The 66,692-nt window shown below is 32.8% G+C and overlaps 2 protein-coding genes and 4 non-coding genes across 8 annotated transcripts in view; 5 read left to right on the forward strand and 1 right to left on the reverse strand.

Annotated features, from left to right (window-relative positions):
• Positions 1-24,019: 24,019 nt before the first annotated feature.
• Positions 24,020-33,205, forward strand: LOC119832896 (keratin-associated protein 19-2-like). Its single transcript, XM_038356713.1, has 4 exons — positions 24,020-24,090; positions 26,510-26,699; positions 32,330-32,458; positions 32,768-33,205. Exons 1-4 carry the CDS (start codon positions 24,031-24,033, stop codon positions 32,863-32,865), a joined length of 477 nt encoding a protein of 158 aa, XP_038212641.1. The 5' UTR covers positions 24,020-24,030; the 3' UTR covers positions 32,866-33,205.
• A 13,204-nt stretch (positions 33,206-46,409) lies between these two features.
• Positions 46,410-46,481, forward strand: Trnap-ugg. Its single transcript has one exon. It is a non-coding gene; the product is annotated as a tRNA-Pro (tRNA).
• Positions 46,482-46,820: 339 nt separating this feature from the next.
• On the forward strand, positions 46,821-46,892 carry Trnap-agg. The gene has a single exon. It is a non-coding gene; the product is annotated as a tRNA-Pro (tRNA).
• A 4,683-nt stretch (positions 46,893-51,575) lies between these two features.
• Trnap-agg lies at positions 51,576-51,647 on the forward strand. Its single transcript has one exon. It is a non-coding gene; the product is annotated as a tRNA-Pro (tRNA).
• Positions 51,648-57,575: 5,928 nt separating this feature from the next.
• Trnap-agg lies at positions 57,576-57,647 on the forward strand. The gene has a single exon. It is a non-coding gene; the product is annotated as a tRNA-Pro (tRNA).
• A 6,110-nt stretch (positions 57,648-63,757) lies between these two features.
• LOC119832862 (dopamine D2-like receptor) overlaps positions 63,758-66,692 on the reverse strand; it is a 167,186-nt gene continuing 164,251 nt past the window's right edge. For all 3 annotated transcript variants that reach the window (XM_038356660.1, XM_038356659.1, XM_038356661.1), the window contains exons 7-9: positions 65,689-65,895; positions 65,161-65,369; positions 63,758-64,109 (exon numbers count right to left, since the gene is read on the reverse strand). In XM_038356660.1, coding sequence (XP_038212588.1) covers positions 63,895-64,109; positions 65,161-65,369; positions 65,689-65,895 — 631 coding nt within the window. In that variant the 3' untranslated portion in view covers positions 63,758-63,894. The remainder of the gene's footprint in view (positions 64,110-65,160; positions 65,370-65,688; positions 65,896-66,692) is intronic.

A 66,692-nucleotide genomic window follows, 5' to 3' on the forward strand; every position in this document is an offset into this window, starting at 1 on the left:
AAAAGCAAAACAATTTATGATTAAACTATTAGTTTTTGATACCATATAACGATCATTAAAAGCCACACACATTAAAAGCCTTATATTAATATAGTTGAATGAAATCATACTTAATGTACAGCCAGGAGTGGATCAACTTCGTTTAATTTTCAAATGAAGGTAGACATGATTTAACTAATTTGCGAATTATTTCAACATCTCCATATTTGGATAACTCTAATCTAGTCTAATAAGTAGTTTGCTAAATTATTTGTTCAGTTAATTAGATCTGCTTTAGCGACATTTGTTCCCTCTATAATAACGCTATTATTTAAAATTAACTTACCTTTTTGTCTGTAAGCTTTTGATATTGTTAATATGAAGCAAATTTTTGAAAAAGCAATCGATCACACTAATATTATAAATGTGAAAGTTTGTGTGTTTGGATGTTTGTCACGTCACGTCAATTACGCTGAAATCACTGAACGGATTTTGATGAAATTTGATATGCAGACAGGGTAACTAACCTTTATATTATCCCGCTTAAATGCTGCCTCGGGAGAACCAAATCTTTTGTAAATGTCCTAATTCCACGCAGGCAAAGCCGCGAGCGGAAGCTAGTGATTCAAAATTTAGTAACTCCAAGAAACAGTGTGTAAACGAATCAACTCACTAATCTAAATCCCCAATGAAAAAAGTCCAAACCCTCATAAATACATACTTCTCACATAAGAACTTTTCAAAATAAAGAACCTTTACAATTTGTACAAAAACGTTGAAAGCTCACCGCGAGTTTAAATCTAATTTAGAAAGGCTTTGCGTGTCAGGAGTGAGGACTGGCCCAACAGGTAACTCAAACAGCAACTTAATTTAAGATTCGCGACGAGTTTTGAAAGAGTACTAAGGTAATTCGAAATTAAACTCATCTGAAACTCATTTGCTAGACGATTTGTTTGGTAACAAAAGATCGTATGATCAGATGACAAATTATAGAGCCATGTCCAAGAATTTTAAAAAGAAAGACATTAAGAATTAAAAATCTCGATTTAAGAACATCGAAAAGGAGAAGAAATGTGGGGATTATTTTATAGTATATGTGTGTTGTTTTATTTAAATTTCCCACTAACAACAATAATAATATTGTAAGCACGAAAGTTGGTATGAATGTGTGGATGTTTGCTACTCTTTCACACGAAAATCACTGAACGGATTTTGATGATTCTTAGCAGTAATATGACTAACATTACTTATAATTTTATTAAACCTAGGTTGAGAAACACCCATGGGTCATTTCGCAAATAATTATATAAAAAAAACCTAAAACGATTGGTATAAGAGATGTTACGAATACAGCATATCTCCTAATTCAGGCGACAATCAAAAGTGAGATATAAATGAAAATATGTAGTAAGAGTCATATCGGAGTGGTATTCAAGACGGTTTTTGAACTGCAACTCAAATAATTCGCCCATTTCGCTGTTAGAATTTCAGATTGGAAACTCGAAGGCAACTCACGCAAACTTGAGGGACTCCTTAAATATGACAGTGCCTTGTGTTTTCATTTTAGGTCGGGCTAAAATCGAATTACTATAGACAACTCGTAGGAGTCCGGATAAAGCTTTTCTTTCGTAGTACGTGATGTAAGTAGGCCATATTTAATTTATCTTGTTAAATGTTAGAACTTCATCGCAACCTCATTGTAACTAGGATGGTATCGTATTATTATACTTCTCTTTGGTATGTACAATATTGAATATATTGATTCTTAAATAAAATGCTTAATTTATAAAACAATTAAGTCTACTAGTGATTCGTACTGTCATGTGAAAATTTATAACACATATGAATCTTTTGAAATATAATGCTTTCATCATCATCATCAGCCCACATATGTTCCCACTGCTGGGACACAGGCCTCCTATGAGGCTTCTATTTGTTCTTAACATGTCCTACATCATCATTTACAGCATTTGTTTATCATCATCAGCCCAAGCTGGTATCCGGTATGGAGAAGTGCAGTTTCACAGATTTCAAATGTCATCGAATTTTTGACTCTTCGACATGCCGGATTGTCCTCACCATGTTTCTATGTTTCTCTTCGCCGTATCTAGCCGTGACGTGAATAATGTGCAGACGAAATGAAAAAAAAAAAAATATTTCTTGCACGCTGCTCCGGTCTCGAACCTCCGACTTTTCGCTTTAAGTCCGATATCCTAACCACTGAACCACCATTAACCAAAAGCAGTGGTGGCTCAGTGGTGAGGACCTCGGACTTCAAAATCGATAAGTCGGGGTTCGAGACCGGGCGAGCGCGCAGGAAATAAATTGATTTTTCAATTTATCTGCGCATGTAGATAACATCACCACTGCTTCAACGGTGAAGGAAAACATCGTGAGGAAACCGGCATGTCCAAGAATTAAAAGTTCGACGGCATGTGACATCTGCCAACCCGCACTTGGCCAGCGTGGTGGATTATGGCCTGAACCCTCATAGGAGGCCTGAGTCCCAGCAGTGGGAACATATATGGGCTGATGATGAACCACCATTATGCTTGCTTGAAAATTATAACGCCTGAAAAATAAAATAGCAAATCCGCCGTAACTCATTTTGTGTGCATGAAAACACTATATATGAACCATTTTGGCGATGTTATCGCTAACCGATAAAGCCCTTCAATTAAATAAACAAAAATGAACTATTTACAAATAAGAAGGCGATTATAAAATCAACTTATATGTTTGTGTTTATTACCTCCTAAAATTTTATTGATTGAATTGATTTCGAAAACTTTATTTAAAAATTTTCGAAATCGATTTTTATTTAAAAGTTGGTGACACTCGATTAAATTTGGGCAAGTTCTGACAATTATTTTAGTGTGATTTAGTTTTTTCTCAAACGCGATTATTATTAATTATATTTCTGTTTAATTGATCGGTTTTGAAAATATTTGTTAAATTAAGCACAAAATTCATAGTAAGTATATAAAAAATATATATAAATACAATACTAGTATCCATGTAATATCAGTCAATGTTTGTAACTTTCTATTAAAAAATAACAATTTACAGTACTTATTAAGTATTTAAAATACCATGTTTTCATTCTATTATAGATGTCATCATAACGATAATTAATCGATAAAAGGTAGCTGAAAATTAATTAAAACCATACCTATTTATAATGGTAGAAACAATTAGTTACTTAAATTATAAACATTTATTATTTTTAATATTCACTCGTCGTATTATTCGACCTCATCATCACATTTATTTATAGACCACCTGATTCATGTTAGTTCTACTTTTTATACTAGATGTCGCTGTCGTCTTTTACATCGCGCTATTGTTATTTTCCTCATATAGGATATGAAATTTCACAATACAGTTTACAATTGCCATCAGGAGGGTCTTAACTGACTCGACTGAACAGCGAGTGATGAATTGGGAAATGATTACTATTGATTACATCCCGCTCCCTCGTGTCTCATCTATCGCAGAGGCACTTGGCGAAGATCTGACGCTGCTTTATGGCCATATTATATATTATATAAGCATTAACTTATTTGTTCATGCATTTGAAATTATTAAATTAACTTTCATTACTAAAGAACAATACTATAGAGTTCTATGCTATAGTCTATTACTTGTCTGTCAGTCGTTTGTAATACGACACAGCTCTGCAAAGTATTATCAAATCCGTTCAGTGATATTTGTGTGAAAGAGTAGTAGTAGTAGTAGAGTAGAGAACATACATACAACGAACTTTCGCGTTTATAAATCTATTAGGAGGTTAAGATAAAATCTTATTTAAATAAGAAATTAAGTAATATAAATATCCAAATTAAATTTGGGCGTAGGCGCACTGGCTGCTTGCTTAGCACCTAGAGCCGACCTAGCAAGTAGCTGAGTAAAACAAGTGACTGAGAACGTTATCGCATCTAGCTAGACGCCAAGCGCTTAGCGGAGTAACTATGTTATTATGTGGTGGTGAAACTCTAGGCGCTAAGCATACCGCCTGCCCGTGCCGCCGCGGCCTAAGGAATTGTCGTGCACCTATGAACCGCGATAAGATATCGTTCTATATACTGCATTATTATTAAATACCTAGTCATATGTTGTAAATAAATTTGTATTTCTGTTAAATATCAGTAAAAAATGATTAAAAAATATTCGTTGACGTAGGTAATATTTGTATAATGTATCATAACATAATCTATAAACAACTTTATTGATGTTATCGGTTATATATTACGTAGAGAATGCAGTTTGCATTCTTAAAAGTATTTATAAGAAAATATATTTTTTAAGATCTTGAAATTAAAATGTACGAAGCTTGTTTTATTTCGATACGCAAAAGAATCATTTTAAAATAGTTAGGAAAATGATACGTATCTATGTAGATTAAACATAATTAATTTATTAATTCAAAGAACCGCTACTTAGCCTTCATTTCGAATACATTTTAAGTTTAAAGGCAGGAAGTTTAAGGTTCGAACGGAATAGCACTAAATATGTGTTTAATTATAATATACGAATGGAATTTAACACATAAATATATTTATTTTGTTTTTATGATGTAAATTAACTAATAAATCACTGTATCATCGCCTCTGTTATTGATAGTTATTTCCTGATGTGTTTTATTATAATGAAAGGAACGATTTTATGAAATAAAATTATGAATAATTAATTACTTAATTAAACACGAAACTGTCAACAAGTAAATATTATGAAATTTAAATGACTTATTGTAAATGTGTATCAATACACTTCGTAGGGGTATATGTATGTTTGTAATGAGAGATATATAAACGCCTGCACGTATTTTCATGAATTCCGTACTTATATTATACTAGCTGCGTACTTATATTATACTAGCGGGCCACTGAGCTGGTGGTTCGCCTGATGGTAAGCGACCACCACCGACCATGAACATTCGCAAAGGTGCCTCTGCGGATCCGTTGACGGTCTTTAAACGGTAAGGGAAAAGAAAAGGATTGACGATTGGTAAGAAGGAATGGACTGGGACGGGCGAGGAAAAGGAAGCGGGCCTCCGGCTCCCCTACTTACCATGCAAAACACAGTGGCATTGCATTATTTCACGCTGGTTTGTGTGTACAAACGCCGGAAGTAGTAAAGTCCCCGGTGCAAGCTGGCCCAATGCGTGCGGAATCGTGCTCGACTCCCACATACGAAATGGGAATGTAATAAAAATTTGGTGTATTTTTAACAGTATATTTATGAGCTTTAAGAGCTATAACGAGTAAATTTTTATTGCGCTCATGCCGTGCGAAATGATAATGAATTATTATTTCCGTTTTTATGAGGAAAATTAATATTAAGAGTAATAAAACTTCTGAATAAATTACATCGAATAAATGAGTCATTAATTAAGATAAGACTTAATAATAGACTATCGATGACAAAAAAATTCTGAAACTCCTAAACTAGTTAATGTTTGTACTTAATATTAGTTAATGGAAAAATAGACATGTAATTAAAAAAAAACTGTTTTTGTTTTATGTTACTGTCGGCAATGGAGCTGGTGGGATGCCTGATGGTAAGCGCTTCGCCCATGAACATTTGCAGAGGTGTAAGGTCTATTGCAGACCTTACGCCTCTACAAATAATTGCCGACTTTAAATTGGGAAGGGATTAAGAAAGGATTGTCGAGAGGAATAAAGGAAAGGATTAGAAAGGGTAAGGAAAAGGATATGGGCCTCCTGTTTACCTATTTTTATGTTTTACATATTTAAAGTCTCAACACATTGTATGTATCATTGTTTATTTTATGCACCCATAGCGTTCATAGATATATAAAAAATCTTTGGCAATGGTTGCGTGAAAATTCATGGAGTGAATAAGAATCATATACGTACATTGAAGTATTTACGATATTTTGTTGTCTGCTACAGGGTATGAGAAATGATGTGGTTATTAATTAAATTATGTTTTCTGACAAAGGGTATACAAAAGTGAATTATATTCAAACTTGCTTGTTTTTGCGGATAAAAATCACAAAAAAAAATTCATCTCCTATTAAACGCTTAAGAGGTTGTTCTTTACAAGCAAGTTATAATAGCTTATGTTTGAAGTATTCAGCTATTTCAACTCGAAATCGTGAAAATTAACCTTCAGAAATTCGCCTTTATAGAGTACTAGCTCTTGCCCGCGGCTTCGCGCGCGTTATATTTGGAGTAGTTAGTTAGATGTTATTATACATATAAACCTTTCTCTTGAATCACTCTAAGAAATCCTATCAAAATTCGTTGCGTAGTTTTAAAGATTTAAGCATACATAGGTATATAGGGAGACACAGAGAAAGCGACTTTGTTTTATGCTATGTAATGAGGTGTATATAGAGCAGTCGGTAAACATCAATTATATTTAATTTAAGTATTTATAAGTTCGCATTGTCTTGGATGTTTCCGCATGCGCAGTGTTTACGCAGTTCGCGGAACGTAATAAAAATGTTATGTAACTAAAAAATAATAAATGTTTCCACTGTGAAAAATTTAACTCGATCTTTTAATATTGATACGTGAATCAAAAAGTTTGTAGCCTTTTTTAAGAAAATTTCGCGGACGGAGGATATTATTATAGGGTAGAAGATGCTGAATGCTTATATTTAAAAAAAAATTAAAAAATTACATTTAATCAATAATGATATTACACACACTAGTATAAAAACCAATAAAAAAAAATTCGGCAAATATACCTCTAGTCCACTAGGGTGTATTTATTTATTGATTGAGATCTAACAGACACCATTACAGTTTATTAGAATAATTCACACAAACACATAAATAATCGGGTGGCAAAATGTTTACCATATTTGGTTTAATATATGAATTGGTACTTTGTACGTATGTTTGTAATGATTTTAATATTATGGTACGTTATCTTAATTTACTCTCTACTTTACCACGTGCACAGAATCAAAAATAATTTATTGTAAAACATCTTCACTTCAATTATTATTCAATTGAAACTTATAACTATGGACATTAGTCATCTAAACTAGGCTAAACCTGTATCTTAGACGACAGTATCTAGAAATAAAATATATAGGGCTCGAAACGGTCCTTTGTTAAATCAGATTGTTTTTCTTTTATTAAACCTTTTGATGGTGTTGTAGCAGAATCAGAGCATACAACTCAGTGGTGCGTTGCACCACGTTACACTCAGGTTGTAGGTTCAAGGTCGGTTGAGCTTTGCGGAAAATAAACACATAAATTGTTTTGAGTAAACAAAAAATTCTCAAATTTCAGCTGGCTGCACGATCGGTTGATAAAGTTTATTTTACATTTTATAGCGTATATCTTTATATATTATTTGTCACTTATATAACAGGAGGAGGGATAGTAAGTGTAAAGTATCACATTACTACCAACAAGAGTAATCAAAGAGAAATATTACATAGGTAAATGTATTCCAGTTGAAAGTAGATGTAGTTACGTAGGTCAGGGTACTAGCTGTATAAATGTATAATATACGTGATGGTAATCATGCTGTGACCTTAAGCTGACCTCTGTTACCAGAAAACCACTAAAACATTCTATTGTTTGGTGTAATTAGCGTTAATTAAACAACAAGTATGAGAATAATTACGCAGGACTTTCGCAGGTTGTTTTTTTAATAGGAAATCCTGGTAATATTTGTTATCGCTGGGGAAAGGATTTTATGTAGGATAGATTTATCTATTTTCATCTATACTAAGAATATACAATTTAAGTTTTAGAACTCAAGCGTTTTTTTATTAATACGACGTCTATATAAGGCTAAAATCAATGTTTATTTTATCCAAATGTTTATGTTTTATCCAAATAAATCTTTTTTATTTTTTATTTATTTATTTTATTTATTTATTTATTCAATAACGCTTATTATAGAAGCACTTTTGAATTGTCATAATATAGTTTTGACATTTACCACCGGTTCAAAAAGCAGTTTCTACAGAAAAGAGCCGGAAAGAAACTCTGTTCTGATCTGTTGTTCTTTTAAAATAATGTCAATAAAGCTTTTTTGTTTGATTGATTGTTTGTTGGGACGCGCTAATCTTTGGAACTTCGGGACCGATTTCAAAAATTCTTTCACCGTTGTATGTACATGATTCTTGAGTGTATGTATGTACCATGGGCGAATCCGCAGTAGACCACTTGCAAAAACATACCCAGGAATAGTTCCTCGGTCTTAGTACTATGCTAACCCAGGGTTAAACTTATGCATAAGTACATTGTTTTTTAACCCACTTAGTCTTTATTCTCAGTAGCTGTCCTCACACAGTTTCTGACGCTATACAATAAGTAAACATACTACGCAGTCTCTGAATGAATCAGAACAAATAATTGTTGTAATATCGTCTACGGAAAAGCCTGCAATATAATTGGTGTAATAACACAGCTCACGTTATGTTTCGCTTCATTGAGCAGTTATATTTTATCGTAACCTTGACAATGTAATTGTTATGACTGACTCACGCTCACTGGACTTTCGGTGGAACATAATAGTCATTCAGTAGGCAGTTTTATTTATTTTCGATGTAATACTGTTGCAGCGTCTTTATAATATACCAGACGATCGTCCCGGCATCAAGATTCCAGCTTTAACCTAAGGGATCATTTAATCGGGATAAAAAGTATCCTATCCTTATCCTATCCACCCAAGTCAGCTCATATCCTGTCTTTATACCCAATTTCGTTAAAATCCTTTCACCAGTTACAGCGACAAACATCCAAACAAACAATTTTTGACATTTATTATATTAATGTGATAGGCATCAACGATCATTGACATTAAGCGTTATATAATTATAGTTACTGATTAAGGGAGCTTCACCTGTATGTTTAGATGTAAACGACTCATTTAGACTTGATCTTGACCCACTTTGAAGGGACAGATTTAATTCAAACTATGTACTTAACAAGGATTGACAATACAATAGTTTCATGAGTATATTTTATTATCTCACTGTCTTATTGCCACCATTTAGGACATACAGCCTGGCAACAGACGGACGGACAGCGACAGCAAGTCGTAGTAACAGGATCTAGTTTTATCCTTTGCTTATGTGCATTAGCAGGACAAATGTGATTTTAAACTGATGTGCCTAATTCGCTCAAAACGCTGGTCCATTCTGGCTGAAATTTGCCATGCAAATAGCAACTATGATGTAGGCATCCGTTAACAAAGGATTTGTTACTTCCAGCCCCCAAGGCGATGAAGTAGGATAAGTTTAAGCTTATCCTACTTAGTTACTTATTTATCTAGTAAATACACTTTTATTTAAGGATAAGATTAATCAAAATCTGCTCAAAACCATATTTCTCGTGTAATTTTCTCCAATTTTAGTATCTTTCTCGGATATAAAATAACCGTAATAGATTGTGAAGGTCAGGCGGATGTAAAATTCTATCCCAAAATAAAACATCTACAAAGAAATTAATTTGAACGTTTCAGCAGCTCGATGTAATCCATTTCAATCTGGGGGAGTGCTTTAAGAGGCTGGACCTCAAATGAATATTAATTTACTATTTAAATTGGAAAGGCATCGGGCTAATGTATATGGTAATTCAATTGCGTCTAGATTAATGGATTTTTGGCTTTCCTGTTTCGGTTGAACCTCGCTTATAAGTCAGTGTTATTGATGTCTACTTGAGTGCTTTGTTCCGTGCTGAAGTTTGTTTATTAGGGGGAGGTTTAAAGACATTTAGACCTGGATTGTTTCTAGGAGAATCAGAATTGTCGTAAACTTGAAGAAAAAAAATACAGACTCGCGGAAATGAAATGTGTATAAATATGTGAAAATAGTGTGTAAATGGGTATATATTTGTATAATAATAAGCAGTAATAGTAATAGTAAGTGTAGTCACAATATCAGCAGAGCAGAGGCTATTTTTACTCAATGATAAATTAAGAACATTTAGAAATTAAAGACTTTTTAACGGATTTTAATAATATAATGAATAAATCGCAATTTAAAATCCGTTAAAATGTCTTTAATTTCTACATGTATAATACTCGCGTAAAATCAAACACAAGAGTATACTAAATTAGGAACATTTTCCTTAAATATAGGTGAAGTCCCGTGTCCCAAAATGGGGTATGGGGCAGATGAAGTACTCTTTCACTGATCGATTTTCTTTACGGACAAGTAAAAGATCAGCCTTCTGTGTCCTGCCAGACCGGACAATTTTTTTTTGTGCGTCCCCACCGGGAATTGGACCCCTCGGTTCTACGCTCACGCGTTAACCACTGTACTAAGGAGGCGGTCAAATAAAAACCCACGCATGGTTTTAGTATGATTAGTGCTTATATCTAAGGACACAGAATACACAAACACAAACATATTAAACATGTGTGTTATAAGTGTGAATGTTTCAAAAATATCTGTTAGTTTCTACGTCATTCAATGAATAGTTAAGAATATTGGAAATAAAAGCAGAAACGTAAAGTGAAAATATACTCGTATTTCTAAAAACTTATATCTTGCTTTGAGGCGTGTTATTCACAATATCAATTCTTTGGAATATATATTATGTTTATAAATATACATAATTGATTTCAAAATGGAAAGAACTAAAATCATCCCAAAAATTACAACAATAAAGCGTAAAATTAAAAATACACACCTATAAATGAAGAATGAAAAATGTAACAAACATCCGGTTTCATTGTATAACACTTTCCTTATCTTTAAAACAATTACTCAAACGATTTGTTTAAACTGTTACAACCAACAGTGTCCTTTCATATCAAGAGTAATGTAGAAAAATAAAGCACACAATTCAGTATACTTGTATGACGTAATCTTCCCTTGTATTTTATTTAAATTTTTTAACTTTAAATCACAAGAAAATGAGCAATGAGTTTAAGTAATAATGGCTTTAATTTTATTTTCCGTAGTAACTGCCTTCCGGACCGGTGGTAAATGTTATAACTATGTAATATTATGACGATTCAAAAGTGCTTCAATAAGAAGTATAGTTGAATATATGTTAATTATAAATTCTAAATGTTTGAGTTTGAGTTTGAATTCTAATGGCATTCGAAGTAAATAAGCTAAATAATGATCGATGTGGAAATCGTCTTTATATGAAGTCGAAAGCACAATGTAATGTCTTCAAGACTTGAAATGCAATCCACTTAAAAAATCTTTGCGATCATTATTTTGTACAAAAAGATAACCGACGTGCATACGGGATGCATAACTACAATATCTAAAATTGGACAATTTTTATAAAAAGAAGGAAAAGACAAGTCAATTGGTTGAACCCACGGAATTATAGAGTAACAAAGCTGAAACAAAATTCAGTCGAAGAAAGCCCATTTGCTTGTACGTCGTCGATTGTAAAATGAACGATATAGACATTCCTTTTTTGTTTGTGCTATAAATTATTTATTTCTGGAGAGTTCTAGAAATCTCATTCAGATTTCTCGAAAATTCTAGAAAAATAAACTGCGATTTTAAAATTATCTTCACGCTAAAACAAATGCAATTCAAACAGTCAGAACAGAGCAAATTTACCAAACTGGTGTTAGAAAAAGCACTTTATTACAACATACCAACATACAAAGAAACCTCAATATGCGTAATCAGGTTCACAATTAGCTATTTAATGTGAATCAGCGTGCTGTTAAGTTATTTTGTAACTCTAACAGTGTATTTAACATTTTTAAATCCTTCGACCTTCTTGCATTTTAAGGCTAGTTTAACCGATTAAGATATTGTAATTAACGAGATAATGAGTTTAGGCGTTCTTATTGTGTTTGTGCGGGGATTCGAACCTGGGAAGTGTTAAATGATATATGAATATCTTTTATGTGCTATGCAGTGTCTAATATTTTTTGAGATAACCTTGATTTTTCTATTAAAAATATTGTATGCCTTTAATAGTTAATATTTAAAATCGATTATAGAAAACTCAAAACATAAGGTATATAACACAAGGTATATAACGGATGGTATACGATCTACCACTAAGAACATTAGCAGAAGTAGGGCCTGTGTAAATGCCATGCCAGCTTTTTAAGTGAAGTTAAGTGAGGGATATCTTAAGGATAAATAAAGGGCAAAATGGAAAGAGTAGAGGAGAGAGGAAGGATAGCCGTCAACCAGGCGAAATCTATTTATTATATATAAATACTCGTAGTACATTTGTATATGTATATGTATATATATACTGTATCTAGGTACAGACAAATGTTACTTTTTTAACTAATATTTCTATGTACTACGAGTATTTTTATCTACACTAATATTATAAAGAGGAAGAATTTGTATTTTTGTTTGTCCGTTTGTAATGGATAAACTCAAAAACTACATAAATAAAACTAAATAAAAATTCTTTCACGATTAGAAAGCCGCAACTTCGCTGAGTGTGATAGGATGTATCACGGGCGCAGCCGGGGCGGAGACCTAATCCTATTAATATTATAAATGCGAAAGTTTGTAAGTATGGATGTATGGATGTTTGTTACTCTTTCACGTAAAAACTACTGAACCAATTGCAATGAAATTTGGTACGTAGACAGCTGGATAACTGGAATAACATATAGGCAACTTTTTATTCCGATATTCCTACGGGATACGGACTTACGCGGGTGAAACCGCGGGACGCAACTAGTTACTTATAATTTGTCTACAAATGCAAAAGTAAAAATGTAAGTACATAATTGTGGGCAAAGGTTGTTTTTAAGCGGTGTTTTAGCACTTACGATGTCGGATTACGCTAGATTCCTGTCGAGGTTAATGGATGTTTCGCTTCTAAGAAAAATATATATATGTCATATTTTTTGTGGACACATGAAGTTGACGTACCTATAAATGGTGTGACGTCTAAGCTTCTTATGAATGAAAGCGTGTCGTATGAGAAAATACGTTATCTTCTTAGTTATGAAATTATTGACATTTACAACAACAGAGTTTCTTGCCAGCCCTTCTCGGTAGAAACTGCTTTGCGAACCGGTAGTAAATATTAAATTATGTTAAAAGAAATCTAATTTAATAAACGTTTTATTTTGAGATTGGGTTTAGTGACTTCCTGGAATTCCTTTAAAATACGTCTTTGCAAATAAAAAGAGTCATCTTGAAGGTTTGTATGTTTGGCTACATCCGCCAGTTTAATATCGACATCTCTCGACAACATTTTGAACTGATTTCGCTATTCGCGGGCAAATGACAGGCATACACTCGAAAACATTATCCTCCTGTCCTCGCATTTGATAAATACCAGAAAATAAGATCGGACGGATAAGTTAAACATGAAGAATCGGGGTCGAGGTGTCGAATATAGACTGCCTCTGCAATGATACATATTTAAGAAGCTAGTGCGAATTGTTGAGAAATTAAAACCGTTTAGTGTTATGAAACGAAGGCTCTGTTGCACTCGTGTTATATATTTATTTATTAACTGACTGACCCCGCTTAGAATAGGTGTATTTCGTTTCCATGGCAAATGTTATCGAAGTATAATATGGTAAAACAGACTCAAGAAAAGTTGCATAAACATCAGTCCATATTTGTTTATTATTCTTCAGCCCTCCCAGCCCATTTCTTCTTTCCACTTGTGAATCATTTTCTTACCTCTTTTACCTTAAAAGCGGGCAACGTGTTCGCTGAGGCCTATGCGAATGTTTATGGGCGGTGGTGATCGCTTACCATCCGGCGAACCTCCAGCTCAGTTGCTCGTTTATGGCACAAATTAAAATAACCGAAATCTAGTCTATGCAAAATGGAACAGATATTAAAAACATGTAATAGTAAACATGTTGTAGTATTATAATCTATCACTTAAAATTTCAAATTGGTTTCAAGGGCTTATGCGTTTTAGCGTAATACACAGAGTTGCTTTCGCATATGTAGAGATTTGTAAGTAAATTCCCTACTCGCTGTAATTTTGTAATCCATTCAAACATCTAAAATTATATGAGTCACTGAGTCTTAAAGAATTTGCTAGCACTTAGAGTTAAGTAAACACTATTTACTAGATAAACCTACCTGTTCTTAGGAGCTCTTTACTTAAGCGTTAAGAGTGCATGTCCTAAGTCCTTTCCCATTCGATAAAAGCTCAGACTATTCATAAGACGTATATCTTTAAGAGTTTAAATGCATCTAACTTTAAGAAGGTTATGCGAAAAGTTTTAAGAAGATAATATATGTAAATATTTAATTAATACAATTTAAAATTAAACTTTATTTATTTCCAGTAAACATGATTATATACAATTATTGCCTGAATATAGAACAAAGCAAAGGTGTTTTTTATTACGTAAAGATACAAATGTCATATAAAGATAATATGAATGTAAATTATCTGGATTAGTACCTACATACGTTACGTTTTAATGGGTTCCCGGTAGTACAAGAATTAAGGTGATAGAAAAAAAAGGAAAAGACGTTTATTGAATAAAGTTCTAAAGTTAATATCCCAGATTCTATAGATTTTATAGATTTCAACATATTTGGGATAGAACGAGAATATTATTAAGTGTTAATAAGTAAACATTTAGCACAAAAATATATCAAAATTACAAAGTATTATACGCAGTTCAACGCCTTACCTTTTAATAATATAATAATAACATTCTATGATGGATAATTATATTCAATTGCTTTATAATAAACCAAGCATCACATCTGATATAATAAAACGGTCAAGCGCGATCGCAAACGTTGCTTCAAGGTTCCATAGGCAAAGTTATTATGGATTATTTTTTAGAAATGTTCCCATGTCTTGACTAAAACGTAAATTTAATGTAAAATTTTTAGGTATTTATGTAAAATTAGAAATGTATAAATAAATTACAAATTTGTAAAACTACCACCAATTCTGATGTCTTGTGTAGACACAAATCGGTAAGTGTTTGTGTGGTTACTCAAAGGCAGTACCGCTGTGTGTACATTTTGTGAAATTATTTTATTTATAAGTTTCATATAATTTGACTTCATCATCTTCAGCCCATATATGTTCCCACTGCTGGGACACAGGCCTCCTATGAGGGGTCAAACTTCTAATTTGACTTATGATGAATTTTATATCAATTTGTGAAATTTTGAGTGTCAGATATCCTTTTATTTCCCTTACATTTCCCAGTAATTTCCTCCATTCCCATCATCATAAGGAAGAAGGAAAGTATCCTTCTTCCTTATCCATTAAAGTCGGCAATCCATTATCCAATAACGTATACCTTTTAGTTTTGAAGCCATTGAAATAATGAAGACATGCTACGTAACCCTAAAAGGGGCAATTTATGTGAAATCCATATATTTTTTGTCTGTTTGTGTATCATTGACCGACAAACACGGGTTCTCACAAAAAGTGAGGCCGGGCTAATTATTTACACACCACTTACGTTCATTGTTATAGTTTTGTCAATGTTGTTGCATAATCTGTGGTCTTTGAGGCCACAGACTAAGTAATTGAGATAAGGGACAATGTTTGAATTATTTTTTTTTATAGTTTGTCATGAAGAAGGTAGCAGACGTTGAAGGTTTTTGTCTGTGGTCGATTTGAGAATCGTCTAACAACACTTTATTTGTAAAATCATGTCCATTAATATAATTTATGCAAGTATTTCCTATACATGCTTTGTATGAGATAGTTTATCCAATTTTGAACATATAAATATAAGTATGATATGACTAGAAATAAAGAAAGATGCATTTAACCAGCTAATAGCTATACTGTGTATATAGCTGTAGCTATAGCTATAGCTGTAGTGTAGCTATACTGTGTTTGCCGAACAGTATTTGTGGTTTTTGTTATGCATATATTTGATAAACATGAATTATCTTATATAATAGTAATAAAAAACTAATTAGAATTAAATAGCAAATAACTATTAATAAACAGAAACAAATATATTCAACAAATTAACTGCCAAGCAACCGGTTTTGAAAACTCTTTGAGTAGTCGGAAGCAACGACTTCTTAAAGAGTAAGCAAGGATCAAGCAACAAATTAATAAATCCGAAAAAAATAACAATTTAATGAAGAAAAACAAATATTTTACACATACTGATACACATAGTTAACAGAAAAAAAAATAATTAAATCCTGGTCCGATTTTCAAGATTTTTTATTTGTGGCCAGTTAAATTGGCTCTTTAAACCAAATTAATCAAAATTATACAGATTAAACCAATTAGTTTACGAAATAACCTAAGAATAAATTCTTTTTGTCATCTGCGAAAAAATGTTATGTATCTTCTTTAATAACTAGTTATTTTAGAATCAAGATCTTATCGTAGCCATTAAGTGATTAACATACAGAACTTGTTAACTTGGGCGTGTGGTTAAGCGAATTCAACTTTAATTTCTATTAACAACAAGATAATTATAGTTCTTCTAACTTAATTAAGTTTACAAATCCAACAAAAATCAACTGCCTTTCGGAAGTTTATGACGAAATAAATCTATATCAAACTAAAGTAATACTTTATTGCTATTAATAAAATATATACTTTTTTATCTCCAACTGGCTTTGTGTCTCCGGCTTCGTCCGCATTATTCAAGAAATCTCGCAAATTATCTAAATTATCCCGTGGAATGTCCAGGATACAACCTATCCTATGTCCTTTTTCAGCTCTTAAACTTATAGATCCCAGGTTCTATCGGTTGTAATGCATAAATGGTAACCACTACGAATGAGGTGCTTGATGTTATATTATCAACTAGCTTACCGCCCGCGGCTTCGCACTCGTTAAATTCGGAGTGGTTAAATCTGTCATTATACACATTAACCTACATCTTGTATCACTCTATCTATTAAAAAAACCCAAAAAGTTTTTAATATCTACATACATACAGACGCGGGAGACGACTATGCTTTATACTATGTAGTGATTAATTATTACATGGTAAAGAGGATATATGGTCCTAAAACACGCAAGGGAGGAAAATTCGTGCATATAAAACAGTAGGTCAGTGTGCATACCTAAAAGAGATGGTCTTAATAAATGCAATATTATTCAAGAAATAATTAATTATCTTTAAACATGCCTAAATAAATTTGTGAATAATAAACATTTTAATGAATGAATATTTTTCATTTATTTCCTTATTCCGGTAAACATATTTAACGTATATATACACTTGTTTATATTTCCCACAAAACCTGCTTAACTGATTTCGATGAATTTTTAGTAGCTTTTCTACTCTAATATTATAAAGAAGAAACTTTTGTATTTTTGTATGTTTGTAACGTAATCACGCAAAAACTGCTGGACCGATTAAAAAAAATTTACATAATTATTAAGCTTAATCTTCATTACGGCGACGCCGGGGCGAACGGCTAGTATTGTATATATTATCATAATCATTTAAATAAGCGTCGTAGTTTTGAAGTTCATTTACAATTTAAAAAGTAATTAAAAATAACAGAATACATAATGTTGCTTCTAATGCAATATGTGGCCTATAACTTTATATCATAAATCATCTCTATGCATACAATCATGGCGATTCGTTTCCGAGGTAATGAATGAAGGGGACGGACTGACAAACAAAGCCGCTGTAATATTACTTTAATATAATATCTTTATTGTTAACTTCTTAGTTTTTATATTATGTACTTTTATATACAACAGGTTACAAAGCTAGTGGGTCACCTCATGATAAGCGTTATTACCGCCTATAGATTTGCAGTCTTTGATTCTCTGGAAATGGACTACTACTTTTAAATATGTGGGATAAAGAAAGGATGGAGGGGAATAGAGGAAAGGAGTGGGAAGGATAAGGAAAGGATACCGTCTCCGGCTCACATCATTCGCATGCTACCAGACGCCGGTCATATGTGGGCGTATGTTAAAGTAACACAGGGAAAGCCATGATACGAGCTGGCCCACTTCGTGCCGAAGCGTGTTCTCCTACAATAATATAAAATAGATGTAAATACATACACATGTAATAAATCGAAATGATATGGTAAATGCGAAAGTTTGTAAGGATGTATGTGCGTTTGTTGCTCTTTCACGCAAATACTACTGAACCGATCACAATGAAATTTGGTACGTAGTAACTGAACAACTGGAATAACATATAGGCAACATTTTATCTCGATATTCCTACGGGATACGGACTTATGCGGATGAAACCGCGGGGCGCAGCTAGTTTATAATGCTTGTTACTCAACTACGCATCATACAATAAACAATAAAATTATTGAAATTCCATATTTTCAATTCATTATTCAAACGCTAACTTCTATAAAATATGAGGAAAGTTTTGTAAAAGGCAGGCGTAAGAGTTTGCCTTGTATTCTGTTTTGGGGTTTAGCTGATTTTATGTTTCATAGAATTTCTGTGGATTTCTTTCTTGTATCAAATGGGATTGAATGCCAGGTCTCTTTGGTAGCGCTCCGCTTCCACTAACAACATGACGAGACTCAAACTTATTGTAAGTCATCCGTATTATATTAGCAAAAGTTTATAGAGAAAAAATTAATATGAAGCGTGATTCGCGTTATGGTTTAATTTAAGATTTTAACAAAAAATTACGCCAGCAAATTGATGAATTATGTTTTTGTAGTCTCCTGTAAAACCTAAGAATAACTCCCACATAACTTTTACTTGCTGTGCCCATGGTCACCCATTCCGTAGATTATGCTATAATTTACCTGTCGTCCTACAGTCTTCTTCAAGAAATGGACTATTCAACACAATAGTAATTTTTCTAACGAACCATCAGTTCCATAGATTAGCTCGTTCAAACAAAGTATTTAGCTTCATAATATGTATAATGTATAATAATATAGATGTTATATATCGCTTATTTTAGAAAATGTTTACTGATCTAAACAGTCTTATATCTCTTTCACTCTCAAGCTATTATAGAAAAGGGAGAAAGAAACAGCGTGATAGTTAGATAAGGCATTCTATAATTTTTCATTGCCGTTTGTCAAAGTGCAAAATATCTTTATTTAGATGTTATCAAAACTATGATGAATTGTTTTATCAATGTGGATCTTTAGGCTCGATATTTTTTAGATTAAAATAAAAAAATATGTATTTTAAAATCAATTTAATTATTAATTTTAATAATATTTTTTTTATTATATCATGTTTTATTCCAAAGAGATAGCTATATTCTAGCTTCCCTATTGAGCAATATACATTAACAAATAGCCGGTTTACGAGGTACTTTTGGGATAAAACTAACCTACTAATAACTAACTAACTGAAGATCTCTTCACCAAATTTCATCGGTTCGGTTTAGAGTTTTGTTAAATATTCCTACCTCTATTACAAGACTACCAGTTCGCCACAGCTTATATATAGTCTACGTCACTCAGCGAAGTTGCAGCTTTTTAATTGCAAAAGATTTTTCAAAATCGATCCAGTAGTTTTTGAGTTTATCCATTACAAACAAACAAACAAAAATACAAATTCTTCCTCTTAATAATATAAGTGTAGATATAGAAAACCTCCATAACTATTAGCCTTATTCAATGTTACCCAATGTAATATAATATATCTCACCCGGAATTACATACAGTAAGAGGATTCGAATAATTGCTACACGTCCAGATTCTATTAGGTGATACGCCAGTCTACACCTAGGCATTACCACCGATATAACTAAACTAGGTATTACTTAGCATTGATTGCTGTGAAATAATTCCCATTGATCTCAGTAATCAATAGTTGTGTAATAGCATCATGAAGTGCCCCATAGCTCAGTGGTTAAAAAGTTTATGAGGTGCCAGGTTCGAGACGGATGATTTCACCTTGACTTTGAATATGCGAGCCGAGCACGTTTTGGCATGAATTGGGTCAGCACGCACCGGGGAAGGTACCACACCCCCACAGAAAACCGGCGTGAAATAGTGGCATGCCACTGTGTTTCGTACGGTGAGTGGGGGAGCCGGAGGCCCGTTTCCTTTTCCTCACCCGTCCTAGTCCATTCCTTCTTTCCAGTCATTAATTCTTCCCTTTTCCCTTACCCCATAAAAGCGGGTAGCGCAATTACAGAGGTACTACCTTTGCGAATGTTTATGGGCGGTGGTGATCGCTTTACATCAGGCGAACCACCAGCTCTGCTGTCCGCTATGACATAAAAAAAAAAAAAAAAAAAATAGCACGAGAATCCTACTATATTTCGTATGAGTGGGGGAGCTGGAGGCCCATATCCTTTTCCTTACACTTCCCAGTCCTGTCTTTTTTTATAACTTCCTTTATCCTTTATCCTTTAAAGCCGGCAATCCATTTTTAAAAGCGTAAGACCTCTGTAAATGTTTACGGACGTCGGTAGCGCTTACCATCAGGTGACTATGTTTGTTTGTTTGTTTGTTTGTCAGAAAGCTTTAAGACAACATTTATTGGTTAGTAAGACTCATCTGACTAACTTATATCTCTATTATATCCTTACAAGCAAGGGAATACTCAAATCTATTGATAAAAATATCATCTCGCGCATAAACCTAAATAGAAGATTAAAATATATTTGTTTCTTTAAATGTATTACAGAACAGAGCATTAGCTTTGCATAGCTTCTATGTTAGTAGTATCGCGCTAATAGTTGGGGTCTATAAAACCTACAGAGCAAGATACCAGGGTCATGAGACATCACGTTTTTTCGGACGGACGAAGTATGGACGATTGAGCAGTCTTAGATTATACTTGAAAATAAGCCTTGAGATACTTGAAGCTAGCTAGTTTTTAAGTACTTTGACATGACGATCGTAGTTCATACCAGCACAAATCAATTGTCCACGTTTCGTCTGTCAGAAAATAGCTCTGGTGGCCCTATAACCATTCCACCAAGGAACCGGCATAAGCTACATAGATGTAATACAACACTCACAATTAAATATTTAAAACGTCCTTAAAAAAGGTCTCTTTAGCGTTGTATAACTCTCGTATTGCAATTTGCACCCTATTTTCGTGCAGTAATGTTCAAAATCTATTGTATAAGTCAGTAGAAAACTCTGCTTAATATATGCGTAGGCACAGTTTTTCTTCAGACAATTTTTGAGCGTGATTGTTAGTCTGGTTGCTTACTGTACGTCAATTATACACAGATATAGGTATACTGTGTCCTTCAAGAAAACCATTCACAAGCTATACGAAAATTGATTTAAACATTTGTCGAAATATAACACAGTACTGATTGCTTCCGGCGTAGGATGTTGACCAATTTCCCTCTTTAACTGCGACACGGTGTAATTATGAGTTGCTGGCATAACACGAAATCGGAGATTGGTGGGATGGCTAAATTTAATAGAGACAACCAATAACGATTATTAAAAACACAAGAAAAAAAATTTAAGTAAACGCCTTAATCCGTGATAATTTGCTTAGTAGTAAAGACTACTACACTGGAATTAATACTGCTTTAAGACGTCACTGAAACACGAAAAAAGCTGGTAAGCACGAGAACGAAGTGGCAAGCGGTAAGACAGTTTTGAAAGTAAATAGAAAACGAAAATATTTTCTCTAAATCTCATTTCTGTGATAATACTAGAGTCTTATAATCTTAAACTACGTAAATTACTACACTTTCAACTACAAATGTCTCCATTGTAATAACTTAAATAATATATTGTAATTGAACTGTTATAGTTATTATATAGTGTTGTCAATAAATTAATGGAATATGTTCTGTTTCACAAACGGAAAATTATTGTCCCATTAACAAAAAAAAATAATACTTTGGTAATAAATATCTAATGTTTCATGTTAAATCTGATTATGAATAATTTATGTGATATATTATAAATACTTGTGACCTATTTTTGAACTATTTACAAAACCTCATCATTTCACAACATTTTCAACCGACTTCAAAAATAGGAGATTCTTAATTTGACTGTATATGTGAACTGATTTTGATAATTTTTTTCTTGATTAGAAACCTGTTACCTCCCGTGTGTTTCTACTAAAATTTGGTTTAGTTTTGTCAATTTGAAGGCAACCGCCTTTTTTAATTTAACAGCTCTGTAAAGGTCTAATAGATCTTAGGTATTAAATAATGTCTAGATTCAGGTCCTGTCGCGCACAAAACCTAAAGTTCAAACAACTTATTCACGAGCATCATTAGGTCACTCTGGCTCACTTAAATCTTGGCCAATTTTGTACATTAAATAATGATTTATGTGCCTTTGATTATATAACAAAAAATACATTTATTTATGAGGAAAACTTTGAACATTTTTAAAGCATTTCATAAAAGAATGGGCTCTAAAAAAAATTGTTTTAAAAAAATTGGTATAAACAGTAAATAGTAAATAAAATTTTGATTATCCTAGACAATAACACAACAATAGACGATGGTAAATTTTCTATTTCCAATAAAATATAATGTCATTAGGATCAATCCAACCAATCCAGTAAACCTGGGGTGTTCCATAGGTAAATCAAATCGAAAGAATGGATGAAATTCGATTGTTGTGGTGCGAGCATAGCAGGCCTAGATGTCAGGCGTAGTCACGGAACGCGGCTTCGAATCCCACCGCATGACAGAATTTTTACCTTTCATAGAAATAAAATTAAGTATAAATTTAATTTTTAGTAAATTTCCCAAATTAAGTATATTCACTGCTTTAAAACTGTATCATATATAACCTATTTTATGTGCAACATAAATATGTATTTTTTAATATTTACATTGTTCTATGTATTCATATTTTATTACAACATTTATTTAATAAACACTATATGAAGGAGCGGGGAGCATTCATGCAATTATAGCATGCCTTAATTTCAAAATTTCTTACAGCAATAGGCAACGAAGCGTAAACGAAGATAATTTAAAAATGAACTCTGATAATAATTTACAAAACATATTTTTCAACATTCATTATCCTGAAGGAACACATATTTATTACCCCCTTTTTAAAATAAATACTTTTCTGATATTATTTTTGATAACAGATAGTCATTGCAGTTGGCTCAATGGTTAGGACCTCAGACTCAAAGCGAAAGTCGGGGGTTCGAGACCGGACGAGCGTGCAAGAAATGGATCTATTTATTTGCACATTATTCACATCATTACTGATTAATTCATGGTGAGGAAAGCGGCATGTCGAAGACTCAAAACATCGACCTGTGTCATACTTCGCCCCTCTTCGCCATCGTAGTGGGTTATGGCCTGAACCCTAATAGGAGACCCGTGTCCCTTCAGTGGGAATATATATGGCTGATATTAAAAGTTATTACTTCTTACAATTAGATAAAGTAAATATGATAAATTCGTCTTTCATTTCAATATTGAAATTAATAAGTATTGCATAATATTAGTTAATTAATATTTACAATAATCATTGGTTTTTATTTATTTTTTTATTAAATATTCTGCCGCAAAGAAAAGCATAAATAATTATATTAGAGTCATATAAATATCAAATATCAAACGTATAGAAAATAAATGCCAATATAATTAATATCATTTTAGATGTTTAGTTTCATATATAACAAATAATTTATATTACAGTACAGAACATCACAAATAATCAATACACAAAATTTTTATGACGTAGTGTTCGTTACGAAACGGCTAGACCGTTTTTCATGCAATTTCGTGTGTGTGAGGTAGATATAGGAATCATATGTATTTCCCTTAATTATAAGAGTAAGGCAGAACAACGTGGTCAGTAGACATACTTCTTTTAACAATATTATAACTCGCTATCTAAACTATTTGAACCATTCTCTTATAAGCACATTAACTATAGACTTTTATTAAAGTTACTATTATATACAGTACTAGCTTTTGTCTGCGGCTTTGCACGCGTTAAATTCGGAGTACTTTAATAGATTTTATTATACATATAAACCTTCCTCTTGAATCACTCCGAATACCACATGAAAACCTCATCAAAATCCCTTGTGTAGTTTTTAAAACCTAAACATACATACATATATACACGGGAAGCGACTTTACTTATACTATGTAATGATTATGTTATCTGTGCTATTATTAACAACTATTTTTGACCCTATTAAAAAAACTTTAAAGTGTAATAAACTCAGAAGTTCCCACAATGACTAAAATAATAACAATACAGTAATGGACCTTGAAGGAATGCCCATACCGTTGGTATATAAGCGTTACATGATTTGCTGTAGGCATCAGTCACTTGCTAGTGATAACAGAGACAACATGAAATTCTTGGTAAGGATTTTTCTTTATTCACCAGCACATTCGAAATGGATTTGCTAGTTTTGATTGAGTTGAGATAGATCGATGTTTTATCTATAAACTCGGTTGACTTAACATAATAAGAATATTTCTTTCATTTTTGGGTTAAATGTAGAAATTAATTAATTTGAACATAAAGTCGCATATTTTAATTATATTGTTAATATAAAATATAAAATTAAATAAATTGAATTCTTAATCTAACATAATTAAAAAAAAAACTATTTATGCAATGCATTTATATAATTTGTCACTGCCCCAAAAAATATTAAATTCAAAAATGCCAAAAAAAGCTTTACACGTATTATATTTCTTCTATAAATGTTTTGTGAAAGAATTTATCACTTACATCGCACGTCAAAATTCGTCAATATTTAATATGAAACAATTATCATTCGCGTTTAGAAAGGAAACGAAGCGAAGCGAAGGCGGTACCATTGTATAAATAACATAAATACTTTAAAACAATGAGATGTAGCAACTGTAACAATTGCTATTGTAAGTTGATTTTCTGGCGTATCTAACGATTATATATTTGTATTAATTGCTTTAATTACAACAATCCTTCTATAGTAATTAATCAGTATTGATTTAACGATTTTATCACAATAAAACTTTATAATTATAGCTAAACAAAACAAAATAGAAGCTATTGTGAATTTTTAAAACAGCCAATCTAAATGAATTGTTTATATCGGAATACGCTCACTCAAATTTAAATAGAATTATATTATCGTAAACAATAAAAAATATCGATCTAATAGACGCATTTAGCTTGGATTTATAAAATTAAAAACCTACTTTATTAAACAGTAGGAAGTTATTTGTGTGTGAATATTTCTCGGTATAATAATTATTCTTTTAAAGTCAAATAACGTAAGATTTAAATTTGCAATTATTATTTGTCCTTATGTGTTTATTTAGCTTTTTAGCGTTTATTATTACTAAGCCTAATATATTTTTATTGCATAATAATTAAGTCGTTAATTAGTGAATTGTTTACGATATTACGAAAATATTTAAATAGGCGTTTGCAGTGTGGAAATGAAAAATGAATTCAACAATATTTAAAGGATATATAATGTTAATTACTTATTTAAATATTAATGTTGTTTTACAATTTATTACTCCAAATTTTGAAGGTTTTGTATTATATATATTCGGAATAATTTTATCCAAACGTGATGTGCTGAATAAATTTTAAATTAGATAGATGGTATAATATTAAACATGAACTTTACTAATTTTTATAGAGTTCACAACAAGATTTAATACGAAAAGTCTTAAACTGTGTATATAAACAAAAAGAAAACAAATATATATATAATATCTTCCAATACATGACAGTGACAAAGCGATGTCATGTTAGAAACAAATGTTAGTCAATGTATTGGTGCCCTAAAATGGCTAATGGTAGGTTGGGAAATGGCTTCAAACACAGCTATTTACTCAAAGGATATCCTGTAATAGGAAAACTCAAGGCTTCGTTACTTAACACGTACAATTTAACGGACAATCGATTTTAATGTTATGGAAATTCAAAATTTTTACTGTGATACCTCTTTTATTGTTAATGCGTTTCAGATATAAACGTCACTTAAATAAATGCTAAAGAATGAAAGAAAATCCATTGAAATTGTAGCTGTTTATTGCACAATAACTGGATGAATGATAAACATTGTTAAATATATAATCGGACATAAATAATATTGAATTAATTCGAAATATTCATCTGCATGTGAGTTAGAGAAGCTAAAATGCGAATATATTATGTAAAATTCAAACATATATAATTAGTTCAGTCAACTAAGCTTTGAGACGAATGACTTATTAAGTACAACCGGTTATATCATATTTGGGAAATTTGGTAATTAACATATTCCAAAGCATTTGATTACATTACTTGAAGTTTGAAGAGTGATACTTTTCTAAATAATCGATTCAGAAGCGTTTCTAAAGCAGCATTTTTAGAGAACGAGCAAATTATACCCATATACAACTTTTATACCATAGTTTTGATAGAATTATTATATAAACACTTATCACAATTACTGTTAATGTCTAAATTAAGAAAAATCTTGTAATTTGATAATAAATAAATTTATTTCATTATTATATTATTATTATTAAATATAACAATAACATTATTAGACAAAAAATTAACGTCAATCATAATAAATTCACGGAAAATACAACATACACTTTCCACATCTCTATTTATATATCATCAAAAATATATAAAAATCTGGATAAACTGCCCAATGTTTTTAAATAATCTACGGAGCGGTATTCCTCAGCTGAAATGAAGGGGTTGAGGTAGTTTTAATTTTTAATGCGTTTTAATTCATTTATTTTGCGAAAACTCGTATATTCATTTATTTTATTATTACAGATCGTAGTCGCTCTAGCCATCGCAGCCGTGGCTGCTGAAGATGCTGCCAAGAAGACAGAGAAGCGCGGAGTGAGCGGGCTCGGTTATGGCGGTTACGGCGGATATGGCGGTTACGGCGGTCTCGGTTACGGCGGCGGTTATGGCGGATATGGCGGTTATGGAGGATATGGAGGATATAGCGGATACTCCGGTAAGTAGCATACATTGGTTTGAAAAAAACTGTTTGGAATAAATATATAAGTATGGTTATAGTATTGTCAGTGAGTTATTTAATAGATAAATCTTATTTACGACGCTAAAAATATCATAAATGGGATAAAAGATGAAGAATCAGTTTCAACGTTCCTGTGGTTTCTGTGGTTGTGTGGATATCCCATATTCAAAAAACAGGTTTTTGCGTACAAATAACGGAGCAATTATAATTAACTTTTTAGGTTAAATAGCATTCGAATGCTTAATAAATTGAGTAATTTTAAAAGGCTAGAAAATAATTGCATAATCCGCCCCGTGATCATTTTTTTTTCTTAAAAAAATTCTCAACAGAACATTGTATATTACATATATCTGCTATGAGACAATGAAGATGAACTAACAATTGTATCTGCCTTTGGAAAATACGATAGTGATCTTCTTAATAAAAATATTACTACTGCGAACAATAAGGGTTCTCAATATTTAAATGAAGACACTGAATCCAATACTAAAGCACCTAAACTCCTATCACAAAATCTCTAGCAGATCTCATTTAAAATAACAATCCTTTAGAATCGATTCAACTCCTCGATTTGCGACACTAACGAACTACTAATTTTATTCATTGCCAATTAAAAGCAATAACGTTTTAGCAAACAGGCTGTTTACACACGAAAGACTATGTGAAATGTTTATTTTGTAAACGGTTCGGATGCCAGTAACAAGAATCAATCAGTATCAAAACCAAATTTAAAAAATTATGTATCAACATATAAAAAGTACAATAGGTCTGTTAATATTATGTGCTTTAAATCTTTCACCTAACGTAGTTAATGTTATAAAACATAAGAGGATTTTGTGCCATGCTTATCTTGAAATGAATGCTCTGGTTAATGCTATTTAGGTCCATTTAGGTTTAATATTATATAATAGGACTATAAGTCATCAATCAAGTTGCTATAATAAAGACAATTTTCTGAGCCTATAGAAGAGCTATGATGTAAATTACTAAATATTAGACTTGACGTGGGCGAAGTAAAAGGAATGTTAGTTGGTTTAGATACAAAATTTTGCTAAGGAGTCTGTTCTTTATAAACAGTAGGAGATGTTTAAAATATGCAATCCTTAGTGTGTAAGAAACCTTACCGTCCAATAACTAAGAAGATTAGTCGCCAATACATAGACACCCTTAAATTCAAAGCTAGGAATCGTTTAAGCTTAAACTGTCGTATAAATTGCAAACAGAGAGGAACATTTGCAATAAAATGTCTTGCTCCCGATCGGTTAGAATTAGTGTTATTCGTGCGATCTACGTTTTGCGATTTCGTGTTTTTATGGAGTCTTAGATTGGATAGATAATTTACCGCCATTTTTTTTTAATATTTTTTTTTGTTCTTCTTATAACAATGCTTTTTCCAGCCTGTCTTAAACTAATTGATACAAATAATATGGAAAATAAGTTTGATGTTATATAGGTGAAAATAAGTATATATTGTATATTTTTGAACCCATTAGAACATGCTTATAATGAGTACTAACACACCCACACATTTTAACATATTGTTTAACGGATAAGTTAGGAATAAGGTACATCCTACTTATATCATAACAAAGTTTGTATGTATGTATGTTTGTACTTTTTCACACGAAACCGCTTATCGTATCTGTTTGAATCATACATAGATTATAGTCTGAATTACGTCATAGGCTTTTAATCCAAGTTCCATGCGGGTAACGCCACAGGCTACAGCTAGTATGTTATATTAACATGCATACGACAGATACGTAATAGTTGCCTGCCTGACTAACGTGGGAATGGACCCACCCTTGACACACATTCACACTGTGATTATATCAATATCCCTGATTCATTATTTCTTATAGCTATAATTGACGCGAGGGCCAGAATTGGATAATTACTGTGACACGCAAATTGCGAAGGAATATTGACTTTTTGTTGTGTTCGCTAATCGACAAAAGAAGTCGCATCTGTTTATAATTGTAATCAATTATAATTGAATATACGAAACTAGAAGCAGTGGTGGCTCAGTGGTAAGGACCTCGGACTTCAAAATCGATAAGTCGGGGTTCGAGACCGGGCGAGCGCGCAGGAAATAAATTGATTTTTCAATTTATCTGCGCATGTGGATAACATCACCACTGCTTCATCGGTGAAGGAAAACATCGTGAGGAAACCGGCATGTCCAAGAATTAAAAAGTTCGACGGCATGTGACATCTGCCAACCCGCACTTGGCCAGCGTGGTGGATTATGGCCTGAACCCTCATAGGAGGCCTGAGTCCCAGCAGTGGGAACATATATGGGCTGATGATGATGATGATGATGATACGAAACTAAAGAGCTGAAGAGTTAGATCGCGTTTTTATCTCTGAGTTAGCTATTATGTCATACAGATGATGCTGAGACGGATTGCTTGTTTGAATAAGGAGTAATGTGGAATAATTGAGAATCATTGTTAGTATTATAAATATATTCACTCAAACATAGTTCACACTGGTAAGAGTAAGGTAAAAAGACTTGACTTTGAAAATGACTAATTTTGAAACTTCGTAGTAGCGGAAAAAGTGGTATACCATAAAAAATATATGTTTAAAAGAAGATACATAAATAATTGAATATAGTAATATCGAAAAATCTATCAGTTTAAATGAAATAACTATTACAAGAGGATGAGAGGATAACACGGGAGGTGGGAGGGATCTAAAAAAAGAATCATCAAAGAATTAATAACGCGCGCTTTTTAAAATCGGTTGATAAATTTGAAACAGAATTAACGACGCTGCGTGAATAAGTAATTACAATATTTCGAGTACGTTCGATAAAGAATGTTTATTGAATTTTTTGTACATAATTACGATTCAACGAAAACATTTTGTACTTGTTCATCTAAGCGCGAAGTATTTTACAGAATTGAATAAGGACGAAATATAAATACTTCTTTTAACGTGACTGCTTGAAATGATCGGATACTTTTTATTACTGTAGTTATGTGTCCTAAGATGGAAAAGAGTTTTGCTTTAAAATGAAGACTCTTTGGACCTTTGTCTTATTAATTATTGGTATTAGAGAATGTAGATAAAAATATATATATATTTTAAATTATTCTGACTGAGGGGACAGCACGAGTTATCGTACCGTAAACCGACACGTGGGCATTTTAACACAATCACTGAAACATCGGTTTTTAGGATCATGTACATTGCATTAAAAAAACACTTTTAGCTTGTGTATGCCTAATAAAATATGTTTGAATATCACAAAGTAAATATTCATTTTGCAACAACAAGAATTCTAAAGCAACAGTAATGAAAAATTCAACAGTTTTATATCGAAACTTCAGAGCAGGTGGAAGTTTTATTTGGAATTTTTTTAATTTCCCAACATTACATACTTTACAAGTACGAAATTGAAATTTTGCTTGTTTATACGTGGTTATATCACAATTTTGATATTTAGAACGATTTATGGGGATTGGTTCTTTTAAAATGAGATTTTAAAGTCTGACTGTTCAAAATATCCAGTATATTTAATGTATGATATAGTTCAATATATAGGTATCATGTATATTGCTTATTTAATGACCTAAACATATATCAAATTTCAATCCAATTTTATGATTTTTGTAAGTATTTGATAGGCGCATTCTCACACCTTATAGCACATAAAATTTCATGAGAATCGGTCTAACACTTTCGGAGGATATAGATATCATTGTGCCACGAGAATTATATTTCTAATATCTTTAAATATAATTGGAATCTCGGAATCGGCTGCAACGATTTTCATAAAATTTAGTATATAGGGGGTTTCGGGGGCGATAAATCGATCTAGCTAGGAACAAATAGGAGGCGTTTGAGTAGTCCCAATTTATTATGACTCTTCCTGACATCTATTGGCGAATAATAATGCTAAATTTTTGGCGAATAAAAAAAAAATACCGAGCAAAGCTCGCTCAACCAGGTACTTAGATATAAAAATACCTCGGAAGTAGTAAATGCAGTCATGCAACTAAATTGATTTTTTGTGAAGCTGCTTTGTCCTTAGCATTGACAATTCACCACTGGTGCGTGAAGCGAGCTTGGCCGGTGACCATTACATTTTATAAAATTACCTTTACCCGCGGCTTCGCTCGTGTTCAAATTATAAATCTGAACAAAATTTAATAAAGTTGATCTAGCGGTTTAGCCTGTGACAAACTAGCGTACAGATGAACGCACATATAAAGATAAGCAATGAGGCAAAATTTGTATAATTAGATAATTATACAATATATGAGGGTGTTTTTTACGAGTACCTAGATAAATCTCTTTATTTTTTTTACCTGTAGAATAATAACATTATAAATATTTTTACCTATAGATCCACCAGATGTGATGTGATCCATCAGACACTAGATGTCTTGCTAAGCCAAAAAGTCGAAAACGACTCGACTACCTAATGGGGCTAAATTTTTTAACGTTTTTGTGAAGGAGAGGAGTCAGATAAGGTTCTTAAGGAGAAAAATCGTGTCACGGGTGAAGCCGGGGCGGACCGCCAGTAAATCGATAAAAAAGCCTTCGATTAAGACGAATGATCAACAATTAAAGACCCCATTACAAAAATGAATGTCATTAATTTAAACAGTGTGTCCTGTCATTTTCATCTCACGCTATTTGGGAGCTATATTAGGGAGAAAGGAACCAGGCAGTGATTAGTTCAAGCGTTGATTAAAAAAGTTTAAAAGTAAAGGGCCGTGAAGTGTACAAGTGTTTGAATAAAACATACGAACCTCCGGTTCGAGATTGAATTTTTATAAAAAATTTAACGTCTCTTTCGGTCAAATTATAATGAAAATCGATTTTAAATACCAATTCCAAATTGAGTTGAATCTTTTATGGACTTTATCGGTTACTTTCCTTGTTCGACAATTTTTTGAATAAATTATATATTCTAATTCGTTGCTAAGAGTTTGGGTTCTGGTTGATTAAGTAAGAAATAAAACACGTGTTGACGTTCCGCTAGGGAATGTTATTGATATCTAAATTTGAATTTTTGTCTGTCTCCTATACTTAGGTATCGTAATTTTATGAGCGCATTAATAAATACAGTTATTTAAATAAATTTTATGGTACCAAATGAGGACATGGATTTGGGTGGTTCTTGGTTTTTAAATAGGAAGAATAAGATGTTATGTGTTATGATTTTCAATTGGACTTATGTGTATTATTAAAGTTGTGTTTTAGTAAATATGTCTTAATTAAAATAGAACTGAAAGACAATAATAATAATAATAATAAAATATTATCGGGATTTTTGGCTAAGTTAAGCATTTAAATGTTTTTTCGCACTCTTAAATTTGGGTATAAATTTAAAGATTTGGCAATTTTTTATGTTAGAGCAATCGAGCTGATGATTCGGCTGATGGTAAACGATCACCACCACCTATGAATATTTGCAATAATAGGGTCTCTGTAAATGCGTTGTCCGCTGTTTAGGGATAAGGGATAAGGAAAGGATTGAGAATGAGATAACATAATAAGATAAGGAGATGAACTGAGAATCGTGAGAAGAACTGGGCATAGCGTATTACATTGCCGGTATTTAATAACACTTGTGTTTATTTTTCCAGCTCCAGTCGCTGTAAGCAAGGTTGCGTACACCACAACTCATGGCGGATACGGCGGTTACGGTCTTGGCGGATATGGCGGTTATGGCGGCTATGGCGGTTACGGAGGATATGGCGGATACTCCGGCCTTGGTAATTATCCTACTTTTATAACTTTATATTATACAATATTATTGTTTAAATCGAAATGGTGGAAGAATTTGATAGTTGTTTTATTTTGAATCCGAATCCTACCAATATTATAAACTCGAGTTTGTAAGTATGGATGGATTGATGTATGGATGTTTGTTACTATTTCACACGAAAACAGCTTATCGTGTCTGTATTGTGTTAGATACATAGATAGTTTAGTCTGTTTTAGCACATGATTAATTTTACGTGTACCACGCGAGTAACGCCGCGGACTACAGCTAGTACTTATATAATTTTGTTCAATTTCAGGTGGATATGGAGGCTACGGTGGATACGGTTCCCCGGTCGGCTACTCCGGCCTCGGCTACGGCGGTTATGGTCACGGAATCGGTTACGGATACCATTGAGCTATAACCTCGTTGTGCCACTAGATGGCGCTAATATATACTTTCTAGAAAACTATCAATATCTTTAAAACTTTTGGAGTTTTTGCTACTTAGATGCTACATTCTTTATAAATTTGAAATGGCTTTTGTGTTCCTTTTAAATACTGTTATAAGTAAGGTATTACTAGCGCCATCTAGTGTATTTGAAAGTCTATAATTTGTGTTCATATTTTAAAATGCTCTTTGGGAGAGCCTTCCATGACATGTTTATAACACCTTTAAAACTCCCCTTTGTGATATTTTGTACAATGCTTTTATGTATAACTTTGTAAATATGTAATAAATATATTATGTACACACATTTCTGCATTTGTTTTTTATACGCAATGAATAATGCTCAATAATTTCCTAATATTCCTAATACTTTTGCCTGTGAAGTGTCGATATTAACTGAATACGCACATTTTTTAAAATTAAAACTGGTAAGCCGTTTCGGAGGTTAATGAGAAACATACGCACATAAGAAATGAAGTTTGACTTTAGGAATTACGCATTTGTCCTGGATTAAGGTTAAATGTTACGCAACAGTAAATCAATTACTGATATTAGCTTCTAATTTAGCAATGTCATGTCTAGTCAATTAATTACAGTATAATTTAATAGAATGCAGTTCAGATCCGATGTCCTGATTTAAATTGATTTAATTAGAGAGTACATTGATTGTTGTATGAAATATATACTACTCTATTATATATGTGCAGTGGTGGCTCAGTAGTGAGGGTCTCGGACTCGCACGAATATTTAGGGGTTCGAGACCGTGTGAGAAAAAAAATAATGCGCATAACTGCTCGATGAAGGAAAATCGTGAGAAAACCGGTTTGTCCAAGAACCAGAAGTTCGATGACATGTGACATCTGCTAACCCGCACTTAGCCATCGTGATGGATTATTGCTTGATCCCTCATAGGAGGCCATATCCAAGCAGTGGGAACATATGTGAGCTGATGATGATGATGATTGTTTATGTAAATGCTCAACGTACTTAACGGAGTTGCCGTTAAACAGGATGTGTGTTACTGTGCTGACGATGCGTTGTGGTAAGAAAACAACAACATATGGAATTTTTCATTACAATGAAGTGTATTTTATTCATTACTTCAACTTCAGATCTACCCGAGCATCCGTGGACTAAAGCTAGTACTATAATATGTATATATATGCGACCATTAATTAATTATTATAATCATATTATACGTGGCGTTAAGAGCGTCGAGATAACTTGGTTATATCAAGAGCCTGGAGCTTAGTCATTTCATTAGATTGCTTGCCAGAATGTGAGTGATTTATAAGTACTGTTTGTATATTCTTTATATGCCTAGCGGTTAGTGCGTAGACGATCCAGGTCCTCCAGGATCAAACCTATACGCAGATTTATATAAATATTTCGATGTAAAAGCACCGGGCTGTTAAAATGAAAAAATCTATCTATTCATGATGTTACATGATGAATAGATACCTAATTTTAAAAGTTGGCCATACGTTTTAGGACAAAATGAATTCACTCATAATAATTCTTTTCTAAACCCTAAACCCTTTTGTGGTCAACGGATTAGATTACATCTGCAAGTGTGTATGCGTTTGCTAATTGCTTATATCTCGCTTGACCCCGATTTTCACGGTCCATATCAGATACAGCCTGGTGATAGGTCGTCCGAACCATGACGTTAGTAATAGAATCTCGTTTTACCCACGGGAATGGAACTCTAAATAAGCTCTCATTTGTTTTTACTATTATAAAGCAAAAATAATAGGGAAACTAGTGTCCGTTGTTTGCCTCGTTAGCCTTTACAGGGTAGAGTTGTAGTAATTTATTTAGTTATATAATGAAGCTTGGGGCGCTTTTCATTAAATGGTTTTGTTTTTGAAATAAATAATTATTCAGTATGCGCACATCAGTAATTGGCTGTGTAAGGATGAGAGGATATTTTTGTGTTTGTTTTTTTTGGTATTTAATATACTTTTCATCATCATCATCAGCCCATACACGTTCCCACTGCTGGGACACACACAGGCTTCCTATGAGGGTTCAGGCCATAATCCCACGCTGGCCAAGTGCGGGTTGGCAGATGTCACATGTCGTCGAACTTTTGATTCTTGGACATGCCGGTTTCCTCACGATGTTTTCCTTCACCGTTTTAAGCAGTAGTGATGTTATCCACGTGTGCAGATAAATTGAAAAATCAATTTATTTCCTGCACGCTGCACGCTCGTCCGGTCTTGAACCCTGATTTATATATACCCGATTTTGAAGTCCGAGGTTCTCACCACTGAGCCACCACTTCTTTTAATAATGTATTTTATATAATGTACTTTTAATATGATAATATCTTGTTTTTACATACACTTTAGTGTGGATGTCGAGCAGGATTCGGTATGAATTGGGGCAGGGAAGTACCATACCCTCATAAAAAACCGTTAAATAATAACATGCTACTGTGTTTCGTACGGTGAGTGGGGGGAGGACACATTTTTCAAGTATAATATTATAATAAATGTTTTAAAATTACCTATCACGTAGTTACGTTATAAAATTTTTGCAATAGAAAACTAGGTGAAACGAAGTAATATGTATCGTTAGAGAACTACGAGAAATAATTCTACAATATTCGTATAAACTACAAAGTATTGAAATGTTCAAAGGCGAAATAGAGCTTTAAAGAAAGTTCGTATTGAGAGAATTTTGAAACATTTTTATCATTTGTCTTACTTGTGTGAGAACGGATTTTACAGATTCTTAAAGTGGTTTATTTGAAACGTGTATGTCTCGTTTCTATATAAATATCAATTGTTTAAACCCACTTTTATTAGATTTATCTGTATGTTTGTATGTAATTGACTCGTTTTGGCTAGAAATATGTTTCAAACGTATTGTATAAGCTTACTGACCGCGGCGTCGCACGCGTTAAATTCGGCATGGTTTAGTGGTAATAGATGTTATTATACAAAAACCTTGCTCTTGAATCAATCTACCTATAAAAAAAAATCGGTTGCGTAGTTTACAAGATCTAAACATACATACATACAAACGCGGAAAGCGACTTTACTTTATACTTAGTAGTACACTTATCAAGGATCGGTGACAATACAATAATTTCATGAGTTTAACATATTTTCGTCATTAGGATCGCCAGGACGAAACAATTTCCTTACTATTATACAACATGTTATAGTTTGAATTCACGCAAGATGGTTTTCGAATAGGAACGAATTGTAATGTTTAATTTTTAGTTTTATAGTATTGAAATGCTTTATAAATGAGACATTTTCAAAAAATAGATAAAGTTTGATCACGCGGCAGGAATTTTAACGTTCCCTATGATGCGGTTATTCCTTGATAACTTGTATAATATTATACCGCTGTAACTGTCAATAAATTAACCGCACTTTTGACCGCTTAACCCACAAATCATACACAACACTGAATTTTAAATGCTAGGGTGTGGGAAAAAGGCATAATTTTATTCAATTTCTACTATTTTTTGCAGCGTCCCTATACGAGTATTGTTTTCCTATAACCGTTATATAAATTCGAAAACTGTCTATTTATATAAGAAAGTATATATGAGTAGCTGTTCGTCCCGGCTTCACCCGTGGTATATATATATTCAGATATATACGTGGTATATATAGCCTATGTTATTCAGTAAAGCATAAGAGAGTAGAATTTCTTAAATCGATCCAGCTGTTTCGTGAAAACGCTACAAACATATACAAAATTACAAAAGCTTTCGTCACTATATTAATTTATATATAAAAGACATTTCATATAGCATAAAACGCATGTGTGTTTTATATTATATATAATACTAGCTTTCCGCCCGCGGCTTCGCCCGCGTGGTATTCGGTTATATCGCTTTGATCTCCCTATTTCAACTCATTATATAAATATAATCTATGGATGTGAATGACATTGACATTTTACTCGCGTTTTTTAAAATATGCAAAATTAAATGCACATTTTTCAATATTTCTGAGAGATTTTCTTAATATTTTTTTCCTTAAGAACCTTCTCCTAATAATAACAAATACAAGAAAAAAATAATTTGTGAAATCGGTCCAGCCATTCACGCGTGATGCCGTGACCAAGGAAAACGGGTTTCATTTTTATATATATATATATATAAGATAAGATGTGTACATATAAACTGGAAAGTTGCTTCAGAAAGCTGAAATGTGCAACATATTGGAACAGAACAGCGGGCTTGTGGTCGCGATGAATGCATTTCACGACATCTCATCTACACGACATGAAGCTATGGAGCCAGCGTTTATTGAATTGGGAAATTTCCTATCCTACTATACTATAGTATCCTACTTCCTATCCTATTCTATCCTACTTCCTATCGTACTATCCTATCCTACTTCCTACTATCCTATCCTACTAATAGTATAAATGCGAAAGTTTGTAAGGATGTGTGTTTGTTGCTCTTTCACGCAAAAACTACTGAACCGATTGCAATGAAATTTGGTACGTAGACAGCTGGATAAATGGAATAACATATAGGCAACTTTTTTATACCGATATTCCTACGGGATATGGACTTACACGGGTAAAACCGCTGGGCGCAGTTATTAATAACATAATGAAATCACCTTGAAAGGGGTTTGAAAGACTGACATGCATATTCGTCATGCAAGTACGTGAAATTTAGGGATATATGTTTCCTCAAACTAATATATTTATACCTTCATTTCCTTCGAATCGAAAAATTCATAATTTAATATTTACCACTGATTCGGAATGCAGTTCTGTCAATTGGAAGGCGTTTTGGTTTCTTTTGATAAAAATAGTAATACATATCTACATATATACTTGGTCTTAATTCTGTTTTGATATAAATTGTTTTAATTCGGCACGCAGGTGAGTGAATTGTTTGACCCAGGTCACTCGTATGCGTGCAAACCATCGTGACCCTTGACCGGTATTGGTTACTTAGACATGGTGTTACTCATTATCTTAGAGATTGCAATACAATGTGAAGTTTGGATATAGTTCATAAATCCATTCTAATTAGAGAAATTCTCCAACCCCCCCATTCGGATAGAAATAATCTTTTAAAAGCTCTTAAGCGTACTTGAGGTATTGTCTTATGAGAAAGCCGCAAAGATTTCGTATATTGCGAAAATGTTTTAATATTGTAAACGTTCATATTTTTCAACCAAAACATTGGTAAGAATTTGAAACAATAATAATTTTCTATCTGCACAAAAAGTGAGCTTGTTTTCTAGTTAAAACTAGCTTCTTAACGCAGTTAAAACGCGGCGTCGCACGCGTAAATTCGGTGTAGTTGAATAGATGTTATTATACATACAAACCTTTCTCTTGAATCACTCTAACTATTAAAAAAACATCATCAAAATCTGTTGCGTAGTTCTAACGATTTAAGCATACATACATAAGGACAGAGAAAGCGACTTAGTCTTATATTATGTAGTGATAACGCCATTAAAGATTAAAACAGAATGAATGCGAATCACTTCATGTGCTTGATTTGTAAATCTATGAGAGTGATATACATAAATAATTAATTTCTACAAGTTCACTGACTGACGCAAACTAAGGACACTCAGTCTGTTTGTACCACTACGAAGTCTTAAATAGAAATGAGATCATTTTTTCATCTAACATTAAACAAATCAAATGAATCAGTTGAGAACCCGCGAAGTTATCGAGTTGACATATTATGTAGCAGTCGTTGGCTTATGGTGCACGGAGAAACTTGAATAAGTGACAACTTTTTAGAGTGGGAGTCGAGCATGCTACGGCACGAATTGGGTCAGCTCACACAGGGGAAGTACCAAACCCCCACAGAAAACTGGCGTGAAATAATAGCTTGCTATTGTGTTTCGTACGGTGAGTGGGGGAGACGGAGGCCTATTTCCTTCTCCTAGCCCTTCCCAGTCCATTCCTTCTCACCAGTCATCAATCCTTTTCTTATCCATTATTCCATAAAAGCGGGCAGCGCATTCTTAGAGGTCTGAGCCTCTGCGAATGTTCATGGGCGGTGGTGATCGTTTACCATCAGGCGAACCACCAGCTCAGTTGTCCGCTATGACATACAAAAAAAATGTTTGCATCATTTATGAATCTTTGTAAGTTATATAATGAATATTAATGAAAAAAAAAAAAACAAAAATACAGTCAATTTCACCACCCTACTTCATGAGACGTCAGTTGAAATCTCCTGGGTTTTTGGAGCGAATATAAATAAATACCAATTCAAACGCGTTTTTCATAGCCAACTTAAACTCTTAAACTCTATCGTCTTCGACAGTATAGCGAAACCTCTTCCAATAAAACCGATACGTGTGTGTGTGACCTATATTTATGTATGTGTGAACCTTGTTAATATTAGACTAATTGGGAGTTGGTCTAGTCTAGATGCATTTGAAATTATGCAATTATATTTATTTTTAACACGCTTTTATTAGCTGCACCTATATGTTTGTATGTAACCGACTTATTAGACTCGAATTTGACCCACTTAGACAACAGATTTAATTCAAACTTTGTATACTTATCAAACATACTAGAGACAATTAAATAATTGCATGAGTTTATCTTTTTATCTCGATTTTTAAATAATTTATATTAACTGTGTATGGTATAATATATGATACTATGATACTAACATTGAAGTATGCTTATTGCTTTATTAAAACGATTTATTCATTTTTTTTTAACTTGCTTGAACCCGTATACTCAGGAACTAGGGGTCAGATTTAAAAAACAGAGGCCCATATCCTTTTCCTTACCCTTTCCAGTCCTTTCCTTTATTCCTATCGCCAATCCTCTAGCGTGGTAGCGCTTACCATCAGGCGTCCCACCAGCTCCATTGCCGACTGTAACATAAAAAAAAACCGTGGGCTATATACGTGAGCCTTGAGTGCTAAAGTAAGCCGGGGCGGTCGATAGTACAATATAATTTAATACACAATTTACCTGTAATAAAACAATTTACGCTACCAGACCAATTCCAACAACCTTACGCTAGATTAATCCAAAAACCCAAGCGAAATTAAATTGAATATAACTACCCTCAATATGACACTTTAAAATATGGAGTAAAAGTTATTTAAAACACTAAACAATGTATGTCATGAAGAACGAGCAGTCATTTATATTACAACCCTTTACCTGCCGTAAAGAATTAATCTTAATTTTAATTAACTGAACAAAAGCACGTGTAATGCGGTGATTTATAAATGTCAGGTTTATACCCTGAGCCACTGTTTAACTAGTTATTTTCACCGACATTGCCCGTCGGTTTTTATTTTTATCCTCAGCCCATATGTGTTCGCACTGCTGCGACGCAGGGTTCCTATAGGTTCAGGCGGTAGTCCACCACGCTCGCTAAGTGTAGGTACGCATGTCAAATGCCGTCGAACTTTTTGATTCTGCGACTTCGGTTTCCTCAAGATGTTTTTTCGATTTTCGAGATGTAGTCACGTTATCCACATAGGCGAATTGAAAAATCTATTTATTTACTGCACGCTCACCTGGTCTTGAAACCCCGATTCATCTATTTATAATAAGTCCGAAGTCCTCACCACTAAGGCCAAATGTAAATATTTGGAGAAGTACGCCATTTATGATTTTATGTTTGGTTTTTAAGCATTACTCCTAAGATATAAATGAATTATTACATAATTGCTATTTTTTTCACATTCCTTACCGATTTTAAATAAAATAGTATCAGAATTCGTATTGTGCTATCTGTATTTCTGATTAAGTAATATATTCAAAAATGATATTGAAAAGTTGAAAAGCTCGATCTTTTAAACAGTCACAATATATTTACTTCTCCTAGCATAGTAAAGATATTCCAATTGATGCGATATCACATACAGGGTGAGGTTTGTTATGTTATTATATGAAAACCCTGTTTAATTTTAGATATTCCGATAGTGAAATATTTTGCGTGTTTGCGGGGAAGGGTCGTGGTATTCTCCGAATGTATTCAGCTCACAAAAGATTATTATGCTAAATATTCTAAGAGGTTATAAGAGTGGCCTTTTGCAAACCCTTCGAAAATAACATCGCGGTAAGGAGTTGAGGTTTTTGATACGGATGCACGTCAGATGTGTGTTTTACAATATTTATATAACTAGCCACTCGCCCCAGCTCCGCCTGGGTTGGGCCGGGTGACCTTGGTCTATTATTTGGTACTACCACAGATGTAGTGCTTTTATATGTTTTTGATTGAAATCGTTACAAAATAACCAACATAAAATATTATTTCCTCTCAATAACTAAATTTCGAAGATAAGATTTTACAGCCTTTAATTGTTTTTCCTCTCGATCTAAACACTAATGTCTCATCATCATCATCAGCCCATATATGTTCCCACTGCCGGGACACAGGCCTCCTATGAGGGTACAGGCCATAAACACTAATCTCTACTATCTCTTAAGTATCTCAGTCTGTCTGTCTGTCCTTATGTCTTTTCTCTGCGCCTGAGCCACCGATTTGTATGAAATTTGGAATAGTGCTAATTTAAGACCCGAGAACTGATAGAGGACCTTTTATCCCAGGAATCTCACGGGAAAGGGAAAAAAGAGAAGTCCCGTGTCCCCTACTGGGGTATGGGGCAGATGATGTACATCCGTTTCACTGATCGATTTTCTTTTGGGACAAGTAGGTGATCAGCCTTCTGTGTCCTGCCAGACCGAGACATTTTTTTTTTTTGCGTCCCCACCGGGAATTGAACCCAGGACCCCTCGGTTCTACGCTCACGCGTTAACCACTGTACCAAGGAGGCGGTCAGGAAAGGGAACTTTGCAGTAAAATCTCGCACTGTCTATATTTTCCTTTGAATTGGCGAGCAAAGCCGCGGGAGCAAAGCTGGTTTTATATAAGTTAATGCATGTGTTTATAATTTTGTATATTGTTTTGTGAGAACCAATACGTTTTATGTTTTTTAATACTATCAACAAACTTGTTAATAATATTTATTTTTCTACGAACACGCTTCACCGTATTGTAAATTTAGTATTTAGGGCGCGAAAGGAATGCCTGAAAAGGCTTTGTTGGGGACACAATGAAGATATCGGAGTCTGAATACAATAGTTGAATATATTATTTATATTTAACAAGATTTTCGATCTATGGGTCTTCTTTTTTATTAATATTGGAGCGATGGGTGTATCTGTCGAGTCATAGCTTATATCTACAGTAATATTTTACAGAGGACTCTTGTATTTTTGTATGATTGGTATGTTTTCGCGCAAAAACCGCTTGACCGATTTTAAAACTTGTACCATTAGCATGCTGCAACTTCACTGAGTGGCATAGGCTGTGTAAGACGGGCGAGGCCGGGGCGAACAGCTAGCGTTTATAGCGTAGATAATTTTCAGAAATTCTAGAAAATACATACTATATATTGCTATTAGTAGATGTGGGTTGACTATTTTTTGTTAATTAAAAAGTGAATTTAATGTGAATAGCTTTTGGCGTAAGGCCCTCGAAATTTATTTGTTTATTCAGGGAGTCAAATCAAAGGAGAAGACATTATCTGAGTTTTACCCACATTTCCGTTCGTTTCCCGGATCTTTTTTTTATTTACACAAATCAGACATACAAATAGAAAGACGGACAGACAGAGCTACTTTCAAATTAATAATATTAATAATATGGATTTAATCCATGAAGTCAGGCATCAAAACATGTTAGTTACACTACCTACTTATACCTCCATAACAGTAAAACAGGTTTTAATAACATTGATGTGTTATGGAAAAATTTCAAAAATATAATCTCTCGTTTGAAGCCTAGGGCTAGCAATTACAGTTGCTATTAAAATAATTATCTCCAAAAATTACTTGAAATAAAAAAGTATTGTATATAAGATAATCTAACGCTTAAATCACAAAAGAAGGTTAAACTATAATACCAGAAGCTTGATATCAGAAGCATAAGTCAGCTTACCGCTTACAGCTTACCAGACCAGTGAAGCCACCAAAATGCATTGCATTTTTCCGCAATCCTGACTTTATAGTGTCAAGACGTGGAACTATATCAACTTTAGATAGCGTTACATACGAATTTATGGTTCCAGTCCCTTGTAACATTGTATTTTGGGTTAGATTTATCTTGCTTAATTCTTCTATTGGCTTATCGATTTGCTTTAGAGGTTTTCGGCAAAGGAAATTTGTAGGCAATCAATGTGATAAGAAATTTTATACAAGATAATAAAGTAAATTCAAAATAAATTCTCCTCTTCATGATGTTATGTCGTATGTATTGTAATTTAAGTGTCTTAATCCTGTTGAGAAAGTCACAACTTTCTGCATTTGTCTCTTTTCGATGTCGCTGAGTTTATTATTGGCTACCATTTTATCGTATTCTTTTCGACTTATCCTTTGATAATAATTCCTACTAATATCATGTCCTGGCTCATTGCCTGCCTTTTTTTATGCCACAGCGGCCAACTGAGCTGGTAGTTCGCCTGATGGTAACGATCACCACCGCCCATAAACATTCATGCCATGAAACGCGGAAGCATGCTACTATTCCACGACACTTTCCTGTGTTGGTGTGGTACTTCCCTGGTAGGTAACTGGCCCATACAGCTATAACGGCGGCTCCCTTCTTCTATTTTAATTTGTAATTAGCAGGTCAGAATAAGCGCCAAGGTACAATCATTATCACGAGCGGTTGTGGTAGACTACAGTATTACTGTTATGTAAATAAAACTATACAAAACTTGAAAAGTAACCAATTTTCCTATCTTCAAAATTAAAAAAGTTTGTATTTTAGCAGCATCATTATCTTCGTAACATAAAAAACATGGTTGCGTCTGAAACTAGGCCTATTCAAAAGTAAAATAACGTGTCTCTACTTTACGCCTAAGGGCTCATCCGAGTTGGATGGAATTTGGTACAAAGACTGTTTTGTGACCCGGGAAAGATCCCATGTTCTTTCTCAGGTCAGTTGTAAGCCCGAAAATTCCACGAGAACAGCAACTATGTGGATTAAAGCCATGACTGTGTTTTTCTAAGACAGCGGGCGAAGTCGTGGGCGGGAAGCTAATGTATAAGTGTTTGCAATACAATAAATACAATAACTACAATAAATTGTGGTTGGCATCACTTGTTCCTATAAGAGCAGAATATCTTGAAGATAACTGTATTAATTGGACACAATTCGTTCGACTATATGACTTCTAACAAACAATGTAGCCTGAAGCTGCAGGGTAATTTCGAAACACAACAAAAACACACACATGCACACATACACACACATCTGTGTAAGAGCGATGATGATTATCATTGCAGTTAATTCTAACAATATGTAATACCACACTTTCTCTTCAACAAAACTGTCAAAATAACTATTCCAATCTTTATAACGCACCTGTACCCAATTTCATTCGAGAAATGAATACTTTCGTATGAATTTTAAAGGTATTACGGACTTGATTTTAAATCTGAAATACTTTAATACCAAGTCTCAGCTTAGCAGGTCTCTGGAGAAGCTCTAGGAATGCTGCAGGAATTAGGAATAGAATTTCTGTCCCTGGAGAAATTGCGACTTTATAAGATGTATTAAACTTGTAACCATTGAGAATGTTATCATGTAGCTAGTTTAAATCCTATTATGCAGTGTTGGATATCAGGTGTGGGTTTTTTAGAAGATATTGTTGATTCAACGAGTATACGTAGTATTTAAACAGTTGTTATATAAAGTTGTTTTAATATGTCAGTTTGGTAATTATTGTCCTAATTAATTACATATCGTCTATCAAAAATGACATTATCTAGAGTTTTTTCTTTTTATTTATTAGAAAAAAAGTAGCCTATACATTAATTCTGACAATAACCTATCTATGTACCGAATTCATACAGATATGATAAGCTGTTCTCGCATCAAAGAGTAACGTGTGAGCAAAGATTTTTAAAAACTTTCGCATTCATAATATTAGAAGGACTAGGTTCTTAAAAGAACAAAGAAAAAAAAAAGAAACCAAAGCTTACCAATTCTTGAATTTTCATAACATACCTCATGAGGGTAACCTTCTTCAAAGTACTAATTATAAGGGGGATAGTGTTATTTGCTATCCAATAAATTTTATTTTAATTCTCACGCATTCACGTTCTCTTGTTTTTAAACAGACTTCAAAAAAGAGACTTTTTTCTGGTTCCTTATTTCAAAACTTTCGGCGGGATGAACAGATTTTCATGATTTTTATATTTAAAATTGATATACGGTCCCATTAAGTTTTTGGTGATAATTTCAAGGCGATTCGTTAGAAATAAGTCTTTATGCTAGGTGCCAAAATGCTTTCATTATCAACCCAATTTCATAATATATGAAATTAACTATAACCCGGATAAAAACATCAATATTATATATGAACTGAGTAAGCAAGATTCGACATAGTTTTTGTCCATCTTATCATTTCATGAACATTTAATATCTGGTCCAATCTGCGAAGCTATCCGCCAAGTTCAACAGTTATTACCATAATTTTCTATAATCTATTGTCTCACCAATTAAACTCTGCCAAAACAAACGATCCTAATGTATCTGCCAATATCAGAAAGTCCTAATTGCTTGTAATGTCTTCCTTAATTGATATTAAATAGTAGGTTTAGGAAACTGCGCCGTGTTTAATTAATACTACGTTTTGGAATTTGACGCTGGGATAATTCGATATCTTGACATCTTAATAAGATATACTATTACATTATCTGTGACTCAGGGATCTAATTTATTGTTACATTTTTACTTCTGACAAAAGCCGCCTAAACTATAACTTGCTGCTCGCAATTTCGTCTTCATGAATATGATATTTTTTAACAATTTAAGAACGTGATTGAAATAGAGAAATTATAGTTTCTTGTCGGCTCTTCTTTGTAGAAACTACTTTCCGAAACGGTGGAAACTTCTAAAAGAAGTGTAATTGAATAAATAAACATTTTGATTTGGTTTTAATCTCAAATATCTAAGTCATTCATAAAATTATTTTTCTTCTTATATTATACTAGCTGTGTCCCGCAGTTTCACGCACGTTGTACATGATCTGATATAGACAATAACCTACCTGAATCACTGCACTATTAAATGCAAAACGATATTGACTTTGAAACCGGTAGCTCCTGATATTAGATCATTCAAACAAACAAAAATCTTCAGATTGTCAGTATAAGATAAATTGTTACACTGAATGGCTGAATTTAGTTTGTTGAATCTCTCTCTCTCTCTCTCTCTCTGCTCTTCCTTTGATGTAATTTTTTTATACAATTTTGTAATGCTGTATTTTTATTTTTACTTGTATAATTTTTTTGTTCTTGTTTATGTGTGGTATGCTGTTCCTGATGAATAAATCTTTCTTTCTATACTCGGATTAGGATATTAAATATAGAAAATTAAAAAAAATTAGTAGGAGCCGAGGCGACCAGCTAGTAAAGATTAAAGGATAATTTTACTTGTGAAATTATAACTTATAACACACAGAGCGTCATATAAAAATATGGCATATTAATTAGATATATTGTCTATCGGCTCGTTGGTCTAGGGGTATGATTCTCGCTTTGGGTGCGAGAGGTCCCGGGTTCAAATCCCGGACGAGCCCAGGTATTTTTTTTATATTACGTGATTATCATTGTTAAAATATTAAATAATAATATAATGAAAATGCCTAACATACCCCATACTGTAATATCTCGCAATTATTCGCATATGGAACGATGGTATTACTATTTTTGTTATGATAATTTACATATCGGTTAAAATACGTTTAATAAGTGTAATAAAATTTTATCTTACAACATCATACACCTGCTTTATAACATAAGTTATAAATTATGTTGTAAAAGCATAAAGATTAGAGAATTATCGATTAGAATAAGATATGAGAAAGAAGGGGTATTATAATTTGATGGCCAGTAATAAATTGAAAGATCTGCTAATCGGCTCGTTGGTCTAGGGGTATGATTTTCGCTTAGGGTGCGAGAGGTCCCGGGTTCAAATCCCGGACGAGCCCGGAAAATCCTTTTTGTGTTGATATAATAATGGTATTAAAAAACGAGGTATTTCTAATACGATATTTTGAATTAACTTATTATTTTGTTAATGATATTTCAAGGTCAAAACGTGATATTTCTATTACAATATTTTAATGAACTTATATAAATCTTAATATTTTTATATTACGTGTCACGTTGTTTGAGCGCGATGGACTCCTAAACTACTCAACCGATTTTAATAAAATTTGCACACCATGTGCAGTTTGGGTTCGTGCGCAGGTGAAACCGCGCGTCAAAGTTAGTGATTTATATAAGCCGCACATCTATTTATATTTATCCCAATTTTCTAACGCTAAAAGCTAAACCTAGTTTCAGCTAATGTAATGCTAACGAAACATTGATGCTATATTGACTGGTTTATGGCGGAATGATAAAATATATTTTAGTCTTCTATTCACATTTATATTTTAGTAGCTGTGACTTAGTGGTTTAAGTTTCAATAACTAGTCGGGGGTTCGAGACAAGATTGTGAATAAAATTTCAGTTTATGTCGCATCACCACAAAAATGAACTTATACCTATGCATTTAGAAAATAGGTAGACTGTCTCCCCGTGACCACGCTCGCTGTAAAGTGTTCGAAACGTCGGGTTAATAATATAATGAATAAATCGCGTTTAAAATCCGTTAAGAAGTTTTTAATTTCTAAATGTATAATACTCACGTAAAATCAAACAACAAAATACTATTAAACCTAAATTTTTTTTAATTTAACGTCACTGCCTTCATAAGCGCTTCGAATCGTTAAAATAAATATTCCTTATTTACCACGGCTTTAAAAACCACTGAAAGAAACATCGTAAGAAATCCGCAATGTCTAATAGATAAACGTTTGAGGGTATATGACATCTGCAAGCAGGCATTTGGCAAGAATGCTGGGTTATGGCATCGAACTCCTACCTCTTACGTCACGATATAAACAACTTTTGTTTTTAGACATTTTTCTTAACAAGTTTTATTAAATTCCTTGCGCTTGATTTTACGGGAGTATTATATATTTAAAAATAATGCCTTTTAAACTTATTTGAGCGCGATTTATTCCTTATATTACCTATTTTAAGTGTTTATAAGATAAGGATTAAGATAGGATGTATACATGTAGTTTAAAATCGGTAGAAAGGGTTTAGTTTTCAAGTTTTTTTTTAATAAAAAATATGGACATACAACTTAATGATAACTATAATACAACATATCTATCTGAGGTTATTTTTATAATTAAAAAAATTGGTTATAAATATTTACATCTTAAAACTCGAGAAACAAGATCATCAAAGTATTATGTATTTATAAAATATATTTTAATTATCATTATGGAAGTAATTTCTGTGAATTCAAAACCACTGTGTTTAATTGAAAGAGAAATTTTAATCAACAAAACTTTAGGCGTTTAGACACGAAACGTATTTTGTATAAAAGGCGTAAATTTATATAAAATACTCTACTACATAAGTATATTTTATATAATGTTTATATTTATTTCTTATGTTTGATTTTACGTGACTATTGTACGGATGTTAAACACGATTTATTCATTGCTTTATTTAACAATTTACAGCGAGCGTTGGCACGAGGAGACTAAGATGAAACATGTCTCAATTGTCTTCTACGGATAATGGATAAATGCCTATTTCTTTTTTAAGTAGGTATGTACAAGGAATTACGTTTTTTAATTGACATAGGGCGATTTTTTATATTAAAGTTACCCACGACTTTGACGTGAATCAATGGCGCGATAATGTAAAATTGATATATACAAACATTTTATAGTTTTTTTGTATCCTTTTTCTAGTTTTGTTTATTTGCTTTTAAATTGTCTTTTAATCTGTATCTCATTATCAATCAATTTGAAGATTGTGTCACAAGCTGTGAGGTAAAAGTAAAGTTCCCACGTCCCCTAGTGGGGTATGGGGAAGATAATATACATCTGTTTCACTGATCGATTTTCTTTATAGAGAAGTAGGTGATCAGCCTTCTGTGTCCTGTCAGACCGAGACTTTTTTTTGTGAGTCCCCACCGTGAATTGAACTTACGTTACCTAACTTCTGTACCAAGGAGGCGAGTGTAGCTGTGAGGTGATTATAAAAGCATAAAAAAGCTGCAAGATATAAGCTCCTAATAAATAGACGCTGGTGTATATTGAGCCTAAGGACCACAAGGGCCATTTAAGGATCGGCTGCTAGCGACCGCAAGGAAATTCCGTAATGGTTTGCGGCCATGTGCCCCTCTCAGATGGAATTCCACCCTTGTATTAGCGTCATTCCGTAGATCGAAATCGCGGAAAATAATTTCTGAAAATGCGCCTTATTGTTACTATAAATAGATATTGTTTTGCTGTATTATATTTTAGCACCATCAACCGACACATCGGAATATACTATACTAGCTGCGCTACGCCTATATGCTATTCCAGTTGTACAGCTATCTACGTACCAAATTTTGTTGCAACCGGTTCAGTAGTTTTTGCGTGAAAGAGCAACAAACACACACGCATCCTTACAAACTTTCGCATTTATAATATAAGCAGGATATATGAATGTATTGGATTTACTTTAACATATATTATATTTCCTTATTTTCACAAAGAATTGAGTTGAGAGCAAATAAATGGAATAACTCATATATAAAGATAAAGCACAACAGTGGCAGAATTCATAGAATACCTACATTTAACGCTAATTTTGACCAATAGTAATGTATAGTATAATTAATACGTATCTATAGTAAAAAAATACGAAAAAATGCAATTTAATGATAGAATCAAATTCTATCATTAAATTTCATTTGGTTTCTTTATAAACAAAAAGGCGAACCTTATTAAAAATATGATATAATCCGTATGGAAACCAGGAATGCAAATAAAATTAAAACATAATATTAGCTTAATTACCATCTGGTTAAACAGTTGGTCGACTGTAATTTACGATAGCGCTCAGTTATACGCACTTATATATAACTAGCTGCACCCCGCGGTTTCACCTGCGTAAGTCCGTATCTCGTAGAAATATCGGGATAAAAAGTTGCCTGTATGTTATTCCAGTTGTCCAGCAGTCTACGAACCAAATTTCATTGCAATCGGTTCAGTAGTTTTTGCGTGAAAGAGCAACAAACACACACACACATCCTTACAAACTTTCGCATTTATAATATAAGTAGGATATACAAATAACTGTTAGATAAATATTAATAGATTGGCTGGTTTGAAAATCGATTTTTGGATAATAATGATTTCTATGCTTTGGAATTTAAAAATTTCAAATAATGGTACCATCTACTAGTTATTATTTTCATTAACTGATGTGCATGTATCTTTGTGATCATTAATCATAAATTTAGAAATTAAAGACTTTTAGCGGATTTTAAATGCGATTTATTCATTATATTATTAACCCGACGTTTCGAGCACTTTACAGCGAGCGTGGTCGCGGGGTGACGGGAGTCTAAATTGCCTTTAAAATCCGTTAAAAAGTCTTTAATTTCTAAATGTATAATACTCGCGTAAAATCAAATGAAAATGAGTTCTTTATTTAATCCCTACTAGTAATATTATAAATGCGAAAGTAACTCTGTCTGTCTGTCTGTCTGTTACGCTTTCACGCCTAAACCACTGAACGGATTTTGATAAAATTTGGTATGAAGATACAACTGAACTTGGGAAAGGACATAGGATACTTTTTATCGCGAAAAAAGGGTAGAAAGGGTTGAAAGAGGGGATGAAAGTTTGTATGAAAGTTCGTTATTGTCAAACCGATTTTGATGAAACTTGGTATCAAGATGGAGCTAAACGTGGGAAATAACAAACCATACTTTTTAATGGGAAGAAAATACTCCTTACCATGTCGCGCGATATAAGGGAATTCTACGCGGGCGAAGCCGCGGGCGAAAAGCTAGTTGATAATAATTTGCTAATTTAATTAAAGATTCAATCTAGTTTAAACTATCCAACGGCAACCGATTACAGTACGTACGTAAATAAACTAGATTTCAATCACATGCGAATCGATTAAAATCAAATTGAAAATCTAACATATGTTTATTCAGTTTAGCAGTTACTCAATTAATTGTGGAAATAAATAATGGTATAAACTTTCACCCCTTATTTTATCCTCTCGGAAATTTATTCAAAACCTTTCTTAGCGAATGCCTACCTCCAATCGGTACAGTAGGTGCCGTGCGTTGAAACATCAGTCAGTGAGTTTACCGTTAGCTTTGCGTTATATATTACTAGCTTACCCGGCAAACTCAATTCTGCCGTTCTCTAAGGATATGAAAATAGATGTATCTCAAATTTGCTCGATAGGCATACAAAATTTCATAAAAATCAGTCCAGTCGTTTCGGAGGAGTATGGTAACTAACATAGTGACACGAGAATTTTATATATATAGATATTTAAATAAGATTGTGAGTACACCGTCTAATATGTAAATATAAGATAATAATTTACTATACATAAACCAATGTTTGAGTTAATACTTTCACTAAAATACGTACAATTATATGTACCTTTTACTTACTTGTAATCAAAACTTCTGATGATAGTGTATTAAAGGTGTACCTAATTTTGCAAGTGATAAGTGAAAGGTGAAAGGTAGCTCACACGAATGTGTGTTTATCTGATACTATATTTTTTGTCAGTTGTCAACCGGCTCGTTGGTCTAGGGGTATGATTTTCGCTTAGGGTGCGAGAGGTCCCGGGTTCAAATCCCGGACGAGCCCGGAGGTTTTTTTTAAATTGCAATTTATTCGTGTTTTTTTAATCCGTGATTGCATGAGAAGACAGTGTACTAAGTGTTTCTATTACATTTTGCGTTAGGCTTATCGTGATTTTATATTTAATCATGATCGAATCCAAAACAGAAATCAGTTTAGTTTTAGAAATAGTTTTTTTTAGTTCATATTTATATATATTATATTATTTTTACTATCTAGTTACAAAAAGAAAGAGCTAAATAAACATCAATCTTAAAAAAAAAGCATCAACCACAGATTTTTAATTTGAAGTATTTTAAACGAACATTAATTCTGATTTTTAAATTGTATGATCATATATAATTGCTAGAAAATATTTTATTCTCAACTGTACGTTTACAGCATCTCATCTTTATCCAATCATATATTCTAGTTAGGGTTTGATAACGTACTATGTTCTGTTTTTGAGAAGGGCATATATTATTCACGAGTTTAAGAAACACGTCAACCCAATGGGCAAGGGACACATTAGACTGGGACTTTAAACACTAGAATACTAAATTTTTTTGCTAATAAGGTTAATTCATAGAATAGGTACAGATAAATTAAAAACCAATCAAATAATCAGTTTATCAAAATATATTAAATAATACCACATACATTTTTATTGTAAACTGTTTTTATACTCAAAGGCCTAAGTGATAAGGACGAACAACGTTAACTCAGATAGTTCTACTAATATTATAAATGCGACAGTTTTTAAGGAGATGTGTGTGTTTGTTGCTCTTTCACGCAAAAACTACTTAACCGACTGCAATGAAATTTGGTGCGTAGACGGCTGGACAACTGGAATAACATATAGGCAACTTTTTGTCCCGATACCCCTACGGGATACGCACTTACGCGGGTGAAACCGCGGGGCGCAGCTAGGACATATAATCCCAAAATATAAATCAGTACTTTAATAACTTGTTTTTCTCTTATTGAATTGTGGGTATGGTCGTTAATTACCGATAGAAATATGCCATTCAATGCCGCTATATGACTATATGCTATGAGCAACCGGGATTATGGTAACCTAAATATTACTCAGAACGCGTCGTGGTATTTCATCACTGCCACAACGTGGTGTGAGTCTTTTCATCAAAGCCATAACATGAATTGCGCGTTGTGGCTATTTACCAGAATTCGTCATGGGGAATTTTTCTGCCCGTGAGTGTTTTCGGCCTTTGAGCGTAACACATAGTACCGATTTTTAGTTATTCGTGATAAATTTCATCCGAATCCAGGCTGATAAAGTCCAGAATGCAAAATGGAATCTGCATCGCAAATTACTCCCTCTCGGTGCCTCACGTTTTCCCCGTTAATTGTATGTTTAACTTATTCTTTTATCCTTTTCGCGGGTTCATTAAGTTTTTATTTGCTTACCGCTCTGTTTACGAGTATGAATGGTGATGTATGAAATTGTTGTGCTCGTTTCACGGAATAGTGAACCTTTTTGTAGTGGGATTTATTCATGATTTAAATGTAGTACCATTTAATTATTTATCGTGAGTTGTTTTTATGTTATGGGTATCAAAGAATCAAATTACACCAACTTATTTTTACAATGGCGAAAAATTCTACATGTACTAAAGATGTTGAATTAGTATTTTTGACTACTTGAGTGTATTATTGCTTTTTAAATATTAATTGTTAAATATGCCTAAAGCTACTAAACATATAAAAGTGCGGCCCGAAGTATTATTGTAAAGGTTACATTGAAGTGACGATGACTAATTTGTTGGCGTTGTACAAAACTATTGTTTCTATTTAAATTCCCATTAATATAATGCTAAAAAGTAAAAAACAAAAACAATGATTAATGAGAAGCATTAAGTTGATATTCCTAAATTTGTTATGCAAGAGAAACTGCATTAAACCAACCTCCATTTTCCAGTCCATATTTTCAGAATTTATAGCACTGACACCGTCGTGTACCTTCTTCATTATTTCAGTATTTAGTTTCCACTGGACTCTAATGTGTTTTTACGGCACACCTTTTGCAATTTGTCCTAATTAGGAAGGCTAATTTCGTTGTAAAATCTCCGGTGTATTTCTTGAAATATTCTCTTGTGTATTTTATGATTGCTTCTCTTATTTCGTAAAGTTTCTCAATTTTAATGGCGTTCAAATATATTTTTATTCACAAAGACTTTTCCAATTGATTTTGATTTTTTTATTGAGAATCCATTGAGAATCTGACTTCTTGAAGTCCCAAGTCTCTCTTGAGGTATGGGGGAGACGGATTTCACATTTGCACTCCCAAAACAACCAATACGTATTTAGATTGCGATGAGTCTATTTCTATCAGGCGAAGCGATGGTCAAATGCTTGCCCAATCTTAAATTAAAACAAAGAGTACTATAGTGGTCAAAGTTGCGGAGGCGTATATCCTTTTCCCCACCCTTCCCAGTACATTCCTTTATTACGTCGTTAATCCTTTTCGTATTCCTTACCCTTAAAAGCGGGCAGTGCATTCGCAGAGACATTACCTCTGCAAATGATCATGTGCGTTTGCGATCGCATATCATCAGGCGTAAAACTAGCTCAGCTTCCCAATCCAGCAATAAAAAAAATTAGGGAGAAAATCAAAAATAGGTGTAATCAACCTTTGATGCTTGACCAGACTCAGACATTTATTTATTTGTTCCCATCAGGTTCTAAAACGAAAAAGGCAATTTTATTAGACTAACAACATAGTACAGTAAATATTAAAAATTAAACTAGTTGTGGACCAATCAGAAGCTACTAGATACTAATTCCACATGACGTGTAACAATGTTTCTAGTAATAATATTATAAATGCGAAAGTAACTCTGTCTGAATGTTTGTCTCTTCTTCACGACTAGAACACATAATTGACGTAGATGAAAATTTACACAAATAATGTTTGTGACCCTATAGAGAATATTTAAATGTCTTTATTCGTCATCTCACGGGATGGGTAATTATATAGGGAAAAACCCGGAACTGTCTGGTAATCTATATTTTCCATTACGCGCGCGAATACTCTGTCAGAAATTTAGTAACAAAAATACTGATTATATAGTGATGAAATATAAACCATGCATTAAATAACACGAACGTTCTACACCCCAGTATCATTTCCTAACTATTTTTATTTTAAACATAAAACCCGAAGGTTAGTGAGAACTTCCTCGAGCATTCAGTTGATTTCGTTGCACGCTTTTGCATTTTCCTTTTAAATTGCTCTTTTGAGAGCTTCTAGATGTTTCTAGATACATTATGAGTATGTTCTTTGGAAATAGGTTAATATATGCTGCAGTGGATATTGTTTAGCGGACAGTTATTTGATTGATATTGTGAGATAATCCCTATATATCCCAGTATGTACATATATACATACATATATAGCCTATGTCCCTCAGCAAAGTTGCGGCTTTCTAATAGTGAATAGGAATTTTTGAAATCTGTCCAGTTCTTTTTGAGTTTATCCATTACAAACAAACAAACGAAAATACAATATTAGTGTAGATAACTCATATTTATAACGTATTTATGACTAACTAGCTGTTGCCTGCAGCTTTGTTCCTTGTGGCCAAAATTTATTTTCTTGGTACAGACATTCATCCCCTATTTCATACCATTGGGAGTAGAATTTAACAAAATCATTTCTTATTAGATACCTAGGTCATAGTGGATTTGCATGCCAAATTTCAGTTTGATTGGTTCAGTAGTTTGAGTTATGCGTTGATAGATCAAACAATCAATCACTTTTGCGTTTTACATGTTTCGATTTAAAACGAAATTATAATGAAACAGCTATCGGTTAAGAATTCAACGAGACCGACTGAAATCTTGTGCCGTTAGAGATAAAACAGATATAAAGAAAATACAAGAAAGTCTAACATTACGAGAAGCAAAAAACCTATTAGTCTGTGAAGAAAATCGATCAATGAAACATATGTGACCCTTATAGAGTTTATCGCGACACGATCGCTGTCCTTTCTAAAAAAATCATTCTCTCGGTTACCTTCTCAAGTATAGAATTCTACATCTATCTATATACAAAGGATAGATACCGTCATATTCTTATAAGTGTTCGTGAAAACGGAACTTATACACAGACAGAATTACTTACATTTCGCTTCACATTTACTCTTCCAAGCTCACAACACAGGTCCCATTATTCGCGTACGTAGAAAATAAATTGAGCACTAAGGCCCACCACAATCTAGCCCACCGGTGACGCAATATTAACAAAAGTACACCGTAAAGAAATCATAAATCCGCTGCCAACCGAAGAATGGACGTAATTCTTCAAGTCTCTACACAATAGGTCTTCAAAACTGTAATAGTATAAAGTACATTATGAGATGAATCTTTTCTCTACTGACAATATGCCTGAAATTGACTTCGGACTTCGAAACAACTCGTCTATTATCCCGGGGCGTGGTGTGAGGTATGATTTAAGGCGATTCTGATACCAGATATGGACCATTTTTTGGCACATTCTCAGGGGATAGTTTCAAAACTGTTGGGATGAAACTAATATATATTTGTCGCCTATTAGTAATCCAAGAGGATTGTTGTGCGTTTTTATATGTATAAGGTGTAGACAATTATGAGTTAACTATTAATTTTATCAATTAATAATTTAAGACCCTATGTATATCAATTTTTTCATGTAATCAATTATTTGATTCAATGAAAAGCAATAGAAAGTACGAATGTATTAAAAATTAATATCATCTACGCACTCGGAGGAATGGAATTATTTGTCATTCATAATTAACGTTTGGTTGGCCAAATATGTAATTGGAATGTTTGGGTATTTACCTGGGTATTGTTCGGCGCTAATTAAAAATATTGTTTATATGACTAATGTTTTATGCAAATATACGGAAAATTATAAGAAAATTAGTGAATGTACCTACTTTCAAGTAAAATATGATCATTTTATTATTCAAATTCATCACTCATTTATAAGATAAAGGTGAAAAATTTGTTTTTTGTTTGATTGGTTGTTTGCTTAACACGCTAATCTCAGGAACTACTGGACCACTTTCAAAAATTCTTTCGCCGTTGGCTCTGTACATTGAACAATGTACATGGTCTCTAGTCGTTGAAGGACCTTAACTGCTGATAAGGTTAACTGCATTTTAACAATATTGTTAAATTGTTGTTATTATAAAATGTCACACTCATTCCTCCAGCGGTCAAACGGAGTATTATTTCATCACCTGTATAAGAACACCACAAGAAGCAGCATTTTAAAGAAAAAAAATTGTACAAAAAAAATTCGCATTTGTCCTAACTTGCACCACACGCTTAGGTCAGAAGTTGAAGAAGTGTTCCCGCGTTATGACACAATAGAACTCAGCACTGCACTATGGCACATTTCCACTGCAGTGTACACGACACGATGTTTTATCGTCGACGACTATCCGGACGACCAGTTAAATAATTATAATTTGTATGAAATAGATTTTCAGAATATCTTGAACTATGCATCATTACGAAGTAAAATTGAACTGAAAACTGATTATGCAAATTTAAACACGATTTCTGCAATACAGTAGTGTATATGTTTTGTCCACACATCAAATCGGTTTCGGGCAGGCATAAGAAATTTTATAATTATTTTTATTCATATTTTCATTCTATTAATAATAATGATATAATAATGATACATATATTTATAAAATCGAGATACCAGAAAGATTACTATCCAATAAAATAGGTTTCATTGATGTTGATAAAATAAAGAAATTAAATAAAGCTATGGATTATGTCACAGTGGGTTTACTATTTATTCATGTCTGATACCACTATCATTCTAATTTCGTCACAGTGACAAGAGCGTTAAGTTATAAATTGATTTGTACGCATATTAGTGAAAGGTAGATAGGATTCTGTTTTATAACATGTAATTTCAATCTTGTGCTAACCGGCTCGTTGGTCTAGGGGTATGATTTTCGCTTAGGGTGCGAGAGGTCCCGGGTTCAAATCCCGGACGAGCCCGAACATGTTTTTTAATTCATACTTATTTTTTCTATTATTATAAATTGGAAAATAATTACAGAACCACACTTTTTGACATTGTCAATATAACATTATTATTAATTATGTGAACTTTATCAGTTTTAGATTTAATCATCATTTGTATTTCAGACAAGTTAAATAACAAGATAGGTATTTTCACGTAGACCATAGAACCACGGGCGACGCCGGGATGGACAGCTAGCTTTTAAAAACCTAGGTAATGAAAAAAAAAACGGTATTATGTACTCACGAACAAGGAGTGTGGTTAATTTTAATTGCGATTTTGAACATTTGTACAATATAATGCATATTATTATGTTACCTGCATAATATGGTACTAAAAATATCTATAATTTATAAATAATTACTAGCAAATAAATATAATTTTAATTTGGGCAATTTATATAATATACGTGATTTCTGGTTCGTATGATTTTTTCCGTTTGGATTGCGATCATAAATTTAAAAAAATGAATGCTTATTTAAAGGTATCTTTGCGGCGGAACTTGAGTGGATAACTAGTTGATAATATATCAGATTATAAATCTATTGTAGTCTCTAATTTCTACTTGATGCCACAAAATTTTATCTCTCAATGCTTTTAACAGCTGTTGACATTTTTCTGCTATAAGTATTTAAAAGCAGACACACTGTTCGAAGAAATTATTCAATTAGCAGAGCAAATTTAAACTTAGCTCCAACTTAGCACTAAGTTTAATTAGCAAGACGTTCCCTAAGCATCAATCACTTAGAGCAACTGTATCAATCTTATCCGGAATTGTTCGTTTGCAAAATTGACGATTTGTTTTAAGCGATTTTTTCGAGAACGGCCCTCTCAAGTTTGTTTGATTTTTTCCGGGAACGCTTGCGGTTGGATGGCTTATTCTATTATATTACTCTTTTTGTTTTTGTTATTTCAAATAATTTATGCAATTTATCATTAGTGAAGCGTAAAAGGTTTGATTTCAGCTTGAGTAGTGTTGATAGATTCGTTTTTATTGTGAACTTTAAGTATAAAAAATAATGCAGATAATTTTGGCGCCAAACTCAATAATATTCAAGTTGTTTATTACTGTCTGGGATAAAAATTTATACCTTTCCTGAGAATTTCACCATCTTCCACCAATTTTTCCTGTAGCACTCAAAGTTGACACATGCAATAATTGTCCCCTTTGATCTCGGATGAAAACGCACAAACAGATTCGATGAGGACTTCTGACTCAGCATTTTTGTAATGCGAAACGATAATTGTTAGTTTAAAGCTTTCAGTTTGTTTTCCTTTATTATTATCTATTTTTGGAGGCTAGCCACGTATATGAAGATCTTGGTCTCAAGTATAGACGAGATATGATATATACAATAAATGTTTCAGAGGACTTCTTAATTTGACATCCTGAAAAATAAACGACTGTTTAATCTTGACAGATTTATTTCAACACCGTTCACTCGTACACATGATTAATTAAATAAAAAACTGCTTCATCTATGGATTAATAACAATAATCTATTTTAGTCATACAAGTTTAAATATTCTTAATGGTTGGCAACTAAGGACGCGGGTTCGAATCCCGCCTCGTGATAATTTTTTTTAATAATATTTATTAACAGAATTGTACGTAAAACTTATTAATTAGCCATTTGAAAATTTCAAATGCCTAATTTAGTTTAAATTTCTCATTTAAATTCCTACGGATTAGTACGTGCATACTGTATGAACGTTTTAGTACAGTCAGGTCGAAACTTTGTATGTGACATAAACAGAAGTCATATTAAATTCAGGAGCCACGTTCCCTTTGTTGGTAGTTGGATTTCGTTCGCGATTGTACTTTTGTTTCGCAAAGCTTATGTTAAAGTTGTTCAAATATCTTTTTGAATAAACGCTTTTGTATTCGTTTTTCGGGGATGGTGTAATTTTGTTTGTTAAATCGTTGTTTTGGAAGCGAATTTTGCTTTGACTATGTTTTTGTATAAGATTTTAGATAACACACTTATATGGGTACAGTCGTGTGCAAGTACGATAATTGATAATAAATTTAAATAATTACCTTCTGAAGTTTTAATGTTGATGCTTGGGATTATTTCATTGACGAATAATCCAGGAAAAAAAGATCATTTTAATATTAAGGTATTTACCTTATTTGAAGGGTGGTGAGTTTTATATGGCTTTTGTGTTACTTTTGAAACAAAAAAAAAAAACTGTTGTTTACAAACTCGACTGTATTAACTTTGATATTTTTTTAAACTTTATATATTTCAGGAGCAGTGTGATCAAGCGTCTTCTGTCTGGGATTTCCTAGGTCACATCTTCGCCTAGCAGCATCCGAGATCGTGACCAATCGCTTCCCTATCACTACATCGGCCTGTCTGTATATGAGATCTTTAAAATTACGCATCAGATTTTGATGAGAATTCTTTAAATGCAAAGACTGATTCACGAGGTAGGTTAATATGTACAATAACATCCATTAAATGAAGTAAATTCGATTCTAATTCATGATAGACATCGTGATTTATCTGTTAATTGAAATGATTTGAAATGGCAAAGGTATCAATAAAACAAGACATAAAAAACAGAATATTATATATTTGAAATCATCACAATTTTGCATAGAAAGTTCAAACGCTACCTGTACATAGTCAAGTATTATTTGTAGAGTATTATTAGTATTTAATATTTATATATTAAGTAAAATACTATATTTGTTGTTAACGTAATTTAACTTTTGAGTATAATAGAAACGTGCTACATTCGAATCTTATAACAACAACCTTTCTTTTAGTTACAAAATTATTATTGTATCTTTCCTGAAATTTTGAATACAATACATATAATGTCTAAGTTATAAAAGTAACGTTTGTAAAAGGAAAGATACTCGAGTTTTTTCATCATGTTTATAAAATGTTTGCACATAAACTACAGTTATAATTATTTAAACGTATTTATTTCTACTAATAATACTCCATTATGACCGATATAAACGTAATATTTTCGAAGTGTCTAACATTTAATTTATTTACATTTAAACATAGCAATTTGGCACTAAAACTTTATACATAACATTTATTATTGCAGAAGTATTATATAAATAAAATATTGAGCTTCAATATAATACAATACTTATAGATTAGGTTACACATCGAATTATAGACGCTAATTTTGATTATATATAATTAGTTCTTATTTTAAGACCTACATTTGTACGGTTTCTAATAACAAGACGACACGGAGTTAAAATTTTGTTTCCAATACATTATATATTGTTCTTTAATAAAAAATATTCATATCATATTATTCAACAAACTTTTAGCAATGTTATTATACAGTATGTTCAGTTCGACCGCCTCGGTACAGTGGTACACGTGAGCGCAGAATCAAGGAGTCCTGCGTTCTATTCCGGTCTCACAAAAATAAAAGTCTCGGTCTGGCAGGATACAGAAGGCTTATCACCTACTTGTCGATAAAGACAATCGATAAGCGAACATACCCACTGGGAGAGATGGGAGTCCATTTATGTTCAAAAGTCTTCAACGTGTTGAGCATCTAATAAATTAGATGCCTATCAATGGCGATGCCGCAACGTCTTAAAGCAGAACTTATTCATTGTTGGAAATAATTCCAGTGTGTGGTAACTAATATAGTATTATGTTATCTGTGGTGGTACTAATTAAAGATTTGGTAACCTAAGTGGGTCACAATGACGTCATAAATTGAAGTTTCAAGCCACATCGATTTATGACATGATCAGTCATAACAAACAAACAAAGTTAGTTTATGAGTTTGTCAGTTTAATACAAAACGGATGAGCAATATTTTGGGAATATAGTTGATAAACTACTGTAGATATCATACATGATTCAGTGAAATAAATACATCCATATATTCATTGCTTAATAAAATCCCTGTGATTTAAAAAAAATATTAAAAACGCAAAAACTACAAAACGATTGACTTTATTGAATTAAACCAGTGTTTTATTAAGGAGTCCATAAATAATTTTATATCCAATAAATCAAAATAGTAATCTAGCTTAAATATGATAGAAAATAACAGCAAATTATTTGGCATTACAACTGACAATAATGTACTATGTAATTTCAATGAAGGAACACCAGACCTCGTTAATACTGAACTAAAGAAGTCACGCGTCTTGTAATTACATCGATGTAATGTTAAATTATAATGAGCATCCTAATACAACATGAGCAAATTTAAACCATGAATTGAGCACGTTAAAATAATATCACATTGGATTTGTCTATCCACAGCCTTTGAGGTGAGGGAAATAAATATTATACAAAGTTAAAATGTAGCTTTAAATATTGTAGAAAAATAATAGCTAACATTAAACATAATTTTGTTGATAACTATTCGTTTTTGACCGATTGTACAGGTATATTTTATTTTAAATTTTAAAGCATTCTGATGCTTTATAAATGAAATTTTTTAATTAGAAAAAATCGATCAGAGGCGGGATTCGGATCCGCGTCATTTCCGAACCGTGGCTACGCCTGGCCTCTGGGCTACCCGTGATCCCGCCTCATCAACGCAAATTCTTCTACGCGTTTAGTTTCATATGATTAAAGGAGACTTGTTAATTATGTGAATAGATTGTACATACGCCATCTATGTATGCGAGATGTATGGCGTATGCGCCACCTTTTGAGATCATTAACATTTGTCTCAACCAATATGAAACATTATACCAGTGATAACAATATTACATCAATGGAACGCGGCTATTGTTGAATTTTAATTTTAGTTTTATAGCATTCAAATGTTTTACAAATGTGAAATTTTTGAGAGAAAAAATTTCTCAATTCAGGTTGAATAAATGCAATTCTTTGTTTGGCCGAAGATCTAGTTGGTCACGACCTCACTAAGAATAAAGCAAAACACATTTAACGTTGAGTTTTTTCTATTGTTTCTTAATAAACAATGTACATATCGATATTAATTTTGATTTTAATATATATTATAATTTGAAATTCATTAACCATTATAAAAACATCCATCTAACTAACTTAAGCGTTATTCAAGAAGTTATTTACATTATTACCTCTGATATGATCAAATTATATTTTAACATATTTACATTTTTCAAATCACGCCGTGCATTGACCTTTAATCATTATATGTATAATTTATAATATTTCATATCATAGTAATTATTTATTATAAATTACAGTAACTAGAGTAGTATCTAGACTAGTATCTATCAGAGTAACGTAGCTAAATAAACATGGACGGAGGTCCAAGCTAACAACGATCTGAGATATTATCATTAAATACATTGAAATTTTAACGGATTTAATATGAAGCATTTTTTGGTTAAATGTCAGATATCTTCACCAGCATGTTACTTAAGAGATTGCTTGTAAAATAATAATGTTTAAAAATTGAACTTTAACATTCCTACTACAATATTGTAAACGCTAAAGTAACATATGGTAGTCGAGCACACTTCGGCACGAATTGGGCCAGCTCGCACCGGAGAAGTACCGCACCCCCACAGAAAACCGGCGTGAAATAATAGCATGCTATTGTGTTTTGTACGGTGAGTGTCCTTCCTTAATCTATTCCCAATTTAAAGTCGGCAATCCATTTGTAGAGGCATAAGGTCTGCAAATGACCTAATGCCTCTCCAAATGTTCACTAGCTCCATTGCCGCCTATGACATAAAAAAAAGCTTTGTCTCTCTGACTGTCTCTTCTTATGTCTAAACCACTCAACCATATTCTATAAAATTTGGTAGAGATATATTTTGACCCGAAAAACGAGATAACATAATTTTTAACACGGAAGCACGTACATAATTGTTAATATTAACTGCTGCATGCCCAAATAGAAATAAATTTTCAAACATTAGTATTAAATATATACAGAAATAGAGTACGAAAAGAGAAGGTAATATCCGTTAAAATTTCGTTAAGTGAATAACAATGAATCAAAAATAAAGAATCAAAATATCACAACCTTAAATAAACAGAAGCTTAGATCTACAACTGTCTTATTTGGCATTTCATTTGCTATCCATAATAATATTAATACTGATATAAGTACACGATTAAAGCATTTATACTGACTAGAATTCAAAGTACTAATTTGATATGCTATTCCCTACCAATTACTCTCGCCGTCAAGATCTCTAGAACGTTCGTTGTAGGTGTATATACATTTGTTATATAACGAGATCTATTGCCTAAAAACGATCACATAGTCCATACGCTAGGTGCTGCACCTGAGGATCTTTCGAAAGGCTTTCCTGAACTCAGGGTTGAAGATAGTGTAGATGACCGGGTTGAGGAAAGAGTTGATGTAGCCGAGCCAGGTGTTTAGTATGAAGACCGTGACCCCAGGGGAGAATTGGAGGCCAAACTTGGCGCAGATGGCATCCAGCACGTTGCACGTGAAGAACGGCGTCCAGCAGAAGAGGAAAACACCTGTACATTAGGTTTTATTTAGGCCATGCTACTTTTCTTTTTAAAAAATAAAGATTAACATTAATTACAATAATCAATCCTCATAAAGTGTCTATTGCCTAATAAGAAAATTAGTAAATTACTAACTGTATTATGTTCAAATTAGTAATGAATAAAACGCATATCACTGTTGAACTACAACGAGTACGTTACGTCGCGTTCCATGAACTTTAATTTGAGAAAAAACCAGTTTGAGCGTCCATATAATTACTTTTTTATTTATTACTAGAAATGCTAAAATGATTACTAGAAATGCTTAGAAAAAATTGAAGAATTATGTTTTTAGAAACTAATAGAAACATAATACTACAATAAAAAAAAAATATGCATAATGCAGTGGTAGTGGTGCATACTTTGAGATTTTACACACTTAAAGTTCATCTAGACCCTTTAATAAAATTCATAAGTCAACGAAATTTTAATCTATATTTATGAAGAATGAACTAAGAGGTCATAAAATTCACTGCTAATTTTCTTAAGAAATTGCCCACTTTACAAGATCCTAAGATATCACAAGTTCAACAGTTTGGAACAAGTATTATTTGCGAAAAGGTGTGAACTTCTTAAATTTGATATAAGTAATTTTGCTTCTCCCAAATACTTCCGAACTTGGTACAAGTTTTAACAAGTTCCCTTTAGAAATAGGTGAACCACTTAGGCGAGTTTCCGAACGTATAGAAATTCATAGAAAAACATTCCACGAAATATTACAATTCGCCGTTTGATATAACTTTTGAGGTCTGTCGAACACTTCACCGTTGACTTCACCGCAATACCGGCTATTTATTTAAGTATGGAAGATTTCATTTTTACAAACGACAAAGGACACAAAGCATAAAAATTCAAATTAAACTTTGCTATCCTTTTTCGCTCAAGGAGTCTTCTGTCCGGTCTTTTGTCGACCTCCGAGAGGTGGTTTCTAATTCATTTAACTATACTTATATTTCAATCAACTTCGACAGTTCTTTGTGAAAAGTTTGCAAATAATTTAAATCGGCATCTTGAACCTTACCTAAAACAATAGCCAGAGTCTTTGTGGCTTTCCTTTCTTTCTTAGCTGACGACTTTTCCCGTTTCTTCTTGCTTGCCTTATTAGCCTTGTAAATAGTGAAACGGGCCGTGGAGCTCGCTTTTCTTTCCTTTTTACTGTTGGTGCCGTCTCGAATGTCATAATGGCTGGAACCGAGGTCGTCGTCTGAGCGGAAAGCTATTGAAGCATTCCTAAATATTGAAATGTATATTATTAACAGGTATTTCAAAGAGAAAACTGTGAAATTTGAGAGATGTTTTTATTAATAAGATGTGTTTTATAAACTGCTTCTTTAAAATTACTCTATTTGTATACAACAATTATTGAATACGTAATAAATATTTAGTTAGATCTTGGAAATCGCCAATAAAAACAAATGGACAATTGGGTTCAAAATGCCAGCATCTTAATCTATTTAAGAAAAATATGCCTTACTGCTGATTATTTAATAATTGTATGATAATTAAATGTGTCATGCGTAATATAGAATGACTATTAGAAGATATGTACCTGGAGTCAGACTCAACTCGTTTCCCATTTTTCTTCCATCTCTCACAAGCCATGTTTTTGAGCACTGTGGCATCTCTTACGGCCGGTGATGCAGGTGGTGACACATGTTCTCTTATCGTATCTTCTAGATTGGAAGGCACATAACCTGAATCGTTATTCCCATTTGGATCTTGAAGAGTTTGTGATTTTAGTTTCTTTCTTGGAGTCCTGTTAAAACATTGAATTTATATAAGTATTATATATAGATCATAGGGTAAAATATAAATCATAGGGTAGTTATTAACATAATATTATCTACATTTTAAATTGTCAAATCTTTGTGTATGACTTTTCATAATACTTTATACAATCTTCACATTTAAACGGTTAAACAAATTAATATGGTCTTAATATAAAATACCTACGCCAATTTTCAAGTGGAATGATATTAATCATTTTAGTCAGGCCACCGTGGAGAGATCTAAACAGTAACAATAGAAAACCCTTGTATTTTTTGTGCGTATAATTCGATATTGAAATGCCAATTTCACTAATCTTTTACAAGATAAACAAATTCCTTACCCAAGGGATTCTGTGTCAAGCTCTTGAAGTAAATAGAAATTTGGCGACAAAACAAAGTACTGTTTATCATCAGAGTCGTATAGCTTTTGTAATCTAGTGGAAGTGGAAACTTTAATAATTAGCTACTAAACTGGTTTCGGGGATATAAAAGAAATAGATAAAGTTTTTCGGTTATCAAATCGAGATATAACTGAGCATCCTTCGCAGCTATAAACCCTGCGGTTTATTACTTTGTGTAAGTATTTTTTATGCCAATGTGGCAGAAATTACCTATAATCCGAAGTTTCTCTGCAATATCTTTTGTTTGTAAATTGTAAATGTCAATATATTTAGAACAATTACTTTATTTTATAATAAATATGACATTCATAGTCCGGTCAATTTAGACATTCGAAGTTACATAAAGTCCCAACAAGCTGAATTTCTGTGAAGTTGTTTAAAAC

Source organism: Zerene cesonia, chromosome 16 (assembly GCF_012273895.1).
Source record: "Zerene cesonia ecotype Mississippi chromosome 16, Zerene_cesonia_1.1, whole genome shotgun sequence".
Lineage (NCBI taxonomy): Eukaryota > Metazoa > Arthropoda > Insecta > Lepidoptera > Pieridae > Zerene > Zerene cesonia.

Excerpts from the sequence above, each read along its gene's own strand:
- LOC119832896 (XM_038356713.1), top strand. The coding sequence starts at position 24,031 with ATGATTTGCTGTAGGCATCAGTCACTTGCTAGTGATAACAGAGACAAC. Across the intron at positions 24,091-26,509 it reads GAGACAACATGAAATTCTTG|ATCGTAGTCGCTCTAGCCAT; the intron begins GTAAGGATTTTT and ends TTATTATTACAG. Across the intron at positions 26,700-32,329 it reads AGGATATAGCGGATACTCCG|CTCCAGTCGCTGTAAGCAAG; the intron begins GTAAGTAGCATA and ends TTATTTTTCCAG.